This window comes from Pleurodeles waltl, chromosome 10 (genome assembly GCF_031143425.1).
Source record: "Pleurodeles waltl isolate 20211129_DDA chromosome 10, aPleWal1.hap1.20221129, whole genome shotgun sequence".
Taxonomy (NCBI): domain Eukaryota; kingdom Metazoa; phylum Chordata; class Amphibia; order Caudata; family Salamandridae; genus Pleurodeles; species Pleurodeles waltl.
Genome location: NC_090449.1, coordinates 19,280,349 through 19,352,437, shown reverse-complemented (window position 1 = coordinate 19,352,437; position 72,089 = coordinate 19,280,349). Strand labels below are relative to the sequence as shown.

The following is a 72,089-nucleotide window of genomic DNA, read 5'->3' as shown; positions in this document are numbered from 1 at the left end:
AGGATATTAGACGTCCAATTTGTCTTTGGTGTTATGTTGTGTCTGAGGTGGTTTGTACAGTGAAGACAAGCCATTGTGGGTCCACACACCCGTCTAGTGAGAGGTGTCTGGATCTGCTACTCTCAGAAGTACGGAGAGATATTGATCTCCAGAGGAAGCCCAACCCCTTTGCTGTTGGTGCCCTCAGAAATTGTCCACTATCACATTGCCACAGTGCTGGCCATGAGCACAGATAGTATGTTTTTTGCTGTTCCTGTCTAATAGTGTGAAACTTTTGCTATATTATTTGAGACAGAATAGAATAGATAGTTCTAGCTAACAGCACCCATAGATTTCTCACAACCTTCACAGGTTTAGAGCAAAAACTCCTTGTGAAAAGCCTTATGGACTTGGTCTGCATCAGGTAGAGTCACGGTTCTTGTTTATATTTATATTCCTGATTTATAATTATAAAGTGCAGTGTGTTTCATGAGGTCTCCCTTCATCATTTGCCCACACAGGAGGAAACTGAGCCTTCTTGTAGCTGAGTCTTAACACCTCTGTGTTCTGCTGGCAAACATGGTAAGTTTTATGTTCCACATAGAAGGGTGCTGACTGATTAGTGCTAAGGAGAAACAAGATCAACCTCTACATTCATTCTGTCATTAGTGTCTCTCCAGATCAACTTTAGGTTCTTCGGCTATAAGACGACCCTGGTCTTTAACCCTTGGATTGACTCTGAAGGTACCTGCCATGGGGGAGAGGATAGGTGGGCCTCAATCCTGTGTCAGCTGTACAATCCCCCTTCCTAGGCAAGGTGGGGGTATAGTGATGTTTCCAGGAGTCCCAGGGCAGGCAGGGGTTACTGGGTTCAGTGAATCAGAGCCATGTAGCACTAATGGCTGATGCTTAACCTTACTCTTGGTCCAAAACTGATCACGCGGCACATCCCTTTGGCCCTGACCCTTAGGGTAATGATGTTGAGCAGTGCAAGGCTTACTCTGGGAGGTAGTGTGCAGTTAGAGACTAAGGCCCTCATTATGATATTGGCAGTAAAAACCGCCTACCGCCGCGGCGATGGCCGCCAAAAGACCATCGCCGCAGCTACCAGCTGTCCGCCGTATCATGACCACAGCCGGATTTTCGCCAGAAGGAGGGTGGAAATCCAGCTGTGGCCATGCCGGCGGATGGCAGTAAGGTGGTGCTGCTGCCACCATCAGCGCCACGCCAATAGACTGCCGCCAGCCGTATTATGACCCATAATACGGCCTGGCGGTGTTCTGCTGGTGCACGCTGCTGCTGGCAGCAGCGCCCCGTCCCGTCTCTTGCCAGAGGACCCCCTGAACACAGGTAAGTGGGTGCTCTGACAGGGCAGGGGGGTTGGGGGGGTTGTGTGTATGTGTGTGTGTGTGTGTGAATGTTTGTGCGGGTGTGTGTTTCATGTTGAATGTGTGTGCATGTATGGAGGTTGAGTGCGTGTATGTTGTGTCCTGTGAATGCGTGTCTGCGTGTTTGTATGAAAGTATGTGCGGATGTGTGTGTGAATGGATGTATGCATGTGCAGATGCATGTGGGAATGGGTGTGTGTATGCGTGTGTGTGAAGGGGCGTGAACGTAAGGGGGTTTGGAGAGGAAGAGTGGTTGGGGGTATCTGGGGAGGGGGGTGGGGAGTGGGGAAGACCTCTATCTGTGACAGGGAAGGGATTCCCTGTCACTGATAGTGTGTACCGCCATGGTTTTCATGGTGGTAAGGAAGCCACAGAGACCATGGCGGTAGGAGGGGTCATTATCCCGCAGGCGGTACAGTGACAGCCGCTGGGCTGGAGATTGATATCTCCAGCCCAGTGCGCTGTTACCGCTGTGGCGGTCGGTGTGGTACATTGGCGGTTTGGCTTCAGCCAAACCGCCAATGTCACAATATGGTGGAAATTACCACCAGCCTGTTGGCAGTAATTTCCACCATATTACCGCCGACTGCAAGGATCATAACGAGGGCCTAAGTATTTAGAAAGTATTGAATAGAAGTTAAATAAAGGTCCTGCCAGTACTTTAGTTTAAGAAGAGAAAGATCGGTGTTAGACTGTCTAAAACTTCGTGTTGAGAACTATTAGAATGAGAGGGGGCTGCAAAGTGAGTCCAGAGCCAAACAAAAGTATGTTCAATTGCTCAAGCCATTTAGTATTTGCTTTGTAGTCCATCATTAAAACGCATTCCAACTTGGGACTTTTAAGCTTCACAACATCCACATGACACGATGTGTTTCAAATGCCATATGTTTTTTTTCCTCAGGAAATTACAGGTGTATTCAATCAAACAGGTCACATAAATAGAACTCCCAACCCCTGTGTCAAGCAAGAATCGATCAAAGTCCAATAAAGCAACAATTGTAGCCGGCGCCTCTGAGCTCCTGGCCTACAAACATGTTGGGTGCGTAACCTTGAAAGGAGGTGAGTGACATGAACTTGAGGTTGCTGACAACAACAGCTCCACTCCTGCCCCTACTACACAGTATCCATGGCATCCTAGCCTGGGTGTGCATCTCTGCTTTACCAAGTGGTACAAGGCATCTGCAATGAGTTCACTGGTCCTGTCTTTAGAACACCTGTCCAACTTCAGACAATGGCATCTTCTGATCTGGGGGCGAGGCAATTGAACCACTTCAGTGTCTGAGGGCCTGATTTAGATCTTGGTGGAGGGGAATAGTCTGTCACAAACACTGTATTACGATCCCATTATATCCTGCGGGATCATAATAGGATGGACGGGATATCCCTCTCGTTGGTGACGGAGTATTCCCTCTGCCAAGATCGAAATCAGGCCCTGAGTTCTTAGTGCCAATTTCATTACTGGTTCCCGAACCTTGGGAGTCGATGTACAAGCGGATTAAGGGCTGGGGACTTGTCTACGCACCACCGTCACCAAGGAGTCCCTTCTACTTCTGCATTGGTTCTAGTGGGCCTCATCTTCTTCTGGGTCATATGTCTGGGTCTCCTCCATCTGCGCTGTCAAGGTGCTTCGTGTGTATCACAGACACTCTTCACAGCCACCATCTTTCAGGGCAGTCCCATGCTTCTCTCGGGTCCATGAAGAACCACATAATCTTTATCAAGTATTTTCACTTTTGACAGATAACTGTACAAGCATTTAAGGCCCAACTTGCAGAGTTTGACTTTGAATGATTGCTGGTTTTTTTGCACTGCTGTCCTATAACCTGGTAATAACCGCTCATTATTGTGATTGGTTGTGTAAGGGCCCTTGTGCATAGCCCTCTGCAGCAACAAGTTTTGGTTTCTGCAGTTTAATGATCTGGCCACCACAGGCCCAGCTGTTGACCCAATGCCAGGGGATACGCTGAAACCATGTGTGCCTGCTCGACAGTGAGAATCTCGAGAGACCACCAGGAAAGAACTCTCACAGGATTAACTCCATGTTTTGATACTCTATTTTTTCCAACAGGCTCACTATGTGGAGAATATTGCGGTGTGATCTTCCCTCAGAGACCTCTACTCTGTACTCTAGGTATTGGTTTCTTACAAGTATTTCCATTATTTGTACCCGCAACTCCATCATTGCAGATTTAATGACCATTAGGTTGACTTCAGTTTCAGATCTCCTTCCTCTAATTTACATTTGTTTATCCTCAGCAATCCCAAGACTAAAGCTATGCGTCTATCTTTTGTTTAGACGCCTCACACATGTATGACTCTTAGGATACTGTCCAGTTTATCTGCTGGTGGTGTTACATCAAGGTTTGTCTTGGCTGCCTATCATTTCCAATGGCAATAGAAATCATGATCCTGTTCATTTGCATCTATCCCTATGGCCTACAGCCTGGGTTTGCCCACACTGTACACAATCCGTGTGCAGCTTTAATCTTACGGCAGTCAACTTTGACAGCCAATAAGTTTCTCCAGGCTATCTGCCAAGGGGCTCTCCAGACGAGGAACACAGCACTTGCAGCCCGGACCTGGCAATGCTTGTTTTCAACAGTGATTGATTTATGACTGGCTGCCCGCGAGCGAGCCTTATAAAATGTAATAAAACTACTTTCTATGCCCCAAAACTTCAAATGTGTGTGACTGGTCAATCCAAGTGGGGGTGGTCTGAGTGCCTAGGTTACCAGCTCTGCCCTGTCGCAGCACATCACTCACATTACATAAAGGTCAACGCCTCTCCCCCGCCATCGAGGTTTGTGGTCATGGGAGTCATTTAGGGGTCGCCAGGGGTCGCAGGCTTACCCCTTGCACCCCCTGGCACTGCCTATGTGACCGTGGCACCAGAGGTGGCAAATTCAGTGGCAGGCACACGGGGGAGCTCGTCCTTATGAAAGTTGGTTGGGACGCCACTCTCTTTGTTTTCTATCCATGTTTTTATTGCAACACTAGTGAATAATATTTCATTATTCACTAATAATGTAATACAAAATGGACTACAATTACCTGGAATATGACCTTCCCCAGCAGCTGATGAAAGTAAAAAATGCTTTTGAATGTGTCTTGTGTGCGTGCTTGTGGGTGAGAGTGTGTTGTACGTGAGAGTGAGTGTGTGTATGTTTGTGTATGAGTAAGCATGTGTGTGTGAGCTAAGGTGAAAGGCGTGTGACGTCACTTCCGCTATCCCTAGCATTTTGGTGATTGATGTCCAGGTTTGTGGTGGGTCGCTCAGTTTGTTTGGCTCCAAGTATTTGGTGGGCCCCAGCAGAGAGGAAGGAAATGGAGCCACACTGCTAGTGTCACACAGTCTCAGAACCAGGACGTGTCCAGAGGGGGCAACAGCAAGCATATGGCATCACTTCAAAGCTTCTCCTTGTCCTGGGGCGAGAACAGCAGGGACTCCTACTCCCTCGTCTTCAGACTAGTACTGCCTCCCATAGTTGCCTTCCTCCCCTCATCGCCTTTTGACACCACAAGCAGCCCAGTGTTAATTCTGGAGCTACCTAGTCGAACAGCGCCTGCATGTCCTGATCAGGGCTTGGGTACCTCGTGACTCACAAGAAGCCTGTGCCATGTTGCAGGCCTCGCACTGGCCAATCACCACTCCCAGAAACGAAGAGATGCCGTAGTCGACTTCATGATTGCAAGGCAGCGCTGCCTTCCAACATGGTTCACTAAGTGCTGGGTTGTCACGGATTGAAGGAGGATTCTCTGTTTTGGGGTGCAGGTAGCTGTCCAGACTGATAGCCTACTTCAGTGAACCAAAGAGAGGCCTGGAACAACCACGCACACACCTTCTCGCATGAAGTAGTTGCCACCCAGCCATTTACTGAGCTACCAGAGTAGATGGAGGACTCTTCTGGGTTCACTCAGTCAGAGGTGGGGTGGGGGGCATCTGTCTGTGAAGGGAGGAGAGTATGAGCTCTGCTTCACCCATGTGCGAGCCATCATGGTTAAGAGACTGAGGTGAAGAATGTGTGCGCATGTGCTCTCCTTGTCAGAGGGTAGTACACGACTTTGAGAACAGCCAATGTTGTGTTTATGAACATTAGGCCTCATGCAACAGAAGTTTGTGAATAAACTTTCCAGATATGGTGTGCAAGTTTTCTTCATGTGAGGGGGAATAATAATGGAGTGCTTCCTTGAGTTGTCTAGGATGGAGACATTACCAATGTTTAGTTGCAATATCACATTCTGCCCATGCAGTACAAGACCAGAAGGTGAGCATGCACCTTTACATATTAGCATCGGTTTATACTAGCACAACATAGAGTGCCTTCAATGGGGGATGTTGTGCATCACTGACAGAAACTGGTTCTACAAGAAGAAGCGCTAGCATAATATATGGTTTACTTTCTGGGGATGGTCTTTGGCTTTGATTATGCAGTGATGGAGGTATGTTCATTGGTCTACTATATCCAGGGCCACTGGAATTATGTGATTGTGCTGCATTTTTCACATACTTGTAGATTTGCCACTTTTGCTACATAATCCATCATCTGCTGCATAATATGCAGATGTTAATAAAAAATGTTGTTTCTAGCTCAGACGGTCCAAAAGTTACTAGAAAAACAACAACACATTGCTGAGCAGTGGTGGGCCCTTTGCAAAGGTTGACTGGTCACCTTTCTATTGACTGTTGCTATATTTGTGTGGTAAACTGGTACTAAAGAAGCGCAACCAATGTCCAGATAGTGTTAAAATGTGTAACAAGCATTTGCAATGCAATGGGTCTTGTGTTTGCTCGAGTTAGAGCTATTTGCGTTGTAAATTCCTAACTGGACTTTTCTTGCCACATAAATTGAAAATGAAAAGTAAAGCAGTTGACATAAGCAAGTCAATTCAAAGTGGCACGGCCGCCATGAGCGTGAACATGAAGGAGGGACACAAAAGGAAAAATAAATTAACTTGCAGTTAAACATATCTGCAACCGTGCAATTATCCCTGTGTACAGGGTTGGTCCCCAAGGCGGTAACAGAACCGCCCAGGGCGGGACAAACGTAAAGCATTTACCAATGTCATCAAAGGATTTTTGAAAGGCAAGACCACAAACGAATTAAAGTGGTGGGTGTGGTTAAAAATCCATATAGATACCAACATGTCGGAAAAGCAGCACTTGTGTGCTGCTATGCTTGACCTAAAAATGACAAAATAATGAAGTAATACAATCACAAAATGTGCCGCACTATGCCACATAATTTAGATTTTCTTGCTGCAAAATTTACTCAACCCTGCTGCATAATTTGGCCCTTGCCTGCTACATGATTTCTCTGGCCTTGACTATATCAAAAGTGAAGTGTTCGGAACCCTAGACTGAACTGTGCATAATATTCACTATTGGGCCTTGCAACGGGTGTTTGACTACCCATTTAAGGGACCTGACAAGATAAGAGACGTCCCTCCGTATGTCCAGTGGAACACAGCCATGGTGGTACGAATGGAGATGGAGATATTTATGAAAAATAAGTTTCCCTGTTATGCAGCCCTGGGGTTTAATGTTGAAGAATTAAGCAAGAAGTGTGTATTCAAACAGCCTGCCACCAGAGAACCTGAGACTCCTTAATGGGCATCATGACCTCTTACATAAAAGAGCAGGTTAAACAACTCATAAACAGGCTGTAGGAAATCTGCCTTTTCTTAGTGGTCACCTCATATTTTTTGCCTTTTGCTGGACCCTATATTTTTGATGAGATAGAACTCTGTGCACTTTAACCATACTAACCAGTAGTACAGTGCTCCCCTTTTAAACATGGTTAAATGGGCATACTCAGAACTGGTCTATTTAACTTACTTGTACGTCTCTAGTATATGGTACAAGGTGTACCCAGGGCCTGAAGGTTAAATGCCACTAGTGGACTGCAGCACCTATTGTGTCATCCACTACAGTGGTAGTACAAACAGTTTCAGGTCTACCCTGTCTAACCTGGCTGTAGCAGTGTAAAAACTGCAATTGGACGAAGTAGGGCATGAAGAACTGTAATATTAACATGTCCTTATGGTGACTGGAACCAAAAAGCTATATCTCACTGTGGCAGGCCTAGCTTTCAAATTTAGAAAACAGGGGCACACATTACAATCCTAATACTGTATCTCAGGAATGGGACTAGCTACAAAAAATATTAAACAACTGTGTTTAATATTAATAGTTATTTAAAATACTGTTCACCTATAAAGTCAGATTTTAATTAATAATAAGGAAAAGTAATTTTTAGAAAGTTGCTTTTTTTCCTGCCTAAAGTTCCTGGATGCTACTTTTGCTTTTGCTCTCCCACTTCTGCCAGCCAGTAACTAGAATTTGAATAGGTGTGAAAAAGGAGTGAATGCTTCTCAGAAGCAAACGATAAACTGAACTGACTGGGCAGAGATACTCTTCTGAGCCTCTCAGAATGTGGAGGATGGGGGCTGTGAGCATCCTTTTTGACATTATAGTGTGAAATCCTGCTTAAGTATCAAATCTTGCTTGACAGGTCTGCTGGGTTTAGGTATAACACTTTGGGGCACACTTAAAAGGAAGGGAACACAATGGCAAAACAATCTGTGTATATCCACTGTCCGGTTGCTGAAAAACCTGACTTTTGTTCTACCACATATCTGTCTCTTGGTTTATTAGGGGATAAAGGCTGTCCCAAATGAATTTCAGTGTTAGATGTTTTAGGACACTAGCATTACCATATTACACTCCACACACACACACACACTCGGACACCAGAGCCCAAGTGTAGTGTGGCTGAAGACTTTCTCTATCTTGAAAATGCCCAAAGTGGGTAAGGTTGGCACTTAGAACTTTTATTTTGTAGGTTAGGGCACACCCAGAAGTCATTCCCACGCAATAGCTTGGGCCAGGCATACATGTGGCACCTCCAGGCACCCACTTCAGAACACTTTCTGGGTATGAGGGAAAACAGAAGAGGACTGGGCTTGCTGTATGTGAGCTGAGAGGAGCCATGAAGGACTTGACCTGCTCCCACTTGTACTCAGGACAAAGAAGTGGACTCTAAGGGCCATAATGCTGACCTCCTGTTAAAGCTACATGGACACTTTCTATATGAGGCCTTTTCCTGTAACTGCCCATCTCAGGGGTAGCAACTGGAGCTAGACTAGACCCTGCTGCTGGCCTCTGACTGGCACCCTGTGAGTCTTTAGGTTGCTCTCCGAAGGCACTAGGGGGGTTTAGGTGTGTATTCCAGTAGTGTATTGACATTTAAAAGGCTAAGGGCCTCATTACAACCTCAGCGGTCTTTCTTAAAGACCGCCGAGGCTGCGGGCGCCAGTATACCGCCAGTGCTGGCGGTATCACTGGTTCCCTATTTCGACTTTTCCGCTGGCCCAGTGGAAAGGTCACATCAACATTGCAGCCGGCTCATAACAGAGCTGGTGGCAATGTTGATGTGCAGCGGGTGCAGTGGCACCCGTCGTGCATTTCACTGTCCGAAATTCGGGCAGTGAAATGCGCGATGGGGCTGTGCCTGGGGGCCCCTGTACTGCCCATGCCAAGTGCATGGGCTGTGCAGGGGCACCCCGAGTCCCCTTACCGCCAGCCTTCCCATGGCAGTGTTTACCACCACGGACAGGCTGGCGATAAGAGGAGTCAAAATCCCCAGGAAAGCGCTGCTTGCAGTGCTGCCCTGGTGGATTACAACTGCCGGGACTGCCATTGCGGTATACCGCTGGCAGTATTACTGCGGCGGAACCTCTGCGGTCCAAAGAAGGTGATGAGTACCGCCAGCCTGTTGGCGGTACTATTGCCACTATTGCCCTGGCGGTCACTGATCACCAGGGTTGAAATGAGGGCCTAAGTCAGAAGGTAAAATCTTTGACAAGGGCGAAACTGGTTGGTGTATTCAACCCACGCTCCTTCAGGGCCAGTCTCAAATAGAGCCTTGGACTGGGTCTACCATGGCCATTGACTATCTCTGGTGCTTTGTGCTTTTTGGCTCTATTTCTGCTTATAACTTTAAATTTTCATGTATTTGGTTTACCGTTCTAGATTTTTGTCATTTTGGTGTAATTTTGTTTATTAAATGTGACTCTATTTTTATAATTAGGTTTGAGATTTTTATTGTTTTGCATTTTAACTTTATTCCTGTTTTGGTACTGCATAAATACTTTACACATTGCCCTAACTTAACCTTGTCTGCTCTGTGGTAGAGCTACCAGCAGGGTTGAGCTCAGGTTAATTTAGTAACTCTGAGGGTTCACCTTGATAAGGTTTGTGGTTATTCCCTGAGGTGGGTGGTCACACAACCCAAATAATACAATTTCTTACGCAGGCTCCTAACATGTGTACTCAAACATAAACAATTGAAAAATGAGAGGTAAGATTTTTTACAATGGATCACACTGAGACAGAATATCTGTCTTTGTCTTTCACGAAATACTCTATATAAAGTGAATCTAAATGGGAGGATGTATTTACTGCTAACGTTTTGTCCACACTGAGCAGAGACAGGGGAACAAGCATTGTACACCCCTGATAAAGGTAAGGTGGCGGAGATGATGAGGGTCCTAAGATCACACATCCCCTGACCCCAGAAATCGTTACAATTTGTGTCTCCTTTGCACTTTTCCTAACAAAGTTGGATAATATGTTCCTTGACAAATGGGCCCTTGTGGAATCATCACCAGGCAGTGAACTCGTCGATCCATATTTGAAGAATCACCATGTGGAATGCAACAGTCGTCATCCTATTCCACTCTTGTAAATCAACATAAACATTTTGTCCAAAAGAGTCCCTGGAGATAGAAGTGTATCACCCAGAAATGTTTTGGGACTTCTCTGCCTAGTTCAACACTGAGAACAGTTCTCTGGTTCAGTGTCTAGCCTTTGGGGGCACAATCAGGGCCACCCTATGTTGAAGCCAATCATTCTCCGTACTTCGATGCAATGCTTTACAGGAAATAGGGAGTCCATCTAACTCTCAACTCGCAGTTCTTTTTAACCTATACTTATTACCATGTGCATCCCTCTTGCATTTGCTCAGAGTGCAGTTTTTACATGTACCTGGCTATACCACATCTCTGCCCTCTGATAGAGGGTTCTGGTGCCAGCAAAAGAGGCTGCTAATGCTTCACGTTGTAAGGTATCTCTGCGGATGCCAGGCAGCTCCCCCAGGCCTAATACTAACAGTTACACAACCACGTAACATCTCCTTGCCTCCCTGGGACCAGACCTGTGGGACACATGCCCTGGGACCTTCTCCCTGTCCTTCGTCTACCATAAAGCTTCAGGTGTCTTTGCTCAGAAATGGCAATGGCGTGTGATCCCATTCACGGTCACACCCAAGCCAACCCCCATATCGGAAATGATAAGGATGATTCTCCAGCAAGAGTTGCGTGACCAGTGTCTGTCATTCTACCAAGTGATAGCTTTGGTCTTGTCTGTGACACAAAAATGACTTGGATCTCACAAACTCGATCCTTCAACAAGAGCTGTTTCTCCCAAGCACAGACGTTCGATGGAATATTATAAAACAGCTCGTTTATCATAGGATCTGCCACTTGACTACTGCGTTTTATTACAGCATCGCAGCTCATCTGTCCACTGACACCATGGGGCACAATGGGGGTCATTCTGACGGGGCCAGGGTCGGCGGGAGCACCGCCGACATGCCGGCGGTGCCCCGCAGGGCATTCTGACCGCGGCGGTTCGGCCGCGGTCAGATGCGGAAAACCGGCGGTCTCCCGCCGGTTTTCCGCTGCCCTTGTGAATCCTCCATGGCGGCGGAGCGCGCTCCGCCGCCATGGGGATTCTGACACCCCCTACCGCCGACCCGCCAGGAACAGGATGGCGGTAGGGGGTGCCGCGGGGCCCCTGGGGGCCCCTGCAGTGCCCATGCCGATGGCATGGGCACTGCAGGGGCCCCCGTAAGAGGGCCCCACTTTGTATTTCAGTGTCTGCTATGCAGACACTGAAATACGCGACGGGTGCCACTGCACCCGTCGCACCTTCCCACTCCGCCGGCTCAATTCTGAGCCGGCGTCCTCGTGGGAAGGATGATTTGCCCTGGGCTGGCGGGCGGCCTTTTGGCGGTCGCCCGCCAGCCCAGGGCAAATCCGAAAATACCCTCAGTGGTCTTTCGACCGCGGAGCGGTATTTTGGTGGGGGAAGTCTGGCGGGCGGCCTCCGCCGCCCGCCAGACTTAGAATGACCCCCAATATGTCACCAGCTGAACCACCTCCAACTTCAAGAATTTAACCACATATCAAATCACTAGAATATGGTACTCTGCCAATCAGGATCCTGTACTTTCACCCGCCTTCTCTCTCTAGCTCCACACACCTCAGGCCCCCATTGACAGACCTTCCTGCCTCGACTGATCATGCCAGCTTTCAGATTCGCTCATTCAGTTCAACCTGTGGGGAGCCTGGGAGATACCCACTGGCCAGGTACACACTCGCTTGCATACATGGCTGGCCTGAAATGTCACCACCCAGACCAGCCAGCCTTTTTAAAGCACTAGGATGTTAGAAAATCTCTCCTTTACCTCCCACTTCTCAAGTTCTTTTACATTTCATTATGTTGGAAAATGCGTCCAAACATCTTATTTAACAGACCTTAAGCCCCCCCACCCCAAACATTACATAATTATATGTCTATGGGTAAGGGCAAGTTTTCCACTGAACCACATTTGTGCACTTCTCTGTGTGCAACGTTTCTGGGCCTAGGCAGTGGCGTAGCTTGGTCAGTATGATTGGGGGGGGGAAGGGGAGTGGCTTGTGAGCTTCAGATTTCCCAACACACAGGGACAGTTCCTTAAAACATATTATATGAGAAGCAGGACATGACAGGGCAGTGGAGAGAGAGGAGTGCACATCCTCGGGGGTACTTAAAACGCAATGATTTTCAAGCTAATCAGCATTTTAAGACCTTCAAAACATAGATGAGAGAGTCGGTGTGTTTTTGTCAGTGTGAGCGTGTACAAATCCAGGTTGGAATCCAGCAGACACCTAACAATGCCAGACTGAAAGCACTTGTACTCAACTATTTACTACAGTTTTCATTTTTAGGGGGTGTAACACCCCAAACAGCTACGCCCCTGGCCTAGAGAAGGCTGCTCTTTACTCGGTAGGAACTTGGGAGGAGTCTGCAGAGATAAAAGCCTGGATTTTGTCAAGGAAGGGAGAGAACCTGAGAGGCCGCATTTCATCATGACTCAGAGGCCCATAGATGCTGCCCAAACATCTAAAGCCCAGGAGACGCTGCCTTATAAAAGCCAAAGCATGCCTGGTTGGAACAGGCTTCCAAGGGCTGGGCAGAGAAGAGAGGCAGACCATGACATGGTGGTGACTTTCACTCACGTGCATTACTTGCATTATCATAGGACGGCTGGCCACATTCCCCACCGATAGATCGAACTGTGGCTTCCACCTTCTCGGGTGGAGGAGCCTACAAGGACGTCTTGGCATAAAGTCACATACGTGAGGTTAGTTTGCCTCGGCGAATTTTGTGAAGAAAGAGAATAAGGGAAATCAGGTCAGCAGGGGCCTTTGATTTAACCAAATTGGGCATTAGGAAATTGAGCAGATGAGGTGGGATTAGGGCCCTGTCTTTCCTGGGGGGAGCGGGTAGAAGAGGAGCTAAACCTCGCCGGTGGCCACCTCACACACCTCCCTGCTCTCCCCTCCACCTCCTCGTGCTAATCGCGCCCAAAGGAGCCTTGATCCAGTCACCTGAAGTGTCCAGAAAAGTCACTCTTCTCAGCCCTGACTGGTGACGCAGAGCCCGGTCCAGAGGGAAGGGAGGGTGGGTTTAAAACTCGCAAGCCCAATTAAGAGATCAAATGTTTAAGGGGGTATGAGCTTGTTTGCGAGGGCCAGGGCTAATCCGGAAGGGCCTGTATAAAAAGAGAGGGGGGCCACCTGGCATATTAGTAGTAGCCACCTGGGAGCGGTGAGGGAGGGATCACAGGGGTCCAGGTGAGAGAGGATCCGGAGAGGAAGTGGAGAAGGGAGCAGGTCGGTGAAAGCCAGGAGAGGACAAAGAAGTGGAGGGCCAGGGACTCGGTGCAGAGGAAGTCAAGAGGGCGCCCCCCAGCGATGGCCTACTCCTGGAACGCGGGCTCCTATGCAGCTCGGCGGAGATATGATGATGAAGACACAACTCGAAGTAGCATATTCACATACACCAACAGCAACAACACACGGGGTGAGTACCCGGCTCTCAGGAGACCCATGGTGGGCACAAGGGAAGCATAGTTATGCAGACAAGGTGCGTAGGACTTAGCGACACATGTGGATGCTAGGTGCCCTCTTGTCCCCCATCACCCATCAGATGCAGCACATCAACCTTCATTCCTGTTGTAGTGTTGCCTCCCTTGAACTTCCAGTTTATGCAAAGGACGCTGCTGCATTATGGGTCTCCAGCTCCGATATCCAGGACGTAAGTATGCATGCACTATATAACCATTCACATCCATAGGGTCATCACCAGTGACACCGCTGATAGCGCATCTCCAGACGCCAAGTCACACTGTGATTGGCGACAGAAACCAGGAAGAGGTTTAGAAATTCAGCCCTAGATTACCCAAAGTGCTTCAAGACCACACAAACGTCAGATTGTGCGCTATGCAAACACAAATACTAATGACATGACCAATCAACCGACCCAAGACGGACTTTCTTGTTTGGTGACAAAGGAAATGACTCGAAGCTGCACTGCAGGACACAGTTTGATGAGGCAGTCTGAGCAGGTACCAGCAGTTGGGCATCCAAAGCCCTGCTGCTGGATGCCAATGGATTAGCCAGAGACGATGCACGGATAAGGAAGCCAAGAGTTAAAATACAAAGAATGTGAAGATACCCTAAAGGTGGAAATGCAATGGTGTATATATTTACTTATTACAAGTGTAATAAAAAGATTTTAAAAAAGAATGTAAAGATTACTGATGCAAAGCAGGAGACAAGCAAGAATCTACTGAAGGAGATCTATTTAAAAGCTTCAAGTTACGCGGCTGTACCCAAAGGTATAATGTGCCTCCCACAGAGGGATATTCCAGGAACATTAGGACATTTATGAAAGTTCAAATCGTAAGGTAAATCTACATGTGATCCTAATACATTGGTCTAAGAATTAGGGGGAGCCAAAGGTCTGAGGGTGTCACTTGCTTCTGGGTTTGATCTACTTCAAATAAATTTTATCGGAATATCATGTTTAAAATATACTATAAGAATATCGTAGCCAGATTACCGACTCCCACTATATCATGAGAGTAAATGTATATAGAGCTATGTAGAGACACCGTATTCTTAGTTCTCCCCCAATGTACCACAGCACTACAACTCTTCAAGGCACATAGCTGTGGAGTTAAGAACACTAATAATCACTTGTCCTCATGACATGGTGGAAGCTGCTATTCTGCATTCGATCTCTTTGAAGGATGATATATTTCTACACGATATTCTGTCAGGCAAGCAGTTCACGTCAATCAGACGACATTCGTTTCAGGAGGTTTTCTGATTGACAGGAGACTCAGTGGGTTCTCAGATCAGCCAGGAGAGGGCTCTTCACTGATGCACCTGCAAACATTTAAAATTCAGGACTGTCAGGGGGAGACCTTTTGCTTCTGATTCCCGCTTATTCTCGTGAGACAGGCAGTAAATCTGTAAGGTAAGAGGGATTCTTTAAAGGGATGGCTTGGGATGCCAGGCAGGAAATCTCGGATTCTACTCAGGCTCCCACTGTTAGCCGTGTAGGCCTTTTAGTATTGGTGAGATGTGGTTATATATTTTTTGTGGAATAATTCTCTATCTGTGCAGTGAAGAACTGCTGTCGGGTGGCCGAGAGAGGATTCGGTAATTCAGCAGATAGCCTTCCCAAAGTCGAGCTGAAAGTTCACCCTTGTCTGGGCGGCAGACCTCAGATGGTTGCTGGAGAGTATGTCTTTCATCTTTACAAGTTGGTGGAGGCGATAGTTTGATGTTTTTTTCGTGTTTCGTTGAAGTGTGCATCAAACAGAACGGTCGAAGGGTGGGTAAGACAAAGCCATTTTACAGATGGGGAGTTGGATGCCACCTTTAATTCAATGATAATAGCAAGGTCGTGTCACTTTCTGTGTCTTGGCGTGATGAGTAAGAATTGTGTTTCCTGTAGATATTCAGGGCCACAGGTTGTGTGGAGGCGAAAAGACGGGCAATGTGGCTTCTCCTGATGGCTGAATTTGAACATAGCGGTTCTTGGTTCTTCCGCGAGCTTTTGGTAAGATTCACCTGTGCGGTGGCACAGAGCACTTTCCCTGACTTAAGTCCATGCGCGTAACTTGGAACATTTCCTGCACAGATCGCAAGCATGGCAAGGCGTCCACTGCTCCCTGTTTACGAGCTGTGCAGTCAGCATCGCATGGACTCACTGGGATATCCGAGTTACATGTATGAACGTTAGACAGGGCACGGCCCCAGGAGATGAGATCCTGTTGTAGTTATATCACAGCTCAGTACAGCGCACTGATGCCTAATGCGCAGGAGCACGTGATCACACCTTTCTGCCCACTTATTTGTAGTGTTACCACTAACCCCCCGCTGGTGGACTCAGGACATGTGCTGTCCATGTGGAGGGAGGGATCTATACGCATGTGTCCATGGGCGCTTAGCGCAGAGTTCAACACGTGTGTGAATGCAGAACCTGTGAGCTAACCAGGCGATTGCACCCCCCCCCCCCCCCCGTTTAATCACTTCTATAAAGGAACATGGGAGAAACTAACAGGACAAGGTCAGCCGGTCACCCATGGGTGCAGGGCAGGAGACCACCCAGAATGTCATGAACACCATCAGTTAGGAATAGATCAGGCACGTCAAAAGGAATAAGTTACTTACAGAGGGGGCGTGAACTCAATACGTGCAAATTGATTGGAGAGATGAGAGGAGAGAGGGAAACGGGGTAAGAAACTGGCAGACGCAGGGAGAGCAAGAGGGAGGGGAAGAGAGAAAGAGGAGACCGGAGAAGTGAGGGGGCTAGAAGGGACAGAGCGTGAGAGAGAGCAAAGAGACACAGGGAAAATAACAGAGATGGACAGAGAACCAGCAAAGGAGAAAGGGAGGGAGAACAACAGAGACGAGGGAGATACAAAGAAATGTGCATGAAGAGAAAGGGAGAGTTCCTGAGCCAGAGAGAGGCGGGAAGTGAGAAACAGAGGGAGCAGAGAGAGACTTAGAGTGATATCCAGAGAGGGAGACAAGGCAAGAGAGAAGGAGGGAGACTGACATGCTAGGAGACAGAGTGAACGTGAGCGGAAGAGAGAACATACAATGAACAGCGAAAGAGATAGACAGAAAACAGAGGCAGGGAGAGTGACAGAGACAGGCATAAGAACAGCAACAGCAGAATAGATACAAAGAGAGACAGGGAGAGTAAGAAACAAGGAGACCAAGACGGGTAGAGAGAGAAAAACTGAGAGATAGAGAAAGAGAGAGAATAAGACAGAAAAACGGAGAGTGAAAGAGAGAAAGACGGAGAGAGAGAGGATAAATACAAAGATAAGTTGAGTAACAGAAAGATAGAGTGTGCGAGAGAGAGGCAGCAAAAGAGAGAGACAAATAGAGAAAAGGGGCAATGGTGAGAAAAAGGGAGATGGACAGAGAGATGAAGAGAAAAAGAGAGAGACAAAAACCACCAAGATAATAAGTGGGAATGAGAAGGAAGAACGAGCGCAAGAGAAGGAGAGCAGAAGAGAGAGAGATTTCTAAATAGAGACAGAGAGAAGGAGAGAAAGACAAAGAAGGAGGAAGAGGAAGGGAGAGTGACACAGTGGGAGATAGTGAGAAAACACCCGAAGGACACACAGAGGAAAGACAGAGTGAAAGCAGGAAACAGAAACAGAGCGATAGAGACGCAGAGTATGCACATACAGCTATATACACACATGTATATATATATATATATATGGATAGATAGAGAGAGAGAGAGAACACCAGTGATAAAAAAGAAAGAGAGAAAAAAAAGATGGAGTGGGAGAAGGAATGAAAGAGGCCTAAAGAGTGAGATTGACAGAGAGGGAGATAAAAAGAGCACTGGAGAGAAATACACAGAAAAGGGGTAAGAACAGGACGAGGGTAATACAAGAGTGTGAAAAGGAGAGAGAAACAAAGAGCAAACAAATGTGTGGGTTGTGGAGAGCGCACACAGACTCGGTGTGGAGGAGAGGGGGCACACAGGCTGTGGAGAGAGTGGGTGTGCATAGAGAGCACACAGAGATGTGCGGGTTGTGGAGAAAGCACGCAGACTCGGTGTGGAGGGGAGGGTGCACACAGACTGTGGAGAGAGTTGGTGTAAAGAGAGAGCACACATAGATGTGAGGGTTGTGGAGAGCGCACACAGACAGACTCGGTGTGGAGGAGAGGGTGCACACAGACCGTGGAAAGAGTGGGTGGACAGAGACACAGAGAAGCACACAGAGATGTGTGGGTTGTGGAAAGCGCACAGAGACTCGGTGTGGAGGAGAGGATGCACACAGACCGTGGCGAGAGTGGGTGTACAGAGAGACACAGAAAGCACACAGGGAAGTGTGGGTTGTGGAGAGAGCACACAGACTACGTGTGGCAGGAGGGGTGCAGGCCGTGGAATGAGTTGGTGTACAAAGATAGAACACCCAGAGATGTGTGGGTTGTGGAGAGAACTCACAGAGTGGTGCACACAGACCGTGGAATGAGTGGGTGTACAGAGAGAGCACCCATAGATGTGTGGGTTATGGAGAGAACTCACAGACTCGGTGTGGAGGAGAGGGTGCACACAGCCCGTGGATAGACGGGTGCACAGAGAGAGAGAGCACACAGATAAGTGTGGGTTGTGGAGAGCACTCAAGGCTCGGTGTGGAGGAGAGGGTGCACACAGAGCGAGGGGGCGTCCAGAGAGACAGAGAGAGCGCACAGAGATGTAAGGGTTGTGGAGAGTGCACACAGACTCGGTGTGTAGGAGGGGGCACACAGACTGTGGAGAGATTGGTCGCACAGAGAGACAGCGAGAGCACACAGAGATGTGTGGGTTGTGGAAAGCGCACACAGACTCGGTGTGTAGGAGAGGATGCACACAGACCGTGGAGCAAGGGGACGTTCAGAGACAGCACAAAGAGAGGTGTGTGGGTTGTGGAGAGCGCACACAGACAGACTCGGTGTGGAGGAGAGGGTTCACACCGACTGTGGAGAGAGTGGATGGACATAGAGAAGAGGGCTATGAAAAAAGAGTGCACAAAGATTTCGGTATATGCACTATACAGAGACAGACGGGTTGTGACATGAGCAGATGGGGCTTTGGGAGGGGCGCACAGGGGTCGATGGATGATGGAGAGCGCGTGCAGGTTGGATAGAGAAGTGGACAAAGGCTGGCACGTTGCGGAGTGAGTATGAGTATGCAGACAGGTTGTGGAGACAGCATACTGTGGCATTTGCATGATGGTGAAAGTGTACACTAGTACTTACGTGACAGAGAAGACATAAAGAGGTATTTTCATGATGAACAGAGCATACAGTAGTATTAGCATAATGGACAGATCATTCAGTAGTTTTTGCACTATGGACAGAGCATACAGTAGTATTTGCATGTTGTAGAGAGCATAGAGTGATACTTGCATGATGGACAGAGCTCACAGTGGCATTTGAATGATGGAGGGGACACAGGGTGGTATGCACAATGGAGAGGGCGTGGTATTTGCATGATGAAGAATATATATAGTGGTATTTGCATGATGAAGAGGGTATACAGTGGTACTTGTATACGGAGAGAGCATAGAGTGGTATTTGCATGATGAGCACAACTCACAATGGTATTTTAATGGTGGAGAGGACATAGAGTGGTATGCACAATGGAGAGGGCATAGAGTGGTATTTGCATGATGAAGAGGATATACAGTGGTATTTGCATGATGAAGAGGTATACAGTGGTGCTTGCATATGGAAAGAGCATAGAGTGGTGTTTCAGCGATGCAGAGGATGCACAGTGGTACTTGCATATGGACAGGGCATAGAGTCGTATTTGCATGATGAAGAGGATATACAGTGGAGTTTGCCTTATGGAGAGAGCATAGAGATGTATTTGCATGATGACGATGATATACAGTGGTGTGTGCATTATGGAGAGAGCATAGAGTGTTATTTGCATGAGGGACAGAACTCACAATTTCATTTGCATGATGGACCGAGCTCACAGTGGCATTTGCATTATGGAGAGAGCATAGAGTGGTATTTGCATGATGGGGAGGACACAGAGTCGTGTACACAATGGAGAGGGCATATAGTGGTATTGGCGTGATAAACAGAGCTCCTAGTGGCATTTGCATGATGGAGAGAGCATAGAGTGGTGTTTGCATGATGAAGAGGTTATACAGTGGTATTTGCATGATGAAGAGGGTATACAGGGGTGCTTGCATATGGAAAGAGCATAGAGCGATGTTTCAGCGATGCAGAGGATATACAGTGGTACTTGCATATGGAGAGAGCATACAGTGACATTTGCATGATAGAGAGGTCACAGAGTGGTATGCAGAATGGAGAGGGCATAGAGTGGTATTTGCATGATGAAGAGGATATACAGTGGAGTTTGCATTATGGAGAGAGCATAGAGTGGTATTTGCATGATGACAATGATATACAGTGGTGTGTGCATAATGGGGAGAGCATAGAGTGGTAGTTGCATGATGGACAGAACTCACAATTTCATTTGCATGATGGACCGAGCTCACAGTGGCATTTGCATTATGGAGAGAGCATGGAGTGGTATTTGCATGATGGGGAGGACACAGAGTTGTGTACACAATGGAGAGGGCATATAGTGGTATTGGCATGATAAACAGAGCTCACAGTGGCATCTGCATGATGGAGAGAGCATAGGATGGTATGCACAGTGGAGAGGGCATAGAGTGGTATTTGCATGATGAAGAAGATATACAGTGGTATTTGAATGTTGAAGAGGTAATACAGTGGTGCTTGCATATGGAGAGAGCATACAGTGGTACTTGCATAACGAAGAGGATATACAGTGGAGTTTGCATTATGGAGAGAGCATAGAGTGGTATTTGCATGAAGAGGAGGGCACACAGTGGTGTACACAATGGAGGATAGAGTGGTATTTGCATGATGAAGAGGATATAGAGTGGTGTGTGCATTATGGAGGGAGCATAGAATGGTATTTGCAAGATGAAGAGGATATACAGTGGTGTTTGCATTATGGAGACAGCACATAGTGGAATTTTCATGATGGAGAGCACACAGACTGGTGTACACAATGGAGAGGGCTTAGAGTGGTATTTGCATGATGAAGAGGATATACAGTGGTGTATGCATTATGGTGAGAGCATAGAGTGGTATTTGCATGATGGGGAGGACACAGAGTGGTGAACACAATGGAGAGGGCATAGAGTGGTATTTCCATGATGGAAAGGATATACAGTGGTGTTTGCATTATGGTGAGAGCATAGAATGGTATTTGCTTGATGGAGAGGATATACAGTGGTGTTTGCATTATGGTGAGAGCATAGAGTGGTATTTGCATGATGGAGAGGACACAGAGTAGTATACACAATGGAGAGGGCATAGAGTGGCATTTGCATGATGGAGATAATATACAATGGTGTTTGCAGTATGTGGCGGGCATAAAGTAGTATTTGCATGATGAATAGGTTATAAGGTGGTGTTTGCATTATGGAGAGAGCATAGAGTGGCATCTGCATGATGGAGAGGACACAGAGTGGTGTACACAATGGAGCGGGCATTAAGTGGTATTTGCATGATGAACAGGATATGCAGTGAAGTTTGCATGCTGGAGAGAGCTCACAGTGGTATTTGCATGATGGAAAGAGCTCACCATGGCATTTGCATGATGGAAAGAGCTCACTGTGGCATTCACATGATGGACAGAGCTCACAGTGGTATTTACATGATGGACAGAGCTCACAGTGACCTTTGCATGACGGACAGAACTCACAGTGGCATTTTCATGACGTACATAGCTCACAGTAGTATTTGCATGCGGGAAAGAGCTCACAGTGGCATGTGCATGATGTAGAGGATATACAGTGGTATTTGCATGATGGAGAGAGCATAGAGTGGTGTTTGCACGATAGAGAGGGCATAGAGTGGTATTTGCATGATGGAGAGAGCATAGAGTGGTATTTGCACGATGAGAGAGCTCACAGTGGTATTTGCGTGATGATGAGAGCATAGAGTGGAGTTTGCGTGATGGGCATAGCTCACAGTAGTATTTGCATGATGTGGAGAACATACGGTGGTGTTTGCACAATAGAGGGCATAGAGTGGTATTTGCATGATGGACATAGCTCACAGTAGTATTTGCATGATGGACAGAGCTCACAGTAGTATTTACTTGATGGACAGAGCTCACAGTAGTATTTGCATGACGGACAGAGCTCAAAGTAGTATTTACTTGATGGACAGAGCTCACAGTAGTATTTGCATGACGGACAGAGCTCACAGTAGTATTTGCATGACAGACAGAGCTCACAGTAGTATTTGCATGATGGAAAGAGCTCACAGTGGCATTTGCATGATTTAGAGGATATACAGTGGTATTTGCATGATGGCGAGACCATAGACTGGTGTTTGCACGATAGAGAGGGCATAGAGTGGTATTTGCATGATGGAGAGAGCATAGAGTGGCATTTGCACGATGGAGAGAGCTCACAGTGTTATTTGCGTGATGAAGAGAGCATAGAGTGGAGTTTGCGTGATGGACATAGCTCATAGTAGTACTTGCATGATGTGGAGAACATATAGTGGTGTTTGCACAATAGAGGGCATAGAGTGGTATTTGCAGGATGGAGAGAGCTCACAGTGGTATTTGCATGACGGACAGAGCTCACAGCAGTATTTACTTGACGGACAGAGCTCACAGTAGTATTTACTTGATGGACAGAGCTCACAGTAGTATTTGCATGACGGACAGAGCTAACAGTAGTATTTGCATGATGGAAAGAGCTCACAGTGGCATTTATATGATTTAGAGGATATACAGTGGTACTTGCACGATAGAGAGAGCATAGAGTGGTATTCACACGATGAAGAAGACACACAATGGTGTTTGCATGACGGACAGAGCTCACAGTAGTATTTACTTGACACAGAGCTCACAGTAGTATTTGCATGACTGACAGAGCTAACAGGAGTATTTACTTGACGGACAGAGCTCACAGTAGTATTTGCATGATGGAAAGAGCTCACAGTGGCATTTGCATGATTTACAGGATATGCAGTGGTACTTGCACGATAGAGAGAGCATAGAGTGGTATTTGCACGATAGAGAGAGCATAGAGTGGTATTCACACGATCAAGAAGACGCACAGTTGTGTTTGCATGATGGAGAGAACATAGAGTTGTGTTTACAAGATGGACTAGTCATCATACAGCAATATTTTCATGCCGGCAAAGTGCGTGCTACACATGTCAAAGGATGGGAGGAGTGGCGGGCGGTCTTTGACTGATTAGGGCCCGGGGCTCTGGGAGGTGAGGGAGTTCGTTGAGGTGAAAGCTGTGTCTCCTGTCAGTGAACCCTGTGGGTATTTAGAGGCAGGCGTAGCTGACAGTATTTCCAACAATGGAAAGCCCTTTCTCTTTACTGTAATCCTCGGACATGGCACCGTACCTGACAATGTTTCGGCCCACCGTATATCATCCCTACTGCATACTCCAGTCCAGTCAACTTTCGCAAGTGCTTACAATGCTGTCCTGTACATTTTCCATGATATTACAATACTATGGGCCTGATTCTAACTCTGGCGGGCGGCGGAGGCCGCCCGCCAGAGTTCCCCCCTCCAGAATACCGCACTGCGGTCGTAAGACCGCTGCGGTGATTCTGGGTTTTCCACTGGGCTGGCGGGCGACTGCCAAAAGGCCGCCCGCCAGCCCAGTGGAAAACAACCTTCCCACGAGGACGCCGGCTCCGAATGGAGCCGGCGGAGTGGGAAGGTGCGACGGGTACAGTTGCACCCGTCGCGAATTTCAGTGTCTGCCGAGCAGACACTGAAATTCTTTGTGGGGCCCTCTTACGGGGGACCCTGCAGTGCCCATGCCATTGGCATGGGCACTGCAGGGGCCCCCAGGGGCCCCACGACACCCCATACCGCCATCCTGTTCCTGGCGGCAGAGCCGTCAGGAACAGGATGGCGGTATGGGGTGTCAGAATCCCCATGGCGGCGCAGCGAGCTGCGCCGCCATGGAGGATTCTTTTGGGCAGCGGAAAACCGGTGGAAGACCGCCGGTTTTCCTCTTCTGACCACGGCCAAACCGCCGCGGTCAGAATGCCCTGCGGGGCACCGCCAGCCTGTTGGCGGTGCTCCCGCCAACCCTGGCCCCGGCGGTCCATGACCGCCGGGGTCAGAATGACCCCCTATATGTTGTCAATTAGATGTCGTTTTCTAGCGCTTGTATGAAACTGCGACTATGTCAAGCGTATTGCCGCCCACTGGGTCTTGCCTGTGATGTTTAACAGCACTAATACATATAAGCTGGGCATGTATTATTTGCTTTTCACTTTCTGACGCAGTTGCCTTGGACCAACCCCAGAGCACGGACGGGATTTAAGTCTGCATAAGAGATTTAGGGGCATACATATCATGCAGTTGTGTCACCCTTGGGCGACCCCACTACTAGGTAAGATTTATCAAGCCACCCAATGCCACCTTGTATGGCCCTGCATGGCTTGATAATTTAGAGTAACACAATGCAGTGCAAATCGCTGTGTTGGCGTTACTTTGCTTCAGGGAGGCGTTCCATGGGTGGAGAGTGGGAAAACCTACACATCCACCCCTTGATTTTGGCGGATTCCCAGATTTACCTTTACTGGTAGAGCCAGGAATGCGTGGAAATGCTACACCTCCCCAGGAGAGGGTTTTTTTCCAGCACAGGTAGAAAGAGGAACATGCCTCAGAGGATTGTTTGTGTGCAGGAAGGTGAACACCCCCTGCAGAAAACCAATCATGTCTGCAACGCAAGCACCCTTGCACCATAGCAAGAGGGTGCCTGCGTTGGTGCTAGGCAGCAAATTATGTGCGCCAGTGCAGGGAAAACACAGGAATGCCCTGTCTATTGTTAAATACAGCGAACTCCTGCCCTTCCTCCTTCCCTGTCATACAGCGCTGCGCAGGAAGGTGGCTTGCTGTGCTGCATGCTCTTTTGATAAATGTGCTCCTTAGGAACATATTTATACTTTTTTAGCGCCGTATTTGCAGCATTTTTTGACGCAAAATTGGCGCAAACTTGCAAAACACAATTGCATTTTGTAAGTTTGTGCAGTTTTTGCATCAAAAAATGACGCAAATGCGGCGCTAAAAACGTATAACTATGGGCCTTAGTGTTTACCCAGGGCCCTTATGTCTGAGTGAGTAACAGCTTGTATGGTGAAGGGGCCATTTGGAGCTGAGCATGAGGGCAGTTTCCTGGGAGGGTGGTAGTGGGAAGCATTGAAAAAGCAGGCAGTGCAAGAGCTTGCGCGAAGAGACAGAGTACACAGGAACTATGGAGAACACAAGCACAGACAGTAGAAAACACTTGGGCTCTTAGAAGGTGGAAACGGTTCTGGGAAGCAGGAGTAAAGCTGGGGCCTAAGAAGCGAGGAGATAAGAGAAATTCAGAAGCAAGTGGGGTGGTGGGGGGCGTTATCAGCTATTAAAAGAGGAAAAGGAAAGAAAGGAAAAACAAGTAAAAACATGACGGTAGGGAGACGGGGCAACCAATTAACCTTTATTCTCCAGTGATGGTTGAGATTTAAGAAGCTGGGAAAATCAAAACGCTGGCGACTATCTTCCTATTAAGGAGTGCCCCGTTTAATTACGGTTTGAACCAGAATTATGAGTTTTGTGGTTCACATCACAGACAATTTACCGGGGGAAAATGCCTGGTAGTAACCAGCACATGCCGATTTCGGTGCGGTAAAGGCCAAATCCACACGTTGACCCCCAAAAACCTTCCAAACACTTAGGGAAGGTGTGGACAGATACCACCAGCCCCTCCAAATATTGCCCAGACTACTTGGGAGCTCATAAGCGTCAGTGACACGCCTGGACGTCAAGTCTGAGATAAAGTGCTGAGAAGTGAAGAAACCCTTCTTGTCACTGGAGGGGTTGTGCGGCCTTCAAGGTCTGGAAGCATCAGGAGGGTTCCATACCTTGAAGGTTGTTTGGCCGATACAGTGTAGAGGGACTGAGCCAGACGTATGTATGTACGTATGCATCTAAGGGTACTTGGACAGTGCAAAGTGGGCGACAGCCTTTGCAACGTTATCTTTGCAATGAAAAGCTTTAACCATGCAATGTCTTAACCATGAAATATTTTTTTTATATATATATATTCTTGAAAAAAACAAAGGTTACAGGGACGTTATAGTTAGGTTCTGAATTTACTCGTATAAAACCATAGAAATTCAGCAGTTATAGTTACACTTCTTTCAAGTAACTAAAACTCGCACCATAAGGTAACTATAACTCGTGCCCTCACCATGCACAGTTGTCGTATCAATAATGTTATTGCAAATGTTGCAGTGAGAATATGGAAGATGGCATACAATATATATCAGTGACAATATATATCAGTATCTAACACGTGGAGTAATTAGGTGTGCATGGCTAAGGCGTGAGTTATTGTTACCTTAGGGGCCCCCATTATTAAAAAAATGAAAGCTCTGGGGAAGTGGTGGTCCCCAGGCAGGGGGTGGAAGCCCCCCCCACACTAACTTTTTAATGCCCCCGGGACCTGGCCCACTTGGGGGCCTATAAAAAAACAAGCAGGGGAGTCTGCGCTTGTTTTTTAAAAAAAATTGTTGCGACTTCACAAATTTTGCTGTACATTTGCGTAGTAATTAAAATTATTCTACATAAAAAAAAAACATAGAAATTCACTTATAAAACCAAAGGTTACAGGTACGTTATAGTTAGGATTTGAATTTACTCACACAAAACCATAGAAATTCAGCAGTTATAATTGCTCTCGCCATGCACTGCTAGTTATCCCAGATATTACACCACTCATGACAACTTCTATAACCTTATTATTAAAAATATAAATGAAACATTAGTAGTCAAATTATTGAAGAAAAAAATATGGATGGTGGGGCATGAGTTATAGTTAGTTACTTGAAATAACTAGAATTATAAGTGCTGAATTTCTATGGTTTTGTCGAGTAAATTCTAAATTCGGAACCTAACTATAACGTTTCTATAAGCTTTGTTTTTTTCAGTGAATATATATAAATATATATATATATATATATATGTATATATATAATAATGTATATATATATATATATATACATACAGTTTAAGTTAGTAATTGTTAAATACTATATTATATAAAATTCATATAATGTAAAGTAAATAAGTTCCACTAATTGTTTAATACTATAAATACATATTCATGTATACAAACACACACACGTTTGTGTGTATAGTGTTTTCATTGATGTCATAAATGATGTCAAAGAACATGTCATTAGTGATGTCATATGTGAGGTCATAAGCAGTGCATGGCGGGGGTGCAAGTTATAGTTATTGCTACTAATTATAACTGCTGAACGTCTGTGTGCTTGTTTATTCAAAATGTTAACGTTAACGTTGTCACTGAGAAATTCCCCTCAGTACGCATGTATGTAAGGTCGGTCTTCTCGAGCCGGCAAACACACATGGGCACTGAGCTCTCTCCAACCCAACATAGCCGGCACTACATTGCTGGGTTGGAGACAGCAGGCAGAGACTTTCAGTCGGCTACGGAACACCCTGGCTGAGAGCTCAGTCCAATCCTAATGCTGCTTTCATGCTTCCAGCAGTATTAGGATTCGATGCAGGGCAAGCTGGGAGCCTGTGCCTGTAGTCCAGTCAATGAGTGGATGGGAGCAGCACAAAAAGTTTTTTCAAATTACATTATTTTATTTTTGTTCGTTACCTTCCCCCACCCCACACGCACCATGCCTCCCCTTTTCTGTCTTGCGTGCCGCTCCTCGTGTGTATATTACCTACTTGCAGTCACCAATAGGCAGTTATAGTTAGGACCTAATTTTTTGACTTGGCAATATCTTTGGCGCAGAGGGCCAAGGAAAAGAGAGGGAGTTAAAAAAATGTGCGTTTTCCATGTTAATTCCCATAGAGTTTTTAGGCACGACTACAGCCAAAATCGCTGAACATATTTACCCCAAATTTGTCAGAGAGGGGGCTTCTGTTCCAGAAAGTGCACTCTTTGTTATTTGGTGTAAATCCATTCAGTAGTTTTCGAGATATTAAATGAAATCCACATTTTTACATCTGGGTGTCACGGTTTCGGGCGGGTTTGATCAGGACTCTGGCTGGGACACCCCTTGGGGTCACCGAATATCCTAGAGAGGTAGTGTGCTGGGGCAGAAGAGCAGCTAAAGGCATACACGGAAAGGACAGCTATGGACAGGCACAGGAAACAGGAAAGTAAAAGCAGAGCAACCCTTGTGTGAACAAACAGGAAACGGATTACCAGTGGACAAACACGCTGGGGTTGTACACAGAGTAAGGCGCAGAACCTCCCACAGTGACAGGGAATCTCAATGCCTCTGTGCAGTTTGCTCTTACAGATAGTCACCCTGCCAGCCCCATAGAAAGGAGGCAGCAGAAGTGATTCTGTCTCTGGACCCTAGAGCACAAACAAGGATAGTACTTACATACACAGGACACGCTCTTGTGGGTCCAGCTGGAAACACAGTGGCGATTCCTGAGAAAACAGCAATAGCACACTGTCACTGTTAGGCACGAAATACAACGTATAATACTGGACAAGGAAGGGGGCTGGAATTGCCTCCTGGAAACCAGGAGCCAACCCCAGTACACAGGAGGACACGTATACACTGGTGAAGACTGATAGAACACTTACCAGACACAAAGAACCAAGAAGAAACAGAAGGGAACAAACAAAGAGGCAGAGGCAAGAACTAGGAACAGGCTCAGGCTGAAGCAAAGGCGGGACTAGGACTGGAAAACAGGGCGCAAACTTCTGGCTGGGACAAACAGAGACAGGACTGGGAAACTGAGAACAGGCTCTGGCTGGAACAGGCAAGGACAGGACTGGAATACAGGGAGTAGGAAAAGAGCAGTAAACAGGACTGGGAAACAGAGAGCAGGTTCAGGCTGAAACAAGGCAGGAGCAGGGCAGAGAAACAGGGAGCAGGCTCTGGAAGAAACAAACAGGTACAAGGCTAAGAAGTAGGGAGCAGACTCTGGCTGGAACAAGGCAGAGAAACAGGAAACAGGATCAAGCTGGAACAGAACAGGAACAGGAACAAAACTGGAACACCATCTGACAAAGGGTCTGTAACACAAAGGAATTGAAGTCCAATGCACGACGGGGAGCTTGAGGAAATGGCTGCTTATAAGCAGTTCCAAGCTGGGCTGCACAGGAGAGGTCACAGGTGTGTGTAGTTTCGGACACTTGCAAGTCCTGGAGGAGAGGATCCAGTGAAAAGGAGCAACTGGACTTCTCCCATAGAAGACAATGGGAAACAGAATCCGGGTTTTCCTGACTACCAAGCTGTGCATTATGGGATTTGCAGTCCCAAGAAGCAAATGTAGTCCTACACAAGTGTACCATGGAGAAAAGAGAAACAAACAGGAGTCAGCAAGGGACTCTAGATAGGTGTTCAAGGTGATTCCCAGGCTTCTGACAGTCCCCTTACAGCGCCCCCTGGAAATGGGACGACAGAGTCGTAACACTGGGAGGAGCCCAAGCACAGATTTTATGTTGAGATCTGATTGGCTGTCAGCACTTTAACCAGGAAGTGCTGGCAGCCATCTTGTGACCAATATACATGATAGCACTCACTGAAATGTATTGTAGAGAATGACAGGTTTTGAGGGTTACAAAAAGGATAACATTTAAAGGGTGATAACAGATTTTAATTACAAAATAAATTATTTTTTGATGGTACCGTACTAATTTTAGGAATTGTGGTGTGTTCTAAGGTGATTTTACCCTGCAGGGATTTCATGAATCATGTTTGAGAGAAAACTGTGTTCTCCTGATTCTCCCTTAGAGGTTATGGAAGGTCCTCCAGAAGCTAAAATGAGAGCGTATTGTCTGTAAATTCACACTATCTTTCTCAGCCATATGAGAATGAAGTCTGACATTCTCAGTAAAACATTGTACTTCCAACTGGAGCAGTATGTCATTTGATTCCCTTGTGTTCTACTGCAGCCTCCCAGAGTTATCTAAAGAACAACTAGAGAGCTAACTGTCTTACTTATCACAAAAATGTGGCACTCTTGAATCCATCTTGATTGAATCATACTGTTAAAGTGAAAAACATTTAATTTAGAAAGGAACAAAATGAGGGGGTTCAATTTGTCCTAGAAATTATAGTTAGTGATGTAGAAATAAAAATTAGGACACATTTTTAGTGAGTTTTCAAATATCTTCCTCTTTTATTTCATTACAACATTCTGACATGTAGACTGAAACATGCACTTTAAACACCAGCAGAAGACTGTCATTTAACTCCCTGGTGATTAGCAGTTTACTACAATGTTCTAATGAACAACATGAGTGCTAACATTCTGAATTTATGCCAGAAGTGTGGAACAACTGACCACCATCTTGATGGAATCGAAGTGGAAAACTGAGAGAATTTCTACTGGGGATACTGCAGTAAATGACACAAATAAGTCTCCCAACATGGGGGATGTTATATTTAGAGTTATTTCAAGTAACTATAACTCACACCCTCGCCATGTACTGCTAATTACCCCAGGCATTGCAACACTCATGACATCTTCTATGACATAATGAGAAATTTCCTAGCTATCGTGAAGGAAAGTTTCTATTCTATTAAGGACACGGAGGCGAGGATTATGCACAATCTTCCTTCACTTTTTATTAACAGCAAGTTCAAAGTTTAACAAAAGAAAACTACAATGCCCATGAGACTCATCCCCATGGTAACCAATGTCCAATCACACTGCCATCCGACTGTCTGTATAAATATCCCATGGCAATGACGTTCTTCCTTGCCTTCACTGCGAACTGAGGCCGAGTCGTCCTTAAGTAGTTGTAGGTTCCACTCCTAAGAATAAATGTGAACAAAATAGATAAGCATTTCTACCTCCAAGAGTAGCCAGTAAATCAATCAAGAACAGAGATCCTACTCTCACTAAAACATAGAAAACAATGCTTGCATTATCAAAGAATGTTAGATAAAATACTATGCCACCATTCACAGTTACAGGTCAAAAAATCTGAAAATACCACCTCTCAATCTGGTAGAGTCATTCCGGGCGGGCGCTATGGCCACAATGGCGGGTGGGATAATCCTCTCCTCCGTGTCCTTAATAGAATTGAAACTTTCCTTCACAATAGCTAGGAAATTTCTCATTCTATGTCAAGACCGGAGGCGAGGATTATGCATGTTCAAAGCTTACTTACCACTAGTGAAGCGGCTTCATGGATCGGTTTAAAATATAACTTTTTAAAAGTCGACTCAGATGACCAGTCAGCCGCATTCATAATGTCCTCCAGTCTTCCTCCTGATTGGACTTCTTTAGAAGCCATAGCACCCCAAGTGGAGTGAGCTCCAAAGACCTGGACATTAATGCCCGCCTCCGATAAAATCCATTTAACCCACCGGGCAATGGAAGGGGAGGAAACCGCTCCGAAAGGTTTCTTGATCAAAATGAACAGTTGCCTCTCCCCCGGTGGCCGGAGTTCCGCCGTCACCTCTTCATATGTCTTTAGACACCTGACCACGCACAGTTTGGGTGTATGCTCAAAAGCGGGGCAAGATATCGAGCTGGTACTACACTTTGTACGTCGTGAAATCCTGAAGGTCACTCCTTCCGGAGAAAAAACCGTAGCGGAAATATCCAGAGCCCGGACATCTGAAACTCGTTTACACTAAATGAGGCAGAGCAAGATCGCCAGTTTTGCCATTAACTGTTTACGTGAAAGGTATTGATTATCCGGCCAAGAGGTCAAGAAACGCAAAACCTGGTTAACATCCCACAGGGAGGCATATCTGGGTTCAGGAGGTCTGGCCATTCTGATGCCTTTCAGGAGTTTGCACACCCACGGGTGTTCCCCTACGGGGCAGTTGTTAATTGGGGGATGCCCCGCCGAAATTGCAGACCGGAACGAGTTAATCAAGCAATAGGACTGGCCGGAAGCCAGATCGGCTAAGAAATTTAAGACATCGGTAATCTGGGCCCCCATGGGATCTAAGTGCCTTGCCATACACCAACGAGCCCAGCAGTTCCAGGCCGATCTGTACCTCTTGCAGGTACTAGGAGCCCATGATTATCTGATGTAACTTTCAGCCTCCTGTGAAAGTCTGTGGTTTGTCCAGCGATGTCAGAAATCCCCCAGGCCACCAGCGAGAGATGGCCCTGAAGGACCAGCTGATGAGACTGTCCCTCTGGATTTAACAGTATGTTCGGGTGGGCCGGAAGTAGGACAGGAAGATCGCAGGAGAGCTCCAGAAGTGATGGGAACCATACCTGAGACAGCCAGAGCGGGGTGATTAGAATCACTGTCGCCCCCTGGCGACGAATCTGAGCTGTTACTCTCGGGATCAGGAGGAAAGGGGGAAACGCATAATTCTGATCCCGACCCCAGTCCTGAAGAAAAGCATCCACTGCCATCGCCCCGGGGTCCGGGCGCCAGTTGAAGTACCAGGGTAATTGAGCGTTCCATCTGGACGCAAAGAGGTCCACCGCACAAGGACCCCACCGATCCAGAAGAGCTAGGAACACTGCTCTGTCCAGGCGCCAATCGCTGGGATCCTCCAGAAATCTGGAGTTCCAGTCCGCCAGAGCGTTCTGGTATCCCGAAAGATATTCCGCTGTAACCGAGATTTGATGTTGAAGGCAAAAATGCCAGAAGTCTTTTGCCAACTCCTCTAGAGCCTTCGAGAGGGTCCCCCCTAAGCGGTTGATATATTGTACCGCCGAAACGTTGTCCATTCTCAGAAGGACGCAGCAGGATACCTTGTCCTGTGTCAGCGATCTGATCGCAAACGAACACGCTAGGAATTCCAGGCAGTTGATGTGAAGGTTGAGTTCCTGTTGGGTCCAGCGCCCCCCGAAAGAGACGTCCCCACAACGAGCTCCCCAGCCGAACCGACTGGCGTCTGATTCTATGACCAGATCCGGCGCGTCCCCGAAGATTGCTCTGCCGTTCAATGCCTCCATGTGATCCAGCCACCACTGGATCTCCATCCGTGCCTCCTGGGAAAGAGCTACCAGCTCCGAGTAAGAAAGGCCCTGTCGCAGATGGTGAGCCTTGAGGCGCTGAAGGGCCCTGTAATGAAGTGGTCCCGAGAAGATGGCCTGAATCAAGGATGAGAGGAGTCCCACCACTCTGGCCAACTGCCTCAGGGAGATCCTGTCCCGTCTCAATACCTTGGACAGCTCCTTTTTGATTTTCGTAATCTTCGTGCCCGGGAGACTGAGGGAGGCCGCCTGGGAATTGATGAGGAACCACAGAAAGGTCATGGACAGCGAGGGAAGCAGTTCTGACTTCTGTGAGTTGATCACGAACCCCAGGTCCTGCAGAAGCTGAATAGCTATGTTCACGTTGGATATGAGCCGAGAGCGCGACTGGTCCATCAGGAGGATGTTGTCGAGATAAATAATCAAACAAATCCCCCGAGACCGCAGGCACTCCACTACTGGTTTGAGTAACTTCGTGAAGCACCACGGAGCTGACAACAGGCCGAACCGCAGGGGCGAAAATTTGAACGCCTGTTCTCTCCAAATGAATTGTAGAAACCGGCGATGAGGGCGAAAGATGGGGACCGTAAGATAGGCGTCCTTGAGGTCCAAATGAACCATCCAATCCCCGTGTAACAGGAGGTCCCTGAGCATGTGGATGCCCTCCATTTTGAAATGGCGATAGACCACCCACTCGTTGAAGGACTTGAGATTGATGACAGGCCGGAAGCCCTTGTCTTTCTTTTCTACCAGGAAAAGATTGCTCACGAAACCCCTGGGGTGAATAGTCACTGGGTAAATCGCTTCCTTCTGAAGAAGCCCCTGAACTTCTGCTTCTATCAGTGGCGAGTCTGAATCTGAGAAGACTAAGGGCCGTGGAGGGGAGTCCTGAACCGGAGTCCCCCAGAATTCTATGCGGAAACCCAACACCGTCTGCAGCAACCAAGCGTCTGCCGTTAGGGTGGCCCACTTGTGCGCAAAAAAATGCAGCCTCCCTCCTGGAATGCGAGGGGAAGATAGGGTAACACTCACCATTAGCGCCTCCGGGGGCATTAGCTCCAACGCAGGCGGTGCTCCGGGCCTTCCCTCTACCCCTATTGGGGAAGAAGGCACCCTGCCTGCCGTCTCTCCATCCGTTTTTACGCGGTGGGTAGGGGCTGGGGCCTTGCTGGAATGCACGGCCGGAGGAGCGGCCCCTGCCTCATCCGGCCCCGCCGAAAACCTTCCCCGGGAAGATTTTCTTGATGGAGCTTTGCGGCTTGTCGAGCGCAGAAAAGGTAGCAACAAACTTGCTCAATTCCTTTATAAAAGGATCACCAAACACGTTCCCCTGAGCCACTGCCCCAGCCTCTGAGTTGGAGAGTTCTCCTAACTTAGGGTCGATTTTTCTAAGTAGGAATTGTCTCCTCTCTGCTGAGACAGCGCAATTAGCATTCCCTAACAAGCAGACCGCCCGCTGGGCCCACCCAGCCACAATATCTGTTCGGCAAGTTGGATGATCTGCGTGAGGGGACCCAGGACATCCAATAATTTATCCTGGCACCCCCTCCAGGAGCGATCACCAAGACCGCAACACGTGCGCACGCGATCAACACAAGGATAATATAAAATCCAACAGCAAATAAGTCAAATGACAAGCCTTTTCAACTCTAGAACTCAGAGACAGAGAAGGGGACTTATCTGAATCAGAGAGCAGTGAACAAAGAGGAAGAACATCATCGCCATGGGATATTTATACAGACATTCGGATGGCAGTGTGATTGGACATTGGTTACCATGGGGATGGGTCTCATGGGCATTGTAGTTTTCTTTTGTTAAACTTTGAACCTGCTGTTAATAAAAAGTGAAGAAAGATTGTGCATAATCCTCGCCTCCGGTCCTGACATAGAATTGATAAAATCACTGTAAAATTATTGATGAGAAAAACTATGCATTGTGAGGGCGCGAGTTATAGTTATTTTACGCCATGAGTTATAGTTCCTTGAAATAACTCTAGCTGTAACAGCTGAATTTCTATGGTTTTGTGTGTGTAAAATCTGAACCTAACTATAACTGCCTGTAACCTTTGTATTTTTTTTAACTATAATGCCCCTGTAACCTTTGGGTTTTCATCCAATATATACATTATACATTATATATATATATACATATATATATATATATTCATATATATATATAACTAAATATATATATGTATATATATATATAATAAAATATAATTTAATAAAGAGTTTAGAGGTGGGTAAGAGTACTGGGTGGTAAAAGTGTTTTTACGGTTTAGGGGTGAGTAAGGGTATTGGGTGGTAAGGTATAGTTTCTTACCTGTAACTCCAGTTCTCTCGTAGGGGTATTTCCATTATAGTCATAAGCTGTAGGAAGTTGGCTCTGTATGTACTATTTCAAAGTAAGAAATAGCATGCGCAGAGTCCAAGGGTTCCCCTTAGAGGTAAGATAGTGGCAAAAAGAGATAATTCTAATGCTCTACTTTGTGGTAGTGTGGTCGAGCAGTAGGCTTATCAGAGTGTACTGTTAAGCATTTGTTGTACACACACAGGCAATAAATGAGGAACACACACTCAGAGACAATTCCAGGCCAATAGGTTTTTGTATAGAAAAATAACTTTTCTTAGTTTATTTTACAAATAATACTTTAAATGAAAGGTATTTCACTTAGGAACTTTGAATTAGGAAAATAGCATATACAGTTTTCACACAAATGGCAATAAGCTATTTTAAAACTGGACACTGCAATTTTCAACAGTTCCTGGGGGAGGTAAGTGTTTGTTAGTTTTGCAGGTAAGTAAACCACCTACAGGGTTCAAAGTTGGGTCCAAGGTAGCCTACCGTTGGGGGTTCAGAGCAACCCCAAAGTTACCACACCAGCAGCTCAGGGCCGGTCAGGTGCAGAGGTCAAAGGGGTGCCCAAAACGCATAGGCTTCAATGGAGAAGGAGGTGCCCCGGTTCCGGACTGCCAGCAGGTAAGTACCCGCGTCTTCGGAGGGCAGACCAGGGGGTTTTGTAGGGGGGACACAAGTGAACACAAAAAGTACACCCTCAGCGGCACGGGGCGGCCGGGTGCAGTGTGCAAACAGGCGTTGGGTTTGCAATAGGTTTCAATGGGAGACCAAGGGGTCTCTTCAGCGATGCAGGAAGGCAAGGGGGGGGCTCCTCGGGGTAGCCACCACCTGGGCAAGGGAGAGGGCCACCTGGGGGTCGCTCCTGCACTGGAGGTCGGATCCTTCAGGTCCTGGGGGCTGCGGGTGCAGTGTCTTTACCAGGCGTCGGGTCTTTGAAGCAGGCAGTCGCGGTCAGGGGGAGCCTCGGGATTCCCTCTGCAGGCGTCGCTGTGGGGTCTCAGGGGGGTCAACTCTGGCTACTCACGGTCTCGTAGTCGCCGGGGAGTCCTCCCTGTGGTGTTTGTTCTCCACAAGTCGATCCGGGGGCTTCAGGTGCAGAGTGCAAAGTCTCACGCTTCCGGTGGGAAACGTGTGTTGTTTCAAAGTTGCTTCTTTGTTGCAAAGTTGCAGTCTTTGTGGAACAGAGCCGCTGTCCTCTGGATATCTTGGTCATTCTAGATGCAGGGTGGTCCTCTGAGGCTTCAGAGGTCGCTGGACCCTGTGGAACGCGTCGCTGGAGCAGTGTCTTTAGAAGTGGGGAGACAGGCCGGTAGAGCTGGGGCCAAAGCAGTTGGTGTCTCCGTCTTCTCTGCAGGTTTTCAGCTCAGCAGTCCTTCTTCTTCTTAGGTTGCAGGAATCTATCTTCCTGTGTTCTGGGAGCCCCTAAATACTCAATTTAGGGGGGTGTTTAGGTCTGGGGGGTTAGTAGCCAATGGCTACTAGCCCTGAGGGTGGCTACACCCTCTTTGTGCCTCCTCCCTGAGGGGAGGGGGGCACATCCCTAATCCTATTGGCGGAATCCTCCATCTGCAAGATGGAGGATTTCTCAAAGTCAGAGTCACCTCAGCTCAGGACACCTTAGGGGCTGTCCTGACTGGTCAGTGACTCCTCCTTGTTTTTCTCATTATCTCCTCCGGCCTTGCCGCCAAAAGTGGGGCCGTGGCCGGAGAGGGCGGGCAACTCCACTAGCTGGAGTTCCCTGGGGTGCTGTAACAAAGGGGGTGAGCCTTTGAGGCTTACCGCCAGGTGTTACAGTTCCTGCAGGGGGAGGTGAGAAGCACCTCCACCCAGTACAGGCTTTGTTACTAGTCACAGAGTGACAAAGGCACTCTCTTCATGTGGCCAGCAACATGTCTGGTGTGTGGCAGGCGGCTAAAACTAGTCAGCCCACACTGGTAGTCGGTTAAGGTTTCAGGGGGCATCTCTTAGATGCCCTCTGGGGTGTATGTTACAATAAAATGTGCACTGGCATCAGTGTGCATTTATTGTGCTGAGAAGTTTGATACCAAACTTCACAGTTTTCAGTGTAGCCATTATGGTGCTGTGGAGTTCGTGCAGGACAGACTCCCAGACCATATACTGTTATGGCTACCCTGCACTTACAATATCTAAGGTTTTGCTTAGACACTGTAGGGGCATAGGGCTCATGCACTTATGCCCTCACCTATGGTGTAGTGCACCCTGCCTTAGGGCTGTAAGGCCTGCTAGAGGGGTGACTTATCTATACCTATAGGCAGTGTGAGGTTGGCATGGCACCCTGAGGGGATTGCCATGTCGACTTAGTTGTTTTATCCCCACTAGCACACACAAGCTGGTAAGCAGTGTGTCTGTGCTGAGTGAGGGGTCCCCAGGGTGGCATAAGACATGCTGCAGCCCTTAGAGACCTTCCCTGGCATCAGGGCCCTTGGTACTAGAGGTACCAGCTACAAGGGACTTACCTGGATGCCAGGGTGTGCCAATTGTGGAAACAAAAGTACAGGTTAGGGAAAGAACACTGGTGCTGGGGCCTGGTTAGGAGGCCTCAGCATACTTTCAAATCATAACTTGGCATCAGCAAAGGCAAAAATTCAGGGGGTAACCATGCCAAGGAGGCATTTCCTTACACAACCTCCCCCCCCAAACGAAAGAGGATGAGACTAACCTTTCCCAAGAGAGTCTTCATTTTCTAAGTGGAAGAACCTGGAAATGCCATCTGCATTGGCATGGGCAGTCCCAGGTCTGTGTTCCACTATAAAGTCCATTCCCTGTAGGGAGATGGACCACCTCAACAGTTTGGGATTTTCACCTTTAATTTGCATTAGCCATTTGAGAGGTCTGTGGTCAGTCTGAACTACGAAGTGAGTACCAAAGAGGTATGGTCTCAGCTTCTTCAGGGACCAAACCACAGTAAAGGCCTCCCTCTCAATGGCACTCCAACACTGCTCCCTGGGGAGTAACCTCCTGCTAATGAAAGCAACAGGCTGGTCAAGGCCCTCATCATTTGTTTGGGACAAAACTGCCCCTATCCCATGTTCAGAGGCATCAGTTTGCACAATGAACTGCTTGGAGTAATCTGGAGATTTGAGAACTGGTGCTGTGCACATTGCTTGGTTCAGGGTGTCAAAGGCCTGTTGGTATTCTACAGTCCAGTTTACCTTCTTGGGCATTTTCTTAGAGGTAAGTTCTGTGAGGGCTGTCACTATAGATCCATATCCGTTCACAAACCTCCTGTAGTACCCAGTCAAGCCAAGGAATGCCCTGACTTGAGTCTGGGTTTTTGGAGATGCCCAGTCTAGAATAGTCTGGATCTTAGGCTGGAGTGGCTGAACTTGGCCTCCACCTACAAGGTGTCCCAAGTAAACCACAGTTCCCTGCCCTATCTGGCATTTGGATGCCTTGATAGAGAGGCCTCCTGATTGCAGGGCCTTCAAAACCTTCTTCATGTGGACCAGGTGATCCTGCCAGCTGGAGCTAAAGACAGCAATATCGTCAAGATAAGCTGCACTAAAGGACTCCAAGCCAGCAAGGACTTGATTCACCAACCTTTGGAAGGTTGTCAGGGGCATTCTTTAAACCAAAGGGCATAACAGTAAACTGATAATGCCCATCAGGTGTGGAGAATGCTGCCTTTTCTTTTGCTCCTGGTGCCATTTTGATTTGCCAGTACCCTGCTGTCAAGTCAAAGATACTTAAGTATTTGGCAGCACCTAGTTTGTCTATCAATTCATCTGCCCTTCGAATGGGATGGGCATTTAGGTCCTCGGTAGTCCACACAGAACCTCATCTCTCTCTTCCCATCTCTGGTGTGAAGTTTGGGGACTAAGACCACTGGGCTAGCCCAGGGGCTGTCAGAGTGCTCAATGACTCCCAATTCCAGCATCTTGTGGACTTCCACCTTGATGCTTTCCTTAACTTGGTCAGACTGTCTGAAAATTTTGTTTTTGACAGGCATGCTGTCTCCTGTGTCCACATCATGGGTGCACAGGTGTGTCTGACCAGGGGTTAGGGAAAAGAGCTCAGCAAACTGTTGCAGGACCTTCCTACAGTCAGATTGCTGTTGGCCAGAGAGGGTGTCTGAATAGATCACTCCATCAACTGAGCCATCTTTAGGGTCTGTGGAGAGGAGATCAGGGAGAGGTTCACTCTCAGCTTCCTGGTCCTCATTTGTTACCATCAACAGATTCACATCTGCCCTGCCATGGAAGAGTTTGAGAAGGTTCACATGGATCACCCTTTTGGGGGTCCTGCTAGTGCCTAGGTCTACCAGGTAGGTGACCTGACTCTTCTTTTCTAGCACTGGGTAAGGGCCACTCCATCTGCCCTGAGGTGGCCTGGGAGCCACAGGCTCCAGAACCCAGACTTTCTGCCCTGGCTGAAACTCAACAATAGCAGCCTTTTGGTCATACCAAAACTTCTGGAGTTGTTGGCTGGCCTCAAGGTTTTTGCTTGCCTTTTCCACATACTCTGCCATCCTTGAACGTAGGCCTAGTACATAGTCCACTATATCTTGTTTAGGCTCATGAAGAGGTCTCTCCCAGCCTTCTTTTACAAGAGCTAGTGGTCCCCTTACAGGATGGCCAAACAGAAGTTCAAAGGGGGAAAACCCTACTCCCTTCTGAGGCACCTCTCTGTAGGCAAAAAGCAGACATGGCAAGAGGACATCCCATCTCCTTTTGAGTTTCTCAGGGAGCCCCATGATCATGCCTTTCAATGTCTTGTTAAATCTTTCTACAAGACCATTGGTTTGTGGATGGTATGGTGTGGTGAATTTGTAAGTCACCCCACACTCATTCCACATATGCTTCAGGTATGCTGACATGAAGTTGATACCTCTGTCAGACACCACCTCCTTAGGAAATCCCACTCTGGTAAAAATACCAATGAGTGCTTTGGCTACTGCAGGGGCAGTAGTCGACCTAAGGGGAATTGCTTCAGGGTATCTAGTAGCATGATCGACTACTACTAGTATGTATTGGTTCCCTGAGGCTGTGGGAGGTTCAAGTGGACCCACTATGTCCACACCCACTCTTTCAAAGGGGACCCCACCACTGGAAGTGGAATGAGGGGGGCCTTTGGGTGTCCACCTGTCTTACCATTGGCTTGACAGGTGGCACAGGAGGCACAAAACTCCTTGACCTTTTGGGACATGTTGGGCCAATAGAAGTGGTTGACTAATCTCTCCCACGTCTTGGTCTGTCCCAAATGCCCAGCAAGAGGAATGTCATGAGCTAAGGTCAGAATGAACTCCCTAAACTCCTGTGGCACTACCACTCTCCTAGTGGCACCAGGTTTGGGATCTCTTGCCTCAGTGAAAAGGAGTCCATCTTCCCAATAGACTCTATGTGTTCCTGTTATTTCTCCATTGGACTCCTCAGCAGCTTGCTGCCTAAGGCCTTCAAGAGAGGGACAGGTTTCTTGCCCCTTACACAACTGCTCCCTTAAGGGTCCCCCTGGGCCTAGGAGCTCAACCTGATAAGGTTCTAACTCCATGGGCCCAGTTCCCTCAGAGGGTAGAACTTCTTCCTGGGAAGAGAAGTTCTCTTTTTCTTGTTGTGTTGAAACTGGTTCCCCAGTTGTCTTTCCTTTTCACTTGGAGGGTTGGGCCATTTTTCCAGGCTCCAACACCACTTTTTCACCCTGAGCCTTGCACTGTGCTCTGGTCTTGACACACACCAGTTCAGGGATACCCAGCATGGCTGCATGGGTTTTGAGTTCTACCTTAGCCCATGCTGAGGACTCCAGGTCATTTCCAAGCAAACAGTCTACAGGGATATTTGAGGAGACCACCACCTGTTTCAGGCCATTGACCCCTCCCCACTCTAAAGTCACCATAGCCATGGGATGTACTTTAGTCTGATTGTCAGCGTTGGTGACTGGATAAGTTTGTCCAGCCAGGTATTGACCAGGGGAAAACAGTTTCTCTGTCACCATGGTGACACTGGCACCTGTATCCCTCAGGCCTTCTACACTTGTCCCATTAATTAAGAGCTGCTGCCTGTATTTTTGCATGTTAGGGGGCCAGGCAGCCAGTGTGGCTAAATCCACCCCATCCTCAGAGACTAATGTAGCTTCAGTGTGGACCCTGATTTGCTCTGGGCACACTGTTGATCCCACTTGGAGACTGGCCATTCCAGTGCTAGCTGGAGTAGAGTTAGAAGGAGAACCTTTCTTGGGACAGGCCTTGTCTCCAGTTTGGTGTCCTGGCTGATTACAGCTACGACACCAGGCCTTTTTGGGATCAAAGTTTTTATCCTTGTACCCAAGAGTGGATTGTGAAGAGGTTCTGGGCCCTCCCTCCTGAGCAGGTTTTTGGGGCCCTATAGAAGACTCTTTACTTTTCCCTTTGGTTGTCTCAACACTCTTCCCCTGGGGAGTCTTTGTGACCCATTTCTTTTGGTCACCCCCTTGGTCACCCTAGTCTTGACCCAATGGTCCACCTTCTTTCCCAATTCTTGGGGAGAAATTGGTCCTAGGTCTACCAGATGCTGATGCAGTTTATCATTGAAACAATTACTTAACAGGTGTTCTTTCACAAATAAATTGTACAGCCCATCATAATCATTTACGCCACTGCCTTGAATCCAACCATCCAGTGTTTTCACTGAGTAGTCAACAAAATCAACCCAGGGCTGACTCGAGGATTTTTGAGCCCCCCTGAACCTAATTCTATACTCCTCAGTGGAGAATCCAAAGCCCTCAATCAGGGTAGCCTTCATAAGGTCATAGGATTCTGCATCTTTTCCAGAGAGTGTGAGGAGTCTATCCCTACACTTTCCAGTGAACATTTCCCAAAGGAGAGCACCCCAGTGAGATCTGTTTACTTTTCTGGTTGCACAAGCCCTCTCAAAAGCTGTGAACCATTTGGTGATGTCATCACCATCTTCATATTTAGTTACAATCCCTTTTGGGATTTTCAACATGTCAGGAGAATATCTGACCCTATTTATGTTGCTGCCACCATGGATGGGACCAAAACCCATCTCTTGTCTTTCCCTTTCTATGGCTAGGAGCTGTCTCTCTAAAGCCAATCTTTTGACCATCCTGGCTAACAGTAGGTCATCTTCACTGAGGCTATCCTTGGTGATTCCACAGGTGCTGGACTCTCCTGTGAGAGAATCAGCATCTCTGACTATCACATTTGGAGTCAGGGTTTGAGGGACCCTGTTCTCCCTAACTAGGAGTGGGGGTGGGAGATCCTCCACTTCACTAGCTTCTCCCTCTGGGAGGTCATCCTCAGAGGGGTTGTTCTTGGCAAACTCTGCCAAAAGCTCCTGGAGCTGTACTTTGGGAGGGTTTGACCCAGTTCTAATCTTTTTTGTTTTGCAGAGAGACCTTAACTCTGACATCCTAAGATTCAGGTAAGGGGTGACGTCGAGTTCCATCACATTCTCTTCTGCATTAGACATTATGGGGGTCATTATGACCCTGGCGGCCGGAGGTATGTTGGCGGTAACACCGCCAACAGGCTGGCGGTGTTCCGCCAGCAATTATGACTGTGGCGGAATTGCCACGGCCATACCGCCGGCCCCTCCACTTTCCCGCCAGGATTCCGCCTGGCGGTCATAATCCCCAGGGCAGCGGTGCCAGCACCGCTGTCCTGGGGATTATGAGTCCCCGACCGCCGGCCTGTCCATGGCGGTACACACCGCCATGGAAAGGCCGGCGGTAAGGGGACTTGGGGTGCCCCTGGGGGCCCCTGCACTGCCCATGCACTTGGCATGGGCAGTGCAGGGGCCCCCAGGCATAGCCCCGCCGCGCATTTCACTGCCCGAATTTCGGGCAGTGAGCTGTGCGACGGGTGCTACTGCACCCGCTGCACATCAGCATTGCCGCCGGCTCTATTACGAGCCGGCTGCAATGTTGATGTGACATTTCCGCTGGCCCAGCGGAAATGTCACAATAGGGAGACAGAAATACCGCCGGCAATGGCGGTATTCTGTCTCCTGCGGCGGTCTTTTGAAAAGACCGCCGAGGTCGTAATGACCCCCTATGTTTCTAAACGTTGGAATACTTTATAAGAATCTAAAACTATCTCTAGGACTTAATTCAAACTTTTACAAAACTTTTAAACTCTAAAAGAAATGCTAACAGGGACTAACACAAGGCCCTAGCAGGACTTTTGAAAATTTAGAAAAATAGCTAAAATTTCAAAAATCAGTTTCTAATGACAATTTTGGGAATTTAGTCGTGTGATCAGGTATTGGCTGAGTAGTCCAGCAAATGCAAAGTCTTGTACCCCACCGCTGATCCACCAATGTAGGAAGTTGGCTCTGTATGTACTATTTCAAAGTAAGAAATAGCATGCACAGAGTCCAAGGGTTCCCCTTAGAGGTAAGATAGTGGCAAAAAGAGATAATTCTAATGCTCTATTTTGTGGTAGTGTGGTCGAGCAGTAGGCTTATCAGAGGGTAGTGTTAAGCATTTGTTGTATACACACAGGCAATAAATGAGGAACACACTCTTTCAGACAATTCCAGGCCAATAGGTTTTTGTACAGAAAAATATATTTTCTTAGTTTATTTTAAGAACCACAGGTTCAAGATTTACAAACAATACTTTAAATGAAAGGTATTTCACTTAGGAACTTTAGGAACTTTGAATTAGCAAAATAGCATATATAGTTTTCATACAAATGGCAATAAGCTATTTTAAAACTAGACAGTGCAATTTTCAACAGTTCCTGGGGGAGGTAAGTGTTTGTTAGTTTTGCAGGTAAGTAAACCACCTACAGGGTTCAAAGTTGGCTCCAAGGTAGCCCACCGTTGGGGGTTCAGAGCAACCCCGAAGTTACCACACCAGCAGCTCAGGGCCGGTCAGGTGCAGAGGTCAAAGTGGTACCCAAAACACATAGGCTTCAATGGAGAAGGGGGTGCCCCGGTTCCGGTCTGCCAGCAGGTAAGTACCCGTGTCTTCGGAGGGCAGACCAGGGGGGTTTTGTAGGGCACCGGGGGGGACACAAGTGAACACAAAAAGTACACCCTCAGCGGCACTGGGGCGGCCGGGTGCAGTGTGCAAACAGGCGTCGGGTTCGCAATAGGTTTCAATGGGAGACCAAGGGGCCTCTTCAGCGATGCAGGCAGGCAAGGGGGGGGGGCTCCTTGGGGTAGCCACCACCTGAGCAAGGGAGAGGGCCACCTGGGGGTCGCTCCTGCACTGGAGGTCATATCCTTCAGGTCCTGAGGGCTGCGGGTGCAGTGTCTTTACCAGGCGTCGGGTCTTTGAAGCAGGCAGTCGCGGTCAGGGGGAGCCTTGGGATTCCTTCTGCAGGCGTCGCTGTGGGGGCTCAGGGGGGTCAACTCTGGCTACTGACGGTCTCGTAGTCGCCGGGGAGTCCTCCGTGTGGTGTTTGTTCTCCACAAGTCGAGCCGGAGGCGTCTGGTGCAGAGTGCAAAGTCTCACGCTTCCGGCGGGAAACGTGTGTTGTTTCAAAGTTGCTTCTTTGTTGCAAAGTTGCAGTCTTTGTGGAACAGAGCTGCTGTCCTGGGGAGTTCTTGGTCCTTCTAGATGCAGGGTAGTCCTCTGAGGCTTCAGAGGTTGCTGGACCCTGTGGAACGCGTCGCTGGAGCAGTGTCTTTAGAAGTGGGGAGACAGGCCGGTAGAGCTGGGGCCAAAGCAGTTGGTGTCTCCGTCTTCTCTGCAGGTTTTCAGCTCAGCAGTCCTTCTTCCTCTTAGGTTGCAGGAATCTATCTTGCTGTGTTCTGGGAGCCCCTAAATACTCAATTTAGGGGTGTGTTTAGGTCTGGGGGGTTAGTAGACAATGGCTACTAGCCCTGAGGGTGGCTACACCCTCTTTGTGCCTCCTCCCTGAGGGGAGGGGGGCACATCCCTAATCCTATTGGGGGAATCCTCCATCTGCAAGATGGAGGATTTCTCAAAGTCAGAGTCACCTCAGCTCAGGACACCTTAGGGGCTGTCCTGACTGGTCAGTGACTCCTCCTTGTTTTTCTCATTATCTCCTCCGACCTTGCCGCCAAAAGTGGGGCCGTGGCCGGAGGGGGCGGGCAACTCCACTAGCTGGAGTGCCCTGGGGTGCTGTAACAAAGGGGGTGAGCCTTTGAGGCTTACCGCCAGGTGTTACAGTTCCTGCAGGGGGAGGTGAGAAGCACCTTCACCCAGTTTAGGCTTTGTTACTAGCCACAGAGTGACAAAGGCACTCTCCCCATGTGGCCAGCAACATGTCTGGTGTGTGGCAGGCGGCTAAAACTAGTCAGCCCACACTGGTATTCGGTTAAGGTTTCAGGGGGCATCTCTAAGATGCCCTCTGGGTGTATGTTACAATAAAATGTACACTGGCATCAGTGTGCATTTATTGTGCTGAGAAGTTTGATACCAAACTTCACAGTTTTCAGTGTAGCCATTATGGTGCTGTGGAGTTCGTGCAGGACAGACTCCCAGACCATATACTCTTATGGCTACCCTGCACTTACAATGTCTAAGGTTTTGCTTAGACACTGTAGGGGCATAGTGCTCATGCACTTATGCCCTCACCTATGGTATAGTGCACCCTGCCTTAGGGCTGTAAGGCCTGCTAGAGGGGTGACTTATCTATACCTATAGGCAGTGTGAGGTTGGCATGGCACCCTGAGGGGATTGCCATGTCGACTTAGTTGTTTTATCCCCACTAGCACACAAAAGCTGGTAAGCAGTGTGTCTGTGCTGAGTGAGGGGTCCCCAGGGTGGCATAAGACATGCTGCAGCCCTTAGAGACCTTCCCTGGCATCAGGGCCCTTGGTACTAGAGGTACCAGTTACAAGGGACTTACCTGGATGCCAGGGTGTGCCAATTGTGGAAACAAAGTACAGGTTAGGGAAAGAACACTGGTGCTGGGGCCTGGTTAGCAGGCCTCAGCACACTTTCAAATAATAACTTGGCATCAGCCAAGGCAAAAAGTCAGGGGGTAACCATGCCAAGGAGGCATTTCCTTACACAAGCGTTGAATATTCCCCACCCGCCTTCGGGGACGCCGGCGGTATGGCCGTGGCAATTCCGCCACAGTCATAATTGCTGGCTGAACACCGCCAGCCTGTTGGCAGTGTTACCGCCAACATACCTCCGGCCGCCAGGGTCGTAATGACCCCCATAATGTCTAATGCAGAAGAGAATGTGATGGAACTCGACGTCACCCCTTACCTGAATCTTAGGATGTCAGAGTTAAGGTCTCTCTGCAAAACAAAAAAGATTAGAACTGGGTCAAACCCTACCAAAGTACAGCTCCAGGAGCTTTTGGCAGAGTTTGCCAAGAACAACCCCTCTGAGGATGACCTCCCAGAGGGAGAAGCTAGTGAAGTGGAGGATCTCCCACCCCCACTCCTAGTTAGGGAGAACAGGGTCCCTCAAACCCTGACTCCAAATGTGATAGTCAGAGATGCTGCTTCTCTCACAGGAGAGTCCAGCACCTGTGGAATCACCAAGGATAGCCTCAATGAAGATGACCTACTGTTAGCCAGGATGGTCAAAAGATTGGCTTTAGAGAGACAGCTCCTAGCCATAGAAAGGGAAAGACAAGAGATGGGTTTTGGTCCCATCCATGGTGGCAGCAACATAAATAGGGTCAGAGATTCTCCTGACATGTTGAAAATCCCAAAAGGGATTGTAACTAAATATGAAGATGGTGATGACATCACCAAATGGTTCACAGCTTTTGAGAGGGCTTGTGCAACCAGAAAAGTAAACAGATCTCACTGGGGTGCTCTCCTTTGGGAAATGTTCACTGGAAAGTGTAGGGATAGACTCCTCACACTCTCTGGAAAAGATGCAGAATCCTATGACCTCATGAACGCTACCCTGATTGAGGGCTTTGGATTCTCCACTGAGGAGTATAGAATTAGGTTCAGGGGGGCTCAAAAATCCTCGAGCCAGCCCTGGGTTGATTTTGTTGACTACTCAGTGAAAACACTGGATGGTTGGATTCAAGGCAGTGGCGTAAATGATTATGATGGGCTGTACAATTTATTTGTGAAAGAACACCTGTTAAGTAATTGTTTCAATGATAAACTGCATCAGCATCTGGTAGAGCTAGGACCAATTTCTCCCCAAGAATTGAGAAAGAAGGCGGACCATTGGGTCAAGACTAGGGTGACCAAGGGGGTGACCAAAAGAAAGGGGTCACAAAGACTCCCCAGGGGACGCGTGTTGAGACAACCAAAGGGAAAAGTAAAGAGTCCTCTATAGGGCCCCAAAAACCTGCTCAGGAGGGAGGGCCCAGAACCTCTTCACAATCCACTTTTGGGTACAAGGATAAAAACTTTGATCCCAAAAAGGCCTGGTGTCGTAGCTGTAATCAGCCAGGACACCAAACTGGAGACAAGGCCTGTCCCAAGAAAGGTTCCACTTCTAACTCTACTCCAGCTAGCACTGGAATGGCCAATCTCCAAGTGGGATCAACAGTGTGCCCAGAGCAAATCAGGGTCCACACTGAAGCTACATTAGTCTCTGAGGGTGGGGTGGATTTAGCCACACTGGCTGCCTGGCCCCCTAACATGCAAAAATACAGGCAGCAGCTCTTAATTAATGGGACAAGTGTAGAAGGCCTGAGAGATACAGGTGCCAGTGTCACCATGGTGACAGAGAAACTGGTTTCCCCTGGTCAATACCTGGCTGGACAAACTTATCCAGTCACCAACGCTGACAATCAGACTAAAGTACATCCCATGGCTATGGTGACTTTAGAGTGGGGAGGGGTCAATGGCCTGAAACAGGTGGTGGTCTCCTCAAATATCCCTGTAGACTGTTTGCTTGGAAATGACCTGGAGTCCTCAGCATGGGCTGAGGTAGAACTCAAAACCCATGCAGCCATGCTGGGTATCCCTGAACTGGTGTGTGTCAAGACCAGAGCACAGTGCAAGGCTCAGGGTGAAAAAGTGGTGTTGGAGCCTGTAAAAAGGGCCCAACCCTCCAAGAGTAAAGGAAAGACAACTGGGGAACCAGTTTCAACACAACAAGAAAAAGAGAACTTCTCTTCCCAGGAAGAAGTTCTACCCTCTGAGGGAACTGAGCCCATGGAGTTAGAACCTTATCAGGTTGAGCTCCTAGGCCCAGGGGGACCCTCAAGGGAGCAGTTGTGTAAGGGGCAAGAAACCTGTCCCTCTCTTGAAGGCCTTAGGCAGCAAGCTGCTGAAGAGTCCAATGGAAAAATAACAGTGACACATAGAGTCTCTTGGGAAGATGGACTCCTTTCACTGAGGCAAGAGATCCCAAACCTGGTGCCACTAGGAGAGTGGTAGTGCCACAGGAGTTTAGGGAGTTCATTCTGACCTTAGCTCATGACATTCCTCTTGCTGGGCATTTGGGACAGACCAAGACGTGGGAGAGATTAGTCAACCACTTCTATTGGCCCAACATGTCCCAAAAGGTCAAGGAGTTTTGTGCCTCCTGTGCCACCTGTCAAGCCAATGGTAAGACAGGTGGACACTCAAAGGCCCCCCTCATTCCACTTCCAGTGGTGGGGTCCCCTTTGAAAGAGTGGGTGTGGACATAGTGGGTCCACTTGAACCTCCCACAGCCTCAGGGAACCAATACATACTAGTAGTAGTGTATCATGCTACTAGATACCCTGAAGCAATTCCCCTTAGGTTGACTACTGCCCCTGCAGTAGCCAAGGCACTCATTGGTATTTTTACCAGAGTGGGATTTCCTAAGGAGGTGGTGTCTGACAGAGGTATCAACTTCATGTCAGCATACCTGAAGCATATGTGGAATGAGTGTGGGGTGACTTACAAATTCACCACACCATACCATCCACAAACCAATGGTCTTGTAGAAAGATTTAACAAGACATTGAAAGGCATGATCATGGGGCTCCCTGAGAAACTCAAAAGGAGATGGGATGTCCTCTTGCCATGTCTGCTTTTTGCCTACAGAGAAGTGCCTCAGAAGGGAGTAGGGTTTTCCCCCTTTGAACTTCTGTTTGGCCATCCTGTAAGGGGACCACTAGCTCTTGTAAAAGAATGCTGGGAGAGACCTCTTCATGAGCCTAAACAAGATATAGTGGACTATGTACTAGGCCTACGTTCAAGGATGGCAGAGTATGTGGAAAAGGCAAGCAAAAACCTTGAGGGCAGTCAACAACTCCAGAAGTTTTGGTATGACCAAAAGGCTGCTATTGTTGAGTTTCAGCCAGGGCAGAAAGTCTGGGTTCTGGAGCCTGTGGCTCCCAGGGCACCTCAGGACAGATGGAGTGGCCCTTACCCAGTGCTAGAAAAGAAGAGTCAGGTCACCTACCTGGTAGACCTAGGCACTAGCAGGACCCCCAAAAGGGTGATCCATGTGAACCTTCTCAAACTCTTCTATGGCAGGGCAGATGTGAATCTGTTGATGGTAACAGATGAGGACCAGGAAGCTGAGAGTGAACCTCTCCCTGATCTCCTCTCCACAGACCCTAAAGATGGCTCAGTTGATGGAGTGATCTATTCAGAGACCCTCTCTGGCCAACAGCAATCTTACTGTAGGAAGGTCCTGCAACAGTTTGCTGAGCTCTTTTCCCTAACCCCTGGTCAGACACACCTGTGCACCCATGATGACACAGGAGACAGCATGCCTGTCAAAAACAACATTTTCAGACAGTCTGACCAAGTTAAGGAAAGCATCAAGGTGGAAGTCCACAAGATGCTGGAATTGGGAGTCATTGAGCACTCTGACAGCCCCTGGGCTAGCCCAGTGGTCTTAGTCCCCAAACTTCACACCAGAGATGGGAAGAGAGAGATGAGGTTCTGTGTGGACTACCGAGGACTTAAATGCCCATCCCATTCCAAGGGCAGATGAATTGATAGACAAACTAGGTGCTGCCAAATACTTAAGTACCTTTGACTTGACAGCAGGGTACTGGCAAATCAAAATGGCACCAGGAGCAAAAGAAAAGACAGCATTCTCCACACCTGATGGGCATTATCAGTTTACTGTTATGCCCTTTGGTTTAAAGAATGCCCCTGACAACCTTCCAAAGGTTGGTGAATCAAGTCCTTGCTGGCTTGGAGTCCTTTAGTGCAGCTTATCTTGACGATATTGCTGTCTTTAGCTCCAGCTGGCAGGATCACCTGGTCCACCTGAAGAAGGTTTTGAAGGCCCTGCAATCAGCAGGCCTCTCTATCAAGGCATCCAAATGCCAGATAGGGCAGGGAACTGTGGTTTACTTGGGACACCTTGTAGGTGGAGGCCAAGTTCAGCCACTCCAGCCTAAGATCCAGACTATTCTGGACCGGGCATCTCCAAAAACCCAGACTCAAGTCAGGGCATTCCTTGGCTTGACTGGGTACTACAGGAGGTTTGTGAACGGATATGGATCTATAGTGACAGCCCTCACAGAACTTACCTCTAAGAAAATGCCCAAGAAGGTCAACTGGACTGTAGAATGCCAACAGGCCTTTGACACCCTGAACCAAGCAATGTGCACAGCACCAGTTCTCAAATCTCCAGATTACTCCAAGCAGTTCATTGTGCAAACTGATGCCTCTGAACATGGGATAGGGGCAGTTTTGTCCCAAACAAATGATGAGGGCCTTGACCATCCTGTTGCTTTCATTAGCAGGAAGTTACTCCCCAGGGAGCAGCGTTGGAGTGCCATTGAGAGGGAGGCCTTTGCTGTGGTTTGGTCCCTGAAGAAGCTGAGACTATACCTCTTTGGTACTCACTTTGTAGTTCAGACTGACCACAGACATCTCAAATGGCTAATGCAAATTAAAGGTGAAAATCCAAAACTGTTGAGGTGGTCCATCTCCCTACAGGGAATGGACTTTATAGTGGAACACAGACCTGGGACTGCCCATGCCAATGCAGATGGCATTTCCAGGTTCTTCCACTTAGAAAATGAAGACTCTCTTGGGAAAGGTTAGTCTCATCCTCTTTCGTTTTGGTGGGGGGAGGTTGTATGCCGGCGTGATGCATCTAAGCATGATGGGATACTGGAGGACCGGCTGTTCTTAAAGGCACAGTATCCTTTTTTCTTCATTACTAATGGTAGCCTATGGCCTACATTGCACTCCTTCATAGGGTTTTTTTCTGATATAAAAGAGGTTTGTGAAGGAATTTTTCGAAAAAATTGCATTCATTTGTCAAGCATTTTAATGCTTTTACTTCAAGGACAATCTGAATGAAGAAGTTTGAATACTGTAGCCCTTCCTATAGGCTGCATGGGAACATTCTTAAGTGACTTGGCAGGCCTTTCTGAAATAAGGCGAACATGGACACTTAAGAAGTTATATTGAAAAAAGTGCTCCGGGGTCCCTACAGGCGGGCGGGGAATATTCAACGCTTATGACTATACATGGAAATCCCCTATGAGAGAAGGATATTTGTAGGGTTTAAGGATGGGTAAGGGTATACGGTGTTTTTTAGGGTTTAGGGGTGAGTAGGGGCAAAGGGTGATAAGGATGTTTTTAGGATATACGAGTGGATACATTTATTGGGTGGTAAGGGTGTTTTTAGGGTTTAGTGGTAAGGATATTTTTAGGATTTAGAGCAGAGGTCTTCAAACTTTTTGATGCCGGGACCTCCCTCTCAAAGATTTTCAGGTGTAAGGACCACCTCCTGACAGAAATGTCTAGAACCTGAACTCATCATCATCGACAATAATAAATGTCCCCATTTCCCACAACAAATCATTTGTATGGTGAGGAGATAATATTAATATTAAAGTGTTTAGCAAACCAAAGGTCAGGGAGTGTGGGTGCATGGTCAAAGGTGTAGCTAAAATCAAAGGTCCTCATTTATGGGGATTTTACGTAAGACAGTGCCACAAGTCTTCTTGCTACACTGCCCTACGCCAATATAAAAGGGCAGGAATGGACCGTATTTATGAAATACAGTGCATTCTGTCCCTTCTCCCTGCGCTGGTGGACAAAATGCTGTCTAGGGCCAACGTAGGCAGGATTGTTTTTGTGCAGGAAGGCGCACCTTCCTGCACAAAAACAATCCAGAGAGGCATTGTATCTCTTTCTATATGTGCGTCAGATAGCAACATACATGGAAAGAGGAAAAACAAGGAGAAATTAAAACATTTCTCCTCATTATGCCTGCCCTGGGAGGCGTAAGGTTTTGGCACTGCTCCGGTTTACATGATTTTTTAAATCTGGGGGAGCGTCAAAATCCATGGGTGTTGCATGGGAACACCCACCGTAATGACCATGAAACGCCTCCTTGACGCAAAGTAAGGCAATGCTTGTGCTGCTTTGCCTTACTCCATATCTATGAGGCCATTCAAAGCCACGCAGGGTGGCTTTGCGTCACCTCATACGTATGATTAGGAGGCTTGTGCCACTGGAGTGTCAAAAAAGTGATGCTCCAGCAGCACAAGCCTCTCAAAAATAAACCCCAAAATATTCTAAGTTGTTTTTAAGTCTTTCGCCGTCAGGTAGCTACATATAAAATGACAGCCAGCTTAAATGAAAAATAAATAAAAGAAAGTTTAAACTCAGTGGGAAATGCACTATAATGCATTATGAAGCCTCTATTAGTTAATGCACCAAAGAGGTCTGTGTGTAACCGGAGAGCGACAGAATTAAATCCTGGTTGGTGCAGTTGAGAATAGTGACGTGTATTTTTAGTGCCACAAGGTCACAGCTTGTGATAGAAAGCACTGTGAATATGTAAGGCATTGTTTTATACTTGTGTTACACACAGTATAAGATAGGCCTCTACAAAAATGTTTAAGATAAAACTGTGATTCCAAAATGTAGATTTAAGTAATACCAGAGCATATGCAATTCCTTTTTTTTAAATGGCTGTCCCTTCAACACCTCCAGTGAAAGTAAACGCAGTGTAACTACAATTAAAAGCACACACACTTCTCAACTCTTTGCACTACCCCTAAAAAAGAATAAACGTTTGTCATCACAAAGCTTTGTGATTCGATCAGCTCCCAAGCATCCTTTACAGTCACAGATTACCCTTTACATTTGCAGATCAGCTCGTAGAGCATATTTGCATTTCATTCAGGAAGCAGGTGCCCTGGTATAAAGGCCTCCTTAGCTTTCTGTGCGGCTTTTACAGCACGGCAGACTCAGTAAATCAAATTCACCAGAATCATTTTAACCATCATTTAACAATCGGCTGGAGGAATGCGTGACCCCCTTTCCAGGACTCCACAGCCCCCTTGGGGGTCGCGACCCCCAGATTGAAGACCTCTGATTTAGAGTAAGGGTGGGCGATGAGCTCTGCTCCGCTGGCAGGGCTAACAGAGTTTTTGGCACTCTGAGCTCAGCTCGGAACGCGGAATTTGGCAAAAAACTCAGCTAGCCCCAGAGCAGAACAGAGCTCATTACACTAGTTGTTATGGGCCACACTGCTCAAGCGCAGATAGTCTACGCTTGCACTGTGTGGCTCATAAATAGTCTGGAGCCCAGTTGTGGGCCACACAGCGCAAGCGCAGACAAACTGCGCTTGCGCTGTGTGGCCCATAACTGGACTGCAGTGCACACTAGGCGGGAGGATGATGTCGGCAGCGCCCGGTGTGGCCGCAGCAGAGCTGCTGTGAGGGGCTGGCTGCACCAGCGCCAGCTCCTGTTCCAGGCTTCCATTCTTTTCACTGCCGTCTGCAGCCCAGAAGCAAGGGGCATAGGGAGGCAGAGAGCCAGACTGCAACAGGGACCCAGGTAAATCCTCTTTTCACTTTCTCTTCTTTGTGCACATGGGGGCCGGCATTAGGCATGGACAGCATTTGCATATGAGGGGGGATCTGTGCTTGTAAAAAACAGGGGTGTGCCTAGCACTCCGTAGCAAGTTTTGAAGGAGGGCAGTTGGTGAAAGGAAGTGTGCATGCACTGCAGGGGAGACTTATGCCCGATCTTGGAAGCGCTAAGCAGGAACGGGCCACCCAACCCTGCTTAGCTCTTCCGAGATCTGGTGCATAATTAATAATCAGGGTGGGGTTGCACTCCACCGCACGCCGAACTCCATGGCCAACTCAGCGGAATTCTGCAGAGTAGAACTCTGTGAGCTCCACCCAGGCCAGGTTTAGAGGTGGGAAAAGGAATATAGGTGGTAAGGTTAGAAAACATGGGGCATTTGGAGGGTTCCCCCCAAAAAGAAGAAAAGTATAATTATTTTTTTAAATGGAAGGGGTCTCCCCCAATTAAGAAACTATTTAAATATACAATAAAAAACATGGAGGTAGTTTGGGTGAGGGGGGTCTTCCCACATTAAAAAACACAAACACAATTATTTTTATGTGATATGTTTATATACATATCTATATATGTGTGAATATATATATATAAATATATAACATATACACACAACTAGATAGATAGATAGATAGATAGATAGATAGATAGATAGATAGATAGATATAGATAGATAGATAGATAGATAGATAGATAGATAGATAGATAGATAGATAGATAGATAGTTTCACTTACCTTATATATACTTACCTTGCACTGTAAAGCCATGTACTGTAAAGTTATATGCTTTGCTCGGCATTGCGTGGTAAAGGATGCCTGTTAAAGTGGTGAAGGCATGTGTTGTAAACGTATGCGTTGTAAGGTCTAATCAACAGTGCAAAGTTGTCAGCACTGATTGCAGCCAGTTGCTTGGCCACCACTTGCCCATGGCAAGCACAGAGCCATTACTATCCCTGCAGGATCTCACAGAGGATGTGGTCCAGCTAGTAGTGCAGTTGAACTTGTTCGAAGGAGGGAACACAGTGCTTCTGTTGTGGAGTGCCCCTCAGTGGACTTCCCTTTGCTTCGTTGGGTGCTATCCTGGCAAACTGGAGAAGTTTCCTTTTTGAGCTATAGTGGATTTTCTATCACAGGAGCCACTGTCAGTGGTGGGAGAAGAGGACCATACAAAAAGCTACTGCTGGAGAGAAGGTAGAAAGAAAAGAGGAACCCCTGGTCACAGATCAGCTTTAATCATAGAGATGAATATGGCTGTACTTGTGGATTTAGCCCATGTGGCTGACTTCCACAATTCTGAAAAATCTTGGTCTGCCTCTGAAAGGTCATAAGATACATTTATTTTATCCTAATAAAATGCATAAGAAAAAAACATAGGGACCTTTGGTTCTTATCAATGGAGTGACTGAGCTTCCTGGCATTATACGGAAAGTCAGTGACTCCTAAGACCCAACAAGATACTTTGGTTGTGGACAGTGTAAAAACACAAAAACTATATGGCTGAAAACAGCACTAAACAAATATAACTTTAAAGGACTGATGTCCTGCGCTGCTCCTAATAGTGTGGATATTCTCCCAGCCTGACTTGCCTTAGGTTTGAGGTCCACCACATCAAACAAGCAAAACTGTATCCTGCTTGATAGTGCTAACGCCAAGGGGGAAATAAGACATTTTTACATCAGGATATCTACGACTACAGCACTAGCAATCTTATTGCTGGGTACTCGCACACTTATGAGGATAACACCCAACATGGCCAAAATACATCTCCCGGAGCTGAAGAAGCTATAATTAAAGATACAAAGTTGTCACCATGTCCATGGCTTGACCTCCACATTGGTGTCATAGGTGACACTGACAAAGGCAGAGTTATAGACAAGGCAATCACAGACCAGAAGAACAGCACTTAGATGCTGTTCACAACATCTCTTTATCCTGAGCAGTAGATATGCCTTACACTGGTTTGAACAGTCTGAATATGACAATTGTAGATTTGTTTTTGTTCTTTAACCACGAAAAAGAGGTGACTCGAGAGGAAAGAGTCTGTGGGCTACTGACCTGTCCATTTAATTGGGGATAAGCCAAATGCTTCACCTGGGAGAATAGATTAAGCCAACACATCTGCATATGTGACATGGGTAACAGACTAAAAGGTGGTGTCGTAGTTTGGACTCCAGCTCTAGGCAAGACTGCTAGTTGAAGGATGACAGTACTTTTGCTTGTAGGCGACTATGCCTATCCTACAACAAATCGCAACTGTTGTCCCAACCTTACCGGCTCACTAGCAGCGCCTCACCAAAAACACAATAGTAAAAGGTGATTTGTGGCAGCCTTTACGCATGGACTCGAGAATAGGACATCTCAGGGAGTGTCGTGGTTAAACGGAGATTACCCCTTTCTCACAGATATATCATGTCTCATACAAACACAGATAATGACAAAGATGCAGTAAAGTTTCAATCGTTTTTATTTAACACAACTGCAATTTGCGATATGTTGCATGGGCTGCAATGATTAGGATAATGAATAATGCAAAAAACAGAATTGTGAAGACGAGAGCCATTATTACAAAGACCCCTACCATTTTGCAACGCATGTAAAAGACATACGAGATGTAATATGCCCTAATACCCTAATGTGATAGGCCTAACCTCCTACCTAAGGGAGAGCTGGGTTTGCTAAACATAATCTGCCAATGCCATGTCCATGAGAGGAGCCCACAACCCTCATTACCTCTATCTCGGACTCTGCAGGGACACGAAGACTGGGTCAGCGTCAAGACGACATGCAGCATTGGTATCAGCGATGGTGGCGAATCCCTCTGGTCGGAATCCCTCTGATTATCTGTCTAAAGTGAGATGTATTTATATAGATCTACCAGGACCCCTGACGTAGGTGTGTTCCCAAACAATAGATAACAGACATGCTTGGGACGGCAATTATTATAAACAATCCCTCGAAAGTATAGAGAGGGAAAACCCTAAGTGTGAACACCTACTGTTTGTTTGTCTTTATTGCTTGATCTTGACGCCTTAGTGCGGTGGCACTGATAATGCAAAGCATAAAAAGTAGCCTAACTATAAACAAGGCAGCCATCTTAGAGAAATTACATAATTAAATGGGCTAAGACAGAGCAAGCTAAGTAGGTTAAAAGTCACTAGGTGATGGGGCACGAGTCTGCAAGCCAAAGGCTAAGCTAACTCCTGTTATCCCATTACAACAAACTAGGATTCACTACAGTGGTCTGCAATCACGTTACCACCATTCAGCTAAATGGTAAGCTTCACCTTAGAAGAGGAAAGTGTGAAATGCATGTTTTAGGGTTTGATCGGAGACAGCATTGGGATGTCTTTATCCACACATTTCTCACAGTAACTGCATTTGAAAAATGAGGCACTACTGATTTTTGTCCAGAGAGCTGCATAAGATGACATTTGTAACCTTCTGAAATTGCTTGGACTTTGCTCTAAGTTGTCATTACTAAACGTACGGTGATGTATGTTTTTCAGGTCCCTTTGAAGGGCCCAACTACCATATTGCTCCACGATGGGTCTACAACATCACCACCCTCTGGATGCTCTTTGTGGTCTTTGCCTCTGTTTTTACCAATGGCCTGGTCCTGGTGGCAACCATGAAATTCAAAAAGCTGCGACACCCCCTGAACTGGATCCTGGTCAACCTGGCCATTGCTGACCTCGGGGAGACAGTCATTGCCAGCACCATCAGTGTCATCAATCAGATATTTGGTTACTTCATCCTAGGGCACCCACTGTGTGTTATCGAGGGGTACACAGTCTCTGTCTGTGGTAAGTGACTCAGCAGGGCTTTGGCGGTAACATGAACTTTACTGTTGGCTCTAAAGATCTAAAATATACCCAGATGAAGAAGCAGGCAACTGTTTTTAGTTCATATAATAAAAGGGATGCTCAGTGGGAACGGACGGAGCCCAGCCACACTAAAATAATCAATCTACTATATTTACATTCCTTAGCATCAACAGTTTTTCTTAATGTTTATTCCACCATATTAAGGAACATTCAATTTATTTTCTTTTTGGCATTTTGTTTCTCCCGCTTCCGTTTTTTCTTGCTCCCTAACGATTGCAAACTTAAGCAAACAGTTTGTCTCAATATTGTACAAAGAGGTGTTTTGCAAAAAAATAAAAATGGATTTGACAATCTGTTGCATATCATTTGTATACACAACATGGGAGCCCCACAAATGGCTTTCTGCACTCATCTAGCATTTTACAGCAAATCTGGTAGCTCATCATGTTTATGTTCGTATCTTCTTCAGGTATCACAGCTCTCTGGTCCTTGACAATCATTGCTTGGGAAAGGTGGTTCGTGGTCTGCAAACCCTTTGGCAACATCAAGTTTGATGGCAAACTAGCGGCCTCCGGCATCATCTTCTCCTGGGTGTGGTCGGCTTGTTGGTGTGCCCCACCAATCTTTGGCTGGAGTAGGTAAGGCCACCAATGACTTTAAAAAGGGTGTCCTTGATGTCCTCAAAAGCAAGTGTGCCAACTGGAGCAATAAAGAGCACTATAAGATGCATGAAATAGTTCTTCAGCACCATGAACTGTACAAGCCCTGTAGATGAATACCATGTCTAACTCCAATCTTCTTACATAGAGCCTTTGGAATTGATGCTAAGCCAGGCTTAGGTAAACACTTGTAAGAAGCTAGGACACAGTACGTAAAAGAATTGGCAGAGCAGGAGCTTCCAATGTGTAAATTAACTCCTTGAACTCTCCTCCCTTGGGGTTCTGGGCAGTGCCTAAGGCTATTCTCTCTCTCTTCAGGTACTGGCCTCATGGCTTGAAGACCTCATGTGGTCCCGATGTGTTCAGCGGAAACTCTGATCCTGGTGTTCAGTCATACATGATGGTTCTAATGACCACCTGCTGCATTCTGCCTCTCTCCGTCATTGTGCTTTGCTACATCCAGGTCTGGTGGGCAATCCGACAGGTAAGACTCTTACTTTTGATATAATTAAAACATTTAAGTTGTGGAAGGTCTAACTCATTAGTCTTTAGTTCCAACTACAACGCCTCAACTTCCATTGAATGTCCTACATTTTTGGTTAGTCCTCCTAAAAACAGGCTGCACTTTTTATGACAAATGAAGGGAGTGACAACATTTATAATGAGATAATTGGGTCACTTAGATCTAAGTGGTGGGCCCACGTTAAATAACATCAGTACTAGGATGAATGGTGACTCCTGCATTTAATTAACCATTGTTTACTAAAAAATTAGAAATAGCATATCCAAAGCTAGTTTCCTCTTTTTTGCATGTTACTATCCCTTGCTCACAGCACACACTGGGGGAGTGCAGTACATGTGCGCCTCCTATATCTAGAGAGTGCCATAAACAACACAAATGCAGTTTGCACTTGTTCAAAGGTCTAAATCAGGCTTCTCCAGAGAGTAGCTCATGAGCAACTGGTAGTTCTACTTCTACCTGTAAGTAGCTCTCCTGTATGCAGTCCATTCTACTAAATAAGACAATTTTGCTTGGTCGAGTTAATATATGTATTCCAAAATTGAAATAAGCCATGTCGAGGCATTTAACATTAACAAAATATTTTTAATGTTACTGCCAACTACAATGCCTGATGCATTGAGGTGATCACTGCTGGTAATATTTCCTATGGTGGACACTAATTCAAAGTTGTCTGAAGTGGTCACTATTAAAGCTCTAACAACGTTTTTAGCTCAGGATGAGTTTCATTGACCATAAGTAGCTCTTTCTAGAGAAAAGGTTAGAGACCCCTGGTCTAAATTAACCTATTAAGGGGTAAAATTGTTTGCATTGACTTTGAAAGGCCATTCTTCAGCCTTTCAGTAGCCATTAAGGAGTGCTTTAACAGTCATGCAGCAATTTGTCAGCGGTTATTAATCATTATTTTAGCAGTCATTTAGGAGTCCAGGGGCGTAGCCCAGGCCCCTAGAGCCCCAGAGGCGTAGGGTGGCCTCCACCCCTTCAAGAGGTGCCCAGTGGTTCAGGAGGCCCTCATTGTGGCAGTCTTTTAGTAATATTAAAGCAATCATTTAGATGTTTTTTTACAGTCACTCCACGGTCTGGTCGCATTCATTCAGTAGTCTTTCAGCAGTCATTCCAGCAGATTTGGTTCCAGATTTCAAATGGTATTCGGAAAAGCTAGAGACAGATTATTGCATGACTACTGAATGATTGCTGAAATATTACTGAAAGCAGCAGCCTTCCAGAAACCATCTAGAATACAAAAAATTGTCCAGAATCTTATAAGACTGCATTGCGGCCTTTGGGGAAGGATAAGGTTGGCTACGAGAAGGATCTATAAAATAAGAAACCGGTGATGAGCCCCCGACAGAAACCAACATCTGTGACAAAACTGGACTTGTCTTGGGAGTCAACTTCCTTTTGAAAATGATGTGCTGGTTTGTGGATAATCAATACCGGAAGGAATAGTTTCTTACCTGGAGCTCCAGTTCTCTCGTAGGAGGATCTCAATTAAACTCATAAGTACCTGAATAGTTCCGCCCATGTGGGGGTATCCTGGAGCACTTCTTTATATAATATCTTCTTAAGTGTAGACGTTCGCATTATTTCAGGAAGGCTTGTAGAAACACTTAAGAAAGAACATAATATGCAACATAGGCAAAAACGCACAGTAGTGCATTTCTTCAGACTGCACTGACAAAAGGGTCAAAGCACCCATATAAATGTTTCATTTGAGGTAAATGGTTTACAAAACAGCTTAAATCGCCTTCACAAACCCTTTTGAAAAAGTAAGACGTGAAGAATGAAAGGACAGTGTAGCCCCATAGGCTACTATTACGTGAGTGAAAAATAGTGACTGTGCCTTTAAGGCTGCAGAGACAACCAGTATCCCATCATGGTCAGCAGGTGGAAGTTGCTTCAGTTATTTTTCTGGTACGTCCTGACAGGATCCTGGAGCACTAAACTCAGTCGTTTAGGCTTTTTTTCTCTAAAATATACCTGCGAATTTTGGTTTAAACTGTTTCACTCGACGTCTTCCATCAGTCTCTCACTTTTCAAGGCTTTTTTGACAGTCCTCTACGAGGGCTCTTCCATCTGCCTCTAAGGGACGTGGAAGGTCCACAATGAGAGTGCTAGCTCAAAAACAACGTCTTTCCCAGTCAACTTCGAGGGGGTCGATGCCAGGTACAGCACTGACTTGCTCGCCATCAGGCACTGGTTTGTCCTCAAAGAAAAGGTACAGATCGACGTTGAGACAAGGTACAACTCTTATGCTGTCAACATGAACAGTGAGATCGACTTTGAGAAGTCTGTCACTGTCAAGGAGCGGCTTGATGTTGAGACAGCGAAGGAGAAGATTGACGTCGAGTATTCAACGTAGGTCATTGTTGAGTCATTGTCAGAGGTCGAAGTCCATCTTGATGTCAAGGATAGAAAGCAAGTGAAAAAGGAGACGCATCTATTCATCTTCAGATTCGGAGTACTCTGGGTCCTTTTCCCCTTCTTCAACAATAGTATTACCAGACATGCCTCCTCCAGCTCCTCCTCCTTCTCTGCCTCCTCCTCCTCCTCCTCTACCTCCACTGCCTCCTCCACTACCTGCACTACCTGCACTACCTACTCCTACCCTCCAGCAGCAACTCCACCACCGCCAAGACCTAGATCATGCTCCAGAACTTACAATCAGTCATACCATCACTGTCAACGTACTTTCAGGTACTCTTGTCATCATAGCTGCCGTTCTCAAACCCTTACCACATCAAGACATCGGCACAGACACAATACTTTCACCTCATCATCTACAGGATGATAAACCCCAACTCTAACGGAGTCATCTCCTCGCATCTGTCCGGTGGATTACATCACTACATGTCAGGAGGTTTTAGTGAGGGAGAGAACATTCTCTGCAGTGGAATGCTCAGTTTGAGTGCAAACATGAAAAGGCTGAGTCCTGACTACTGCTGGAAGTGACTTGATTTAATGACATGCATACATTCAGAAAATGTGGTTCCAGGTTTAGGAGTGGTATTCAAATCCTATGAGCCAGAACAGGAAAGTGCCTGCCTCCATGGCCTTTTTACTGTTAACAAACTGCCATTAGATGACAATATATTTCTGTTAGAGGTGGGTCCATGGAGACAATCAGTGAGGAAGGGAGGTTTGGAACATAGGAATAATTTGTAGACCAGGTCTACTTGTTCATGACAAATCTGTCTTTCCTTTCAGGTCAATATAGTCTTCCCTCTCAAGGCATTAAGTATTTCCCTTTTAGGACAATGCTGTCTCTCCTGTAAGGGCAAAACAAAATGTCCCCTTATTCCAGAGAGGAACTGTAATTTGATGTGGGGTGACAGTTTGTTGAAGATAGATAATAACCAAGATCGGGAAGGGAGCCTGGTTTTTCCTTGCCACTTCCAATTCCTTTACTGGAATGTTTGGAGCACTCTTTAGCTATTTCGGCGAAGGGGCTATAAGGCAACACTTGCAACTATGCTTCTCTGTCCCCACGGATAAGAAGACTTACCAACTGCATAGAAATAGGGGTGTGTCTGTGATGCTTTCCAAAAAGACACAAATTGAACAAGGGGCAGGCTGAGGGGAGCCACAATAGTTGCATCAGCATGACTGTGGCTTATAGAGCTGACACTGAGGTCTGTGTTCACCTGCAGGAAATGTGATAGCTTGACAAAGTGCTGAGATTAATGCAGTGATGGTTTTATGCATCCACAGGTCGCAATGCAGCAAAAGGAGTCAGAATCAACCCAGAAGGCTGAGCGAGAGGTGTCCCGAATGGTAGTGGTCATGATCGTGGCTTACATTTTCTGCTGGGGGCCATACACTTTCTTTGCATGCTTCGCTGCTGCCAACCCCGGCTACTCCTTCCACCCATTGGCCGCCTCCTTACCTGCCTTTTTCGCTAAGAGCGCCACCATCTACAACCCCGTTATCTATGTCTTCATGAACCGCCAGGTGAGTGGGTAACCTGCTCCTGCCAGGGATCTCTCTATGGGATAGGGACATGGCTAAGAGTGGAAGAGATGGGGTGGCCTGAACCAGTTCTAATTAAAAGAAACGCCTGACAACAGGAAGCAAACAGTCCTCAAATTGTGTTCAACTTCTGATTCATGTATTAAAGTTCCCAGCAAGAGTAAATACTGCGCACAAAAAAACAGATGAGTGAAAAGACACAAAGTTTTTCTCAAAAACACATTAAGAGTATATTAATGAAAGGATGAGGATTTCCTTTATCACCACATTTCCACGTGACACCAGTTCTGCAATTACCTGGGTACTTTCGCTCAAGTACTAACTAACACTTTTCTCCCTGTTTCTCTTACACTAGTTCCGTAACTGCATTTATCAACTCTTTGGAAAGAAGGTGGACGATGGATCCGAACTCTCTTCCTCTTCTCGAACAGAGGTCTCCTCCGTCTCCAATTCTTCAGTGTCGCCTGCATAATTCCAGCACAGGGAAAACCACTCAATTCAGTTGGGCGCCTTTTCCCTGCCATCTGTCTCCATATTGCATATCTCTGCCCAAGATCCACCCCAGTTTCTTCAGTAATATATTCTGTTCACTTAAGATTCACTGAACAGTCCTTGAGGCTTCAAGGCCTACTTTATTTAGGGGTGTAAACTAATCTACTTACCTCTATATCGACTCCTATGACTCCACCTACCTGTCCAACTCTTCCATCTACCCCTCCACCTATCTGTCTGGCCATTTCTTTAAATTGTTTTCCGTTTCCCCTCCTCCACTTCTCTGTATCTCTCTCTCTTTCCTCTTCTTGCCTCTAGTAGATCTGTTTCTCTCCATTCTCCTTTGTGTCACCCAGGTCTGTCCCTTTCTCTCCACTTTTTTTTCTTTTGCCTTTTTTTCCAATTTCTAAACTATTTACCCATCCATTGTCCTTCCATCAATCCATCAGTGTGTCTGTACGTTCACCTACCTATCTATAGCTACATCTCAGAAGGCAGGAAGTTGGATACCTCTGATCTCTGACACATAAATACCACGTCATGTCATGACAGAGAACCTACGAAAGACTGTACCCCTTTTGTGTTGTTGTCGTTTTTCATTTACGCTAGATTGTCTTCATTTTTGAGACATAGATTTTGTTTTAAGTGGACTACAAGACCAGGAAGGCCCTTTGTGCAAACCTTTCCAAGGCTGGAACTCACTGACAGCAAGATAGCAACAAGTTCACATATGGGTATTTTTCTCATATGGTCCTACGGTGCAATCTCGGTGGTATTTACAAACCTCTCAACCTGCGGTTCTGCTCCTTATGACGTCATCAGAATCACTCAGAGCTGTCATGTATGCATTGATTCTAGCATGGTGCAGTATACCACCTGACTGCAGATGCGGAGGGCAAGAAGCACGTTGGAGCATTTGGCTGTGCACATTGGTGTCTTACTTAGGACCATAATTGCTCTTTAGCCCTAATGTATTCTCTATAAATTGATGGTTATTTATTAAATAATACAAGAAGTTCAGCCATGTATGGATCTACGTCCAGCAGTGGAAGAAGTACCCTTCAAATTCTAGATGCCAGATGTATGGTACTGGTCTCAAAATCCCAGGTCCTGGTTACACACTAGATGTAAAAAGAGGAAACTGTTATTTTTTATCTCCGACCATTTCTGTTCTCCCCCTAGGGCACATGTGGAGTGCAGAATGTCTTGAAAGTCATCATAAATCCTATGTGCGAAAATGTGAAGGGCTGGTAGTAGATCACCTTAGAAAATGCAATGAATATTTCAGAGATAAACGTTAATTTATCTATATTATAGAGATTAATAGAATCTATTCACATCCATAAAATGGGTGTCAAAATGCTGCAGAATATAAAAAACACAAAACATAGTAGAGGTGGAAATGTAAACTCTGAGCATCATAAGAAACTTCTGTTTCTTAGACAGTATTCATGGGATTCCCCCAGAAAGGAAGGAACTCTCCCTCCCAAAAATGGCAAGCCTTGTGTCATAGAAAGTACGGATGCAGCTCACATGTCGTCCTGTCTCTTAGGAAAACCTCACCTGTAAACCTTGTGATATCATGTCATCATCCATATGGTCCCTTTTCTATCCTTCCTGATATGCTTTCGACCCGGATACGATGAAGCACACTGCAGAAGATCTGGTCCAGCTGGGGCAACTTTGATATGTCCCTTGGCGGCTCAAATCCACTAAGAGCAACAAGATGGTCCTTTGCAAATAGATCTTGCTATGAATGTTCAAGATTTATCCAGGAAAAACTTCAGAGTGAGTGAAATTTGCTAAGATTGCCCACACACTTTCCCCAAATACTATCTAGAAGATGCATTTCTGCAAACGAAAATTGCTAAGATGGCCCAAGCAAATCTTGAGGATGCTCTTCTGCGAACGAAAGTTGATATAAGATGTAGAAACACTTCTTGAAGTTACTGCATGGCCGAAGGAATTTGTTAAGATAATTCTAGCACTGTCCTGAAGATGACCTAGCCTTCTGCAGACTCCAGTCCCCATTATGTTAAAAAAGATCATTGGACAGGTCGGCTAATGGACAAGAAGGAAATTACGTGTATTCCTAGTTCTGCAATGCAGGAAATTCCACTGACGTCAAAAACACTTGAATGTCTTGCTCGAGTATGGGGTCCTGGGATACTTCTTGTTTATGATGATTAACAAAGAACCCTTGACAGAGAACAAAATTGCTAGTGTTCTGTCAAGGATACCTTCCTTAAATTCATAAACACAGAATTGCCCAAGATCTCACACATAGATGGAACTAATCAGTTGTTTATGACTTCAGTGAAGATCATTGGATGCCAAATAACTCTTAGTAACTGTGGTCCAAGTTTACACGTTTGCAGTTGTTTGTGTGGGATGTGCATGGAAAGACTGCTGCAAGATAAAAGGAACGTGTGCTCTCCTGTAGAAATAAAATCACTGGACGAGGCACATTTTCCAATGCTGAAGAACCAAGGTCTGCCTGCATTTGGTGACGCATGCTTCTCCAGTATGCAGGGAGGGGTTGGTTATTGCATGAGTGCTGGGTTGTTGCAAAGAGTTTGTATGGGTGAAAGGCACTTATCAATGCAAAGTGTGTTCATCGTCAGCCAATAAAGTTATATTTTTATAGTGATTCCTACTGGCAAAGCTGTTCTTTACTTCCAGCCGGACTGGGCATGGCCTAAAAGAGGTGTCACACTCTCTATGTCTAGTTTACAGCGTTAAAAGATATTGCATACAAATGACACAATTGTTCCACTACAGTAGTATGCTCACCAACCAAGAATTTGCCCTAAAAGAATAGGAAAGATGGTCAGGTGTTCAGCAGTTCTCCTTTAAAGAAAACATCTGCTAGCAGGAATAGTGGGAACAAAATAAGTAACTAAACGTTGAGGCGTATACAGAGGATTAATAACAGCATAAAACAGAGAGGTGAATCAGGGTCTACAGTGCTAAAGGAGGGACTGAAATAAGAACAAAAGATGACTGTGATAGTTCTCGTTCCACGTCAACATCTATAACTATGAAACAGATACACCATTCAAGAAAACTGCGACTGGTCCAGAGTCAGCATTTGGTGGGGGGTGGTGCTCGTGACAGTCACCCCGAACAGGCCTGGACTGGCTCATTATGCATCATCTTGCAGTGTGATGATGAGGTAGGTTACCGTTGAACTTTGTATGTGAAGCCTTCAATCTTTGGAAAGAAAGTAATCAAGGGGGGCATAATCTGACCCGTAGCATTGGCATGGGTTGAGCCCCATGCTGTGGGATACAGGTTGGCTACTGCGGTTGATGATACTGCCATTGTGCATCCACAAGTAAACTTCAGTAGGTTATTTCACAGGCAGCTTACAGATTATGGGGAAAGTTTGAGGGTGTGCCAGTTCATCTTCGAGGACAAGTGTCCGAGCAGGTTCTTTCATGGTTCTGGTGAGAGGTGAGGTATTGTGAAACAGGAATCAGGAATGTGCCAGGAATCAGTGTACAGACACTGTGTGGATCTTAGCAAAGTAGCTGCTTTCCGTTTCTGGATTTCCCTATTATAAATTGATCTTCAAAGCTTCCTCGGGGAGAGCACTAGCATCCAAACATGAGCAGAGATGTGTAACATTGAATAGATTATTGCCCTGTGACAGACCCAACATATCCTTCTTTTAAAAAAGACTGAAATCATTGTCATGGTTTTACGGTTCCTTTGATAGATTTCTGCTGCTCTGTTAAAGGGTCGTGGCATCCCTTGGCTCCTGAGCTCCATACGGGTGTGAGAACCCTCTTGATTGTCAGGGTATTCCTCAACATGGATGAGGAGTCTTGCCATGGTTTCGGGCCCTGAACCTTTAAGGAAAGGCCTGGTGCAAGGAGTGCTGCCTCAAGACATGACGATGACAGGGAGAACAGCAACCTTTGACAGTCAAGTCACACAATATCGATGGGAAATACCTTATTAATGTCCAGTGATCTGCCTTTATCTCTGGTGACAAGCGAGGCTTTGAGTATACCATCCTAGATGGCTCAGAAGGCGTACAGAGAAGGTTGTTGGGTCTGGCTGATGCCCAAGTGTGGATACACCAACAAGGGAGCCCTGTTATGGGAATCCTTCCTGCATTCATGGCCCAGGCAACTAATTGTTCCTTCTGTGCTAGATGTGGGGTCCCACCTGCTTCGTAGGAAGTCTCTTCAGTCTTTCCCTACTCTGGAAGGGTGTCTGCCACTCTTCACACCACTACAAGTACCTGTCTGTGTGGACAGAGCTGCTTCTGAAAGAGACGCATCTCATATTCCAGAGATGGCCATTGGTCTCTCATGCCCAAGTCATATTTCTGTCCTGCTTTCTTAAATCAAGACTTTGGGTAGATAAAAGTTTCTTTCAGGGTTAAAGTTTTCTGGGTTCAGGGCTCTCATCTAATGTGTGCTTTAGTATTCGGTTTCACCTTCTCTGTATTTGCTTAGAAGGTTATTTGCATTGCATACATCCAAACTGTTTCTAGACAGATCTCATTTGGGAGATATGCATACTGCAGTTATCCACCTCTTCATCTGTGCATCTATCTGTAGAACTTTCACCGATGGAGACATTTCAGCATTCATCTAGGTATCTCCTCGTCAGTAACCATGCCTTCCTCTTTTCCTTCTGTTTATTTCTTTACTTATTTTCCTATCATTCGTCTTTTCTCACCTCTTTTCATGTGTTAAAATCACTCAATTCAACCACCCAAACACCCACCAACCCATCCATCCATCCAGCCTAGTTTCTCCTATTTAATTGCCTATTTGTTTACCTTTCTTTTTTCCACAGTTCCATGTTCACTCCGATCAATTCATTTATCACCCATCTCAAACCATTCGTATGTCCACCCACCCTTCATCCATCCACCGCTCTGTCCTTCCTTCAACCTGCGCATTAGTCCATCCACCTTCTCATCCATCCATCCACCCACCCATTCATTGCTAAACATCAATCTCTCATTTAATTACCTCTTTGCTTTTCTTTCCTTTTTCTACAGTTCCATGCTTATTCCGATTAACTATTTTATCGTTCATCTCAAGTCATCCATTCTTCATCCAACCATCACCCATCCACCTGCAATCCATCCATCTATCCGTTCTTCCCATCATTTTATGGCACATTCTTTCCTGTTCTCGAAATTTACCTTTCAATTTGCCTTTTCTTACAATTATCACCAATGCATCCTGTAGTTAAGTCCCTACCCAAATCAGCTATTCAGAGTCACCAGAACCATCCATCACTCTGTGTTGAGTGACCGAGTTGTGGAATTGGGATCTGTCCAGTCACACACCTGGCACTGTGTTGAGTGACTGAGTTGTGGGACTGTGATCTGTCCGGCACACATTGGCACTGTGTTAAGTGACCAAGTTGTGGAACTGGGAATTGTCTGGCACACACCTGGCACTGTCTGAAGTGACCGAGTTGTGGAACTGGGATCTGTCCGGCACACCCCTAGCACTGTGTTGAGTGACCATGTTGTTTAATTGAGATCTGTCTGGAACACACCTGGCACTGTGTTAAGTGACCGAGTTGTGGACTGGGATCCATCCAGGCACACACCTGGCAATATGTTGAGTGGCCGAGCTGTAAGCTGGGATCTGTCACTGCTACAGCCTTTAGGTGGTGTGCTCTAGGTGGAATATATCTGCATGCTGTAGAACGAGGCAGTGCATGCATGAGTGTCACTAGGGGCTGCAGGTTTGGGTTTGAGATAGTGGGTGGTCACTGTGGCATATTTCACCCACTGGGCCATTCACATGGCCTCTTCTGTGACATTACAAAGTGAGAATTAAATAAGAAAATGCCCTCTAAAGTCGCTCTCGGATCCATTTCCCTGTACATTGTTCAATGAGCGGCAACTCCTCGGTTTCACAGTTCTAGTAACTTCACTATTTGGTAACTGGAGACAGGGAGATAGAAACAGTAAGGCCGTGGGTGGCACATTAGGCAGGACGTCCTTCTCCTAAGATGGCCGCCTCTAGCTGGAGACTTTCACATGATGGGAGTTTTTGTTGTGTTGTGCTGCTGCCGCTGGGAGAAGAACAAACCTCTACTCTTGGAAGCCCGCTGTCGGACTTTCGTCTCTGGCACTTCAAGTTTCCGAGCCTCATTGTTGCCCAACTTCTCTAATCTTAGGCAAACCTAGGTACCGCCCCTGTCTACGGACACTGAACTGTACAGTCTCCCCTCACCTCACTCTACGGAGAACCAAAAGCTGGAGTGGCGATATGAAATGCGATTTTAAAAATGTTTGAGGTAGTCAGAATGTTCCTTTAAAAGCTTTAAAAATGTTTTTTTATTGTAAAATAAACTATGCATCAAGCCCATTGTCAATGGCCTGATTTTGTATTGTATTTTACTGTATTGCAGCATATACGTAGCGCCTGCTCCCCCTATGTGGGGCACTTAAGCGCTTGCCTACATATAGCAAGCTACGCCTTGTAGTGTGTGTGGTTGAAAGGGTGTTCTTGTTTTGTGATCCTGTGTGAGAAGTGTTTTCATGTCGTATGTGATGACCACCGAGGTGTGGTTAACATGTTATGGTACGCAGCACACAGCAGTGTGGTGGATGATTAAGTGTGAGGCAAGGAGTTTTATAGTTTTCAGTGTGCTGGCAGATTTGAATAGTTCTGCAGGCCTTTTGTGATATTTCTTATGGTTCTAGTCCGCTAAGCTGGTACTGGCACTGGGTTGTCAATCTGAGATTTTGTGTATAATCGTGGTCCTTAGCTGGCATGATTGAGGGGAGAAAGAGGTGAAGAGATCTGCCGGGAGGGAAATTTTTTACTATCATCCCATATCTGAGTGCCATTGTGAGATGTAGAGAAGTGGTCAGAGTGTATAGATATTTGGGACCTGTAGTGGTAGACTAGATTGAAGTCTGATGACAAGTTATCCAGCAGTGTGTCACTGTTCTCTTCAGTTATTCCATGCCTGCTTAATTGGTGATGTCTGTTTTTTTTGGCTGTACAGTACTGGTGATGAACAACCCTCGTAGCAGATATATCTTATATGAATGTTAAGACATATAAGTTACAAATGGCTGCTGACTGTTGAGTATTATGGTCTTCGTATTATTGTGGGGCACAAATGTTATATATGAATTTATTTAACTATATAATACCCCAGCAAATCAAAGGTCAACCCATCTTAGCTTACCTCCATATCCACAGCAGTTTACAGGTTGAGTCGTTTCCAATCTGTGGGTTGTAAGCTGAAGATTGAGTTTGAGGGTGCAACAGTCTTTCTGGGTTCTCTTGCCCGGTGGTCATGGCTCAGATCCCTGGTGGAACCATCTGGCAAAGGGGTAGCCTTTTAAGTGTTCTTTGCTCCAGCACCAATGTAACCTATAGATTACCAATCCTCAGCTGTCAAAATGATTTGGTATTCCCAAAAAAGTTAGAATGGGGTCATGTTCACTACTACATACCAGTTTGAATGTCATTTGTTGCTGCTTTGATGGCTCATTTTGATAGGATGATAGCAATTCTGACATCCATGGCTGATTCACAAAGTTATTTGTACACCTACAATCAGCTTGTTGCCTAAATAAAGATATTTGATAGGGCAAAAACCTAATCCAGAGTCACGGAATCAGGGTTGACAGAATTTTGGGCCAGATGTATGAATATCTGGTTGCAAAATATTGGTCGCGAATTGAGACTAGTATTTTTATGACCAGTAAAGATTTGTGTGACAAGTACGGATTTTTAAGAACCTTAACAAATAGCTAAGCACAACGAAAGGAGGACATTATAGGGATGGTGGTCTGAGACTGCCTTTCAATAAAGTAAACTTTGTTTTTTAAATGTAGCCTGTACACTGCTGCATTTAAAAATAAAGGTTTACCTTTTTTTCCTGGTGATGCCATGGACAGCTGTCTACACTTCAGTACACTGTTTTTTCACATTAACAAATGAGAAGCATTATGTCATGTCATTTAAAACGAGAGCCCAGCATATCCTACTGTGTTGTGAAGGAGTCAGAGTAAGAACTAAGAGTGCGCAAATCTATTAAGGTACGTTTCATTCCCTTTTGTTCATTGCACCTTCCTTACTTGTGGCTCTACATCTACGTAAAAGAAGTGAAATAATCAATCCAACATCCGTTCCTTCAGATTGATAGGATGATTATAAAGTATTGATATCTAGCATGGCATGGAAGTCTGCAAAATAACTCGAGGGCCTAATCCAACATAAAGTAGGGCTTGCCCAGATAGTCATTCATTCTAGAGCCGTTGTCCCCAGCAAAACATTTAGAGAAGCCCCATAGAGAAGCCACTGTGGCTCTGCTGGATGTTATATCAAGCTAAACCTGACAGTGGAAAGCTTGTTACTGCATTCATCCACAACTAGCATGTATGTATGATCTCCACAGGAGGGGTTTCCGCAATATTGTAGCACTCCAGGATACAGGAGATGACCCAATGACTCATGGCAGTACGAGAGCCCTGCTTGTCTTGGGAAGGACCACTATTCATGATAAAAAAAAACTGCTGAAAGAATGTGGAGGTCTTTGTGTCATCTAGTTGTGGAAGGTCCCTTTTGCCTCAGACGCAGGAATCATTCCTGTTTCTTGCGGAATTATAACAAAGCCATTAGAAGAAAAGATTGATGGGTCAAAATAACCATGGGCACCATCTCATCAAACACTGCCTATTGTTTGCTGGGGCATATCAACCGGATTTTACTTGTCTTTCTCGCAATCCTAGTAGCAGTCAGAAAAGTGATATTTAGTATCACCAGTTTAACGGTTGTTGGGAGGGAAATTCCTTTGCATGTTAAAGACGTGTATCCCTGCCTGAGTGCCCCAACTCCTGTTGTCTGGATCCCTAATGCTGACATGTTTGTCATAGGTGAACATGAATCGTGTGTGTGCACCATAACATAGGCCTGCCTCATGGATTGTGGTCTTATTGGATCAGGAGGGGCGCCCAAAGTGCTATCCTTCTAACGGTGGAATGCTACTGCCTTCACCACGAGTTAAGCAGCACAAGTGCAGTGGTGGAAGCATAGCGCGTAGTGATCAGTAGTAGTGAACAGGACCCTTATACCC

The 72,089-nt window shown here is 46.5% G+C and overlaps 1 protein-coding gene across 1 annotated transcript; it reads left to right on the top strand.

Moving 5' to 3' along the window:
- The first annotated feature begins 13,296 nt into the window (after nt 1-13,296).
- Nucleotides 13,297-69,359, top strand: LOC138260931 (red-sensitive opsin). The gene is made up of 6 exons (XM_069209456.1): nt 13,297-13,557; nt 57,051-57,347; nt 57,838-58,006; nt 58,346-58,511; nt 62,259-62,498; nt 62,872-69,359. Exons 1-6 carry the CDS (start codon nt 13,449-13,451, stop codon nt 62,986-62,988), a joined length of 1,098 nt encoding a protein of 365 aa, XP_069065557.1. The 5' UTR covers nt 13,297-13,448; the 3' UTR covers nt 62,989-69,359.
- The last annotated feature ends 2,730 nt before the right edge of the window (nt 69,360-72,089 follow it).

What these genes read in the sequence shown, in the direction of transcription:
- LOC138260931 (XM_069209456.1), top strand. Translation starts at nt 13,449, where the DNA reads ATGGCCTACTCCTGGAACGCGGGCTCCTATGCAGCTCGGCGGAGATAT. An exon ending in GTACACAGTCTCTGTCTGTG is followed by an intron (nt 57,348 to 57,837) that starts GTAAGTGACTCA and finishes TATCTTCTTCAG; the next exon opens with GTATCACAGCTCTCTGGTCC. An exon ending in TCTGGTGGGCAATCCGACAG is followed by an intron (nt 58,512 to 62,258) that starts GTAAGACTCTTA and finishes ATGCATCCACAG; the next exon opens with GTCGCAATGCAGCAAAAGGA.